Source organism: Pinus tabuliformis, chromosome 3_1 (assembly GCF_031772625.1).
Source record: "Pinus tabuliformis cultivar Carrire ecotype Pingquan chromosome 3_1, CPIR1, whole genome shotgun sequence".
NCBI classification, from domain to species: domain Eukaryota; kingdom Viridiplantae; phylum Streptophyta; class Pinopsida; order Pinales; family Pinaceae; genus Pinus; species Pinus tabuliformis.
In genome coordinates, this window is record NC_142301.1 from 136768636 (window position 1) to 136840724 (window position 72089).

Below are 72089 nucleotides of genomic sequence, written 5' to 3' on the forward strand. Positions count from 1 at the left end.
TTTGATAGCTGACTTCACTCTAGAGAGGAGGCAAGCTTGTCCTTCTGACCCTGTTTTTGTCTTCTATAAGATGCTCCTCAGGTAGAAAAAATGTTTTCTTAGCCACTTGTCCCAATGACTTCTCTTCTTCGCTCCAAGGGGGTCCCAATGGTAAACCGATAATTCTACCGATGAAATTAGGGGTAAGTTCTAGGATCAAACCCCTAAAACTAACCGTGGCATGTGTCTTTGAATGTGATCTCAGGGATATCAAAAACTCTTTAGTCACCTCTTCATCATAACCCTGAATTCTGTCAAAGAAGGATATCGAATTTTCCCTAGTGAAAAGGTCCACCACCTCAGGGTGTTCGTACAGTTTGCTAGAGTTTAAGGGTTCTTTCCTCATGAATCCTCCTGGCATGGTGTTGAGTTTTTGTTTTAACTAGCAAAAATAATGCTCAGGTGGAAAAAAAAAAAATCAATCACTGAAACAAAGGAGAGTTGAATTTGGTTTTTTCTGAACCCAAGAAGGAAGTTTTCGTGTGCTCCTTACAATACGAAATGGCAATAATTCCCCTGTTTGAAAACTATTGTCACCCATAATTGGTTTGTCTGTTTATGAAAGAAATTCTTTTATAGAGCATAGCATAGGGACACAGGTTTTTTCAGCACATTGATAGATATTTAAATTCAGGTTTTTCCACACACACAAATTGGTCTCTACTGTTGCATGTCTTCCTTGGGGGGAAATTTAAAAAAAAAAAATAATGAAGAGATTTCGGATGCAGAAGAAAAAACTAGGTAAACTCAGTGAATCATGCAGGCAGACTTCCACTTTTCTCAATGCACACACAGACTTTTTACTCTCATTTTCAATCTAATGTCGTGTTCAATTCACCATTTTGCACCAGCAAATCATGCACAAAGAAGTTTTCCTGAGCCTACCTCGTTTTGAGCTTGAAATTCGTTGAAAATCCCAGGTTTTCTTTCTGTAGAGCTGTTCTCTGCCTTTCCTGTAGAAGTCACCCAGCTCCTGTAGAATGAAACTGTGATTCCTGTGGAGCCCGATAGGCGGGAGATTTTCAAAAAAGAAGCAGAAATCTAGCAGATGATGACTGGTTAGCTTCTCTGGAAGTGATAGAAGCGTACTCCAGTCAAGAACGTCGTGAAGGCACAATGAAAAAAGAGTGGTGAATGTCTTAACTAAGCTATCTTTCAACTGCAGGCGTGATTCGTGGTGAGAAGATGAGGTGGAAAAAATGTGCGTTGTCATTATTCGGACCATTGGTCCCTACTGTAGTGTCATCATGGGATTGGATTTTTTTAACTCGTAATCCCTTGCCATCAGTTGCGTTAGATTTCAAAACATCTGCCACTACATTTTTTTTAAATTTCCCATGAATTGACTATACATGTGAGCTGGGTGATCTCCGGATGAGTGAAATCGAACCAGCTGAGGGTATCAAGTTAATTGGCCAGCTTTATAGCTTAATCCAACCATTTCATTCATTCATTCACTTTTGAATCATACAGATGCAAATAGAGGAACTGGTTTAGACACTTACCTCTAAGTTGACGTGTTGCTTGGTTCTTTTGCTGCTGCATGCTCATATTCCATTGTTGCATGCCTAGATCCCTTCTGTTATATGCTTTTTGTTATCTAATGTGTGGATATTTTTCTTGTGCAGGTATCCTCTGGCTGGATCTAAGCTGCACAAGTCTGTTTCATCCTTTAGATTTGCACCCTCATGTTGTTGATGCTGGGACAACGACTTGTTTTGCCCATAGCTCCCAAACGATAAGCCAGATTGACCTGAAACTTTTTGAGAATGTTTCTATCATCATTATGCACCTCTCATAACAAAATTGTGGTTAATGGATGCACAGATTTCGAGAAACACTGAAAATAGCTGAAGGTGATAGAGGTCAATTTCTCAGAAACCATGCACTAGAATTGGTTGAAACTGTTTGGGCAAGTTACTATCACCTATATGCATCTTCCCATGAAACATGTTTTTAAATGGATGGACGGATATGGAGAAAATGCAAAAATGGTTGAAGGTGATGGAGGTTGATTTCTTAGAAACCGTGCACTAGAATTGACTGAAATTGCTTGGGCATGTTGCTATCATCCCTATACAACTCCCCATGTAATAGTTTTTTAAATGGATGCACGATTTTCAAGTTAGGGAAAAAACAAATTTATGCTTTGTATTTTTGTATCAAAGCATTCTACAGTTTTTTTGGACAGTAGGAAAAATGAGTTTGGGGTGTGATGCAAACATGTAAATGATGGAAGAGGGGTTTGAAGACTGCAGGAGGATTTATGAACCCTTTATGAAGCTTCCCTGTTCCTCAAACTACTTTTGAAGTCCATTTCTAGCTTTCTGTAATTTCTACAGGATCCTCTTGTAGAAAACACAGTTTTCAGAAAAGAAGCACAGTGAGGTGGAAAGGATGTCAAGAATGATGGAGAAGGGTGAGGGAAGGTAGGATAGGTGTTGTTATTGGTTTCAAAGCTTTCTTGGCACCTTCTACTACTTCCTGAAGTTCTCTTGCAGACCTACAATACAATTGGAAATTCATTTTTCTTTTTTCTTTTTTTTCTTTTTCTTGAAAACAACTAGAGCACCTCAAGGAGGTTTTCACTCTAATTGCCTGCCCTGGGCACCTCCAAGGGAGGTTTTAACCGAGGGATCTTATTCCTTTTTTCTTTTCTCTTCTTTCCAGCCCATTGACCACGTCATGGAGGTTTTCAATCAATGAGCCAATCTGAGGTGCCTCCGAGGAGGTTTTCACCTTGGATTTTTATTTTTTCCTCTTATTTTTCATTTTTTTTTCATTTCTTTTCTACCCTACCCTAATTTGAAAAACAAAATCATTTTCAAGTGTAATAATACTTCCAATGGAGCCATGTGCACATTGAGATGATAAACAAAATGATGTGGAGGCTTGAAATGCATGTTTTGACAAGTATCCGGATTTCAGAGACCAAATGATTTGACTTTGAAGGGATCAAGCATAACTGAGGAAGAGAGTATTGCTGCAACTTAGTGACCATCTGGAACCATATCTCAATATAGCTCTGGTATCCTTGGTCCTTTTGCTGATCTGGATCATTCTTCATGTCACTTTCTACCATGACCTTCTCATCTTCCACTTTTTGCTGATTTTTTTCTTGAATACATGGAGGATTTGATGGTAAACATGAGGGGGCTCTCTCGATCTCTGATTCTGTTGTCTTCTCTTTATCAAGTGCAGCCCATGGTTCTTTGCTCTTCTCTTTTACATCTTCTTCTGCTGGATGTGGTCCTTCAATGATATCAATATAATATCTTCCTTGCAATACTATTCCTGAGCTATGGTGAATATCATTGAGCTCAAAAGGAGTTGTTTCGAAATGTTGTGCATCAGCATTGTAATTGGGTTGAGTCACTCCAATGTGTGGGGTTTAGAAATGGTGGTACTGGTAGTTGAGTGGGGGTGTATATTTGAGATGGATGTGGATGGGGTTGTGGTTGGGCAGGTGGTTTCCCACTATATACTTACTGAGCCTGCCTATTATTTGGGTTCGGGTTCGGTTGAGTAGGCATTTGGGGTTGCCTTGGTGGAGCAGGAGGCGATGGTTGCGGTTGAGCAGGTGGTGGAGGCAAAGGAGTGGGAGGAGAGTTGTATTGGGGCTTCCACCCCTGATGAGGTGCATTCCACTAAGGCTATGGCTAAGCGTAGGGGTGAAATGGATGAGCAGCTAGATGGGCATAATATGGATATGTGAAGGACCACGGAGGAGGTGTGGACGAGCAAGGATGAGTAAGGGGACCCCAAGAAGGCATGGAAGTGGCTTGATAGGGGTTGTAATAGGTCTGGGATGTCCCTTGCATTCCGAGCTAGTAAGGTATGGGTCCATGTGGCCTCCTTTGGTTCATATAATAGAGTAGTTCAGTGGCTCCTTTGGCCCTTTTGTATGTAGCTTTAATTCCAGGCAAGGAAGGGAACTGGTTCGTAAGATGGTCTTTTTCACAGACAAAACACACTTCTATAGAGTGCAATGGACATTCGTTCCTAGGATGCTTTCTAGTGCACCTAGGACAAAAGATGGCCAAAGCCCTCTTAGCTTCCTCTTGCTTCCTTTGGATCCGCAAGGTATCCATTTGCATGGTGATAGTCTGTCTAATCTCGCTCTTGAAATATTCCCACATGTTTCCAATTTCACTTTCGATGGATGAGTTGGAAGAAAAGATACTACTTCCAACATTTCTATTTTCAGCCATTTGCTCCAGAGGAATGGTTTCTTCTTCTTCTCCCTTATAAGTTCTTCAAATATGTTTTTTTGTGCACCTAAGGGTTCTTCTTAATCACAGCCATCGAAGAAGAGAGAAGGTTGGCTGTGTGAAGCAATGGGGGTGTTGTGCAAACATTTTTCTGAATTATCTCTACTCCTACAAAGCATGAGAGGAAATCTTTTTGCTTGATTTTTGTTTTTTTTTCTCTCCTTGTACCTGCAAAACTAAAATTGATTGAACAACAAATTGCAACTAACTAAAATCTATCTTGCTGAAATGAACATGCAGAATTGAAATGAAAGCAGGAAAGGACTAATCTATTTTGCTGAAATGAAATTGCAGAATTGGAATGAAAGAAGGAAATGCTAATCTACGCTTGCTGAAATGAGATTGCAGAATTGAAATGCTAGGCTACGCTTGCAGAATTGAAATTGCAGAAATGAAATACTAAGCTACACTTGCAAAATTGAAATGCTAGTCTACGCTTGCAGAATTGAAATTGTAGAAGGGAAATGCTAATCTATGAAGGCAGGAAATGCCTAATCTACTTTTGTGGAAATGAAATTGCAGAATGGAAATGAAACAACTACTCTACTCTTGCTAAAATAAACTACTGAGTAGAAGGTTGCAGTAGAAAATAGAAAAAAAGCAGTAATCACTAATACTCAGACGCTTCCTTGGAAATGGTGTGAAAAAGATCCCGGGCTCTAGTATTGCAACAATGATGCTACAACTCCTGGGACTCCCTTCTTTACTTTTATCAGCCCGGTAGTTCGTGACAAACTTGGAAGCGACGATGCTATATGCACAAGTACTACCTCTAACTGCAGGCTGTCACTTGATCAACTGACAAAAGTTCGCTAGGAGCTTAAACAAACTTCTATGAGTTCTTAGAAGAAGATTTTAACTATGATGGACAAAAGCTAACTCAAAAGAGGCTAATCTACTTGCAGAAAGAAGTTGAAAGCTGAAAAGAAATGCAAACCCTAACAAACCCTAGTTTTACCGACTGACCCTACTGGTGCAAGAAAAGAGATGAAAGCTATGGAAATGGATGCCATTGACTCTTGGAAAGGTAAAATGCATGTGAATAAGCTACTTCTGAAGAAAAATATGAAAAAAATATCTTTTTGTATTTTTGAGTAACTTTGCAGAATTATTATGCATGTGCTTTAACTATTTTTTATTGTGCAGAGGTTGGTTGGCGAAAGGAAATGGAATGGGTGCTTGCAGGAGGTTGGGAAGGTGAGAAGAGGGCCTAAGGGTTCCCTAGCACCCTTATAGAGAATTCCACAGTGCTCAGATCTCGAAAAACTGCTCGCGTGAACTTCTACAAGAAGTCTGCAAGGGTTCTACAGGAAGTTCTACAAGAAGAGCCGAAAGAGCATTTTGGAGGGTTGATGGTGGCAAAACAGTGGGAAAGTGGGAATGGGGAATGGATGAGGATGTGAAGGGGTCTAGGACCCAAGGAATGAAGCTACAGAGTGATGAAGGTGGTTGGATTTGTTCAAGGATGGAGGGAGCAATGTTGCACAAGAATGTAGAAATTAGGTCAAATTGGAAAAGTGTGGCAAATGAAGGGAAGGAATCTTGGATTAGGGGTTGGAGTAGGTTGTATGACGGAGGAAAGATAGGTATGTGTGTATTACAGGTGCTCTGCACACTATTTTCCAAAATTGATCGAACCAAGACTAGAAAAACCAAAGACCTATCTATTTTGACCTAATCTGACCTCAAAACCATAAACATGATGAACAAAAGTTTATAGACAGGAAATCATACAAGATAACTAAGGAAACTAAGCAAGAACAGATCTAAACATGAAAGTACGACTGGTATCAACTTTTCCAACTAAAAATCTAACACTAGCAATTGCATGGAAAGGAAAAAATAGTGTTTTTGTGGCAGCAAGTATGCCTTGGTATCAACTCATTGTCCCAAGGAGGGAGAGATGAGATCAAGGATTGCTTGATGGCATTTTTGCAGATCTTTTCTGTTACCAAATTTTAAAATCAACCTGAAGCATGAAAAAATATCTTAATCATAAAAAGGAACCTAAGTAACAAAGCAAGATTTATCTTTTCTATTACCAAATTTTCAAATCAACCTGAAGCATGAAAAACTATCTTAATCATAAAAAGGAACCTAAGTAACAAAACAAGATTTTAACCTAAATAACATAAATTATTCTATGAATGCAGCAAAGACACATAAAAGTACACAAAGGAGGTACTAGCACTTGGGTTGGGCCCAAACCCAAGAGCTACAGCCTCCTAAGAAAGATCAGAGCTGGTGCAAAGCTGGATTCATCCTTATTGATCAAAAAATAATAGTTACACCCCAAAAACTTTCTACAAGAAAAAGCTCGAAAATGTGCTCATATAGGGCTGCACTAGAGTGCGAAAATACACTAAAAAAAATGACTAAAATCTAACTAACATCTGAATAACCAAACTGAGGCCCTAAGCCTTCTTATTTATACAAATTGAGGACCCCAACATTCCTCCTAAACTTTAGGAACTTGGCTACCAAGACTTGCAGTTAACAGTAACTTTACTAGCCCTGCTCGGCCGCCCTTGTGATCATCGATGTGGTGGCCCTTGAAATCCGAGCTACTGGTGGAGAATTCGAGTTAAGGACTCATAAATGAAGGGGACACCTTCCTAAAATCCTCTCCCTTGTTCTCCCATGAATTTGGCTACCAAGTGCTCATTAAACCTTTGATTCTGTCTCACAATTGACCAAAAATCTCCATAAAGCACACATTAGACTTTTTGGCATAATGACTAACCCAATTCACTCTATTATCATAAATATAATTAAAAACATGCAATAAACTAATGAGAATGGTGGATTAAGTCGAATTAGGAGGCTAAATGAGCCCATATAATTACCCATTTCTGGGGCTCATCAATGAGATCTATAACAAGTGGTATCAGAGCACTTTCTTGGGCAAAAGTGGAGCATTTATTTTTTATTTTTTCAGGAACTTTCTTAGAGCGGCGAGTTTGAAAATCAAATTTGTATGTTTTGGGGTAAAATCTGCAAAATCTCATTGCAAATCTGGATTCCTTATGAAAAAATACCTGATTTCAAAAAAGAAATCGGCCGAATCAAAGTCCGGATAAAGTAGATATCGCTGATCTAAAAATCAATGGTGTTGTAGACATTTTTTCAGGGAAGTGAGTTTGTGGCACAGATATGTAAATTTTAGGGAAAAATATACAAAATCTAATTGCATATCTGGATTCTTTGTGAAAAAATACCCGATTTCAAAAAAACAAATCGGCCGTATCGAAGTCTGGATGAAGGAGATATCACTGATCTAAAAATCAATGGTGTTGCAGAAAATTTTTTGGGGCAGCGAATTTGTGGCACAGATCTGGACATCATGGTGCAAGATTTGTAGGATCTAATTGTAGATCTAGATTCTTTGTAAAAAAATACCCGATTTAAAAAAAAAATCAGTCGAATCGGAGTCCGGATGAGGGAGATACCCTGATTTAAAATCAACTATTTTTCAGCAATTTTTTGTGACTCCAGGATAGTTGTAGCATGGATCGGCAATTTCAGTGTGTAAATAAGGATTTCTACCACATGGGAAGATGCAGAATGGTTTTTCTATCCAAGGGTATCCCAAAACAACATCCATGTTATCCATGTCTGAAGTATAAAAATCACCATGCAACACATACTTATCCATAGAAAGTTTCAAATCCTTATAAACTTGAACATCCTCATCATCAACCTATGTGTTTTCAATGTGTTTGGCTGGAACTTGCAATTTTTTTGCCAAATTAACATTGATAAAATTATGCTTGCAACTAGGATTTATAGACACAATGATCTTCTCCTTCTAAATCAATCCATGAACCTGCAATAAGGAAACACCCGTAGAAAATAACCTCTTACATGTCTCGTTCTCTTTTTTTCTAGCCCGAGACCATTTGTCTAAAATGACTCTTTCAAATTCTGCATTTGAAAGTTTGGTAAACTGCTTGTTGTCAATTGAGAACCACCATTTGGCAGCCTCATCTCTAAAATTAAACCACGCTAAATCCTTCCAATGTTTTTCTCATTCTGACTTATTTTGTTTTATGTATTCTTCAATAGTAGGACCATTATCTTTCTCTGTAAAACATAGAACCGCCATGAAGAAGGTTTTGAAAAAAATTTACTTACTTGGCGAAAATTTGAAATGGCCACAATTCTGTCAATATTTCTCAGAATCCTTATTATGACCTGTTTTCGGAAATGGAACAATCAGTCTGCATCTTCCTATGTAGTAGAAATCTCGATCTAGGCACTGGAATTACCGATCCACGTTGCAAGTGTCCTGTCGTCACAAAAAATTGCTGAAAAATAGTTGATTTTAAATTAGCGATATCTCCTTCATCCAGACTCCGATTCGACTATTTTTTTTAAATCAGGTATTTTTTCACTAAGAATCCAGATCTACAATTATAATCTGCAGATCTTTCACCAAGACATCTAGATCTGCGCCGCAAATGAAAAATTGTCTACAACACCACTGATTTTTAGATCAGCGATATCTCCTTCATCCAAACTCCAATTCAGCTGATTTGTTTTTTGAAATCGGGTATTTTTTCACAAATAATCCAGATCTGCAATTATATTTTGTAGATGTTGCCCCAAAACGTATAGATCTGCACCACAAACTCGCTACCCTGAAAAATTTCTACAACACCACTGATTTTTAGATCAGCGATATCTCCTTTATCCGGACTCCGTTTCGGCTGATTTTTTTTTTAAATCAGGCGTTTTTTCATAAAGAATCCATATCTGCAATTATATTTTGTATATTTTGCCCCAAAACATATAGATCTGATCTTCAAACTCGCCACCCTGAGAAAGTTCCTGCAAAAATAAAAAAAAATGCTCCACTTTTGCCCAAGAAAGTACTCTGATACCACTTGTTATAGCTTTGATACCACTTGTTATAGATTTGATATGAAAATATAAGAAATTGCAAATAAACCCAATAAATAACACAATTTAAATAGATAGAAATGATTATTTATTGATATCAAACCCTTAAGGTAGGGCAACACCATGCATTCACTCTTTAAGGAAGGAGAACACTCCACAAGCCATATGTCTGTTCATGCAATAATCCTTGACACCCATAATGGCCCATCTAATTATTACATTATTCCCTTGGGTACCTCCCTTTGTACCCCATATTATCCCCCCTAGGTATATAACAGAGGCCTAGTAGTCTGCGGCTGAGTTCATGGACCCCTGCAGCTGAGTGTGCAGGGCAGGTCGAGTCTATAACCATTGAAAGAATCAATAAAGAGAAGTTTTACTATATTTCTATGTAATATTTTCCTGATTTAATGCATGATTAGATATAATTTACAAGTATATTGTTTATTTACTGTGCAAACTTATATGAAGGTTGTGTATAACTAATTATAACATAAGACACCCAAGCACGCGAAGGTAAGATAAGTAATATCTCGAGAAATAGTGCAAAGTGTGGCTCTAGCAGCGCAGGAGCCCCATAATCCCTGGTTATGGTTGCACAAAGGTAGTGTATCAGGGCGTGAGGAACAAAAAAGTGCGCAAAGTGACTTGCACGCAGGGACAAACAATGAGACCAGTTGAACCTCTCAGACATCTCAAGGGTGTGGAAACCTAGTTTTAGCACCCTCCCATACTACATCGGGTAAGACCTCAATCCGCGCTCCGTGAACTGTTGCCAAAAGAGCCAGTAGTACAGGGATTTGTTTGGCTAATTAACTTCGAACGTAGGTCAGGCCCCAACAAGCCAACATTATTTTCCATGAACATAGCCCAAATTGGGTGAACCACGTATATATGTGTCTCTTGTTTTGTGTGTTTTTTGTGTTTATATTTTGCAATATTTTATGTGTTCCATCGCTATGTAATATATAATTTTATAACAAGCAATATTTGTTGAGTGGTGGAAATTTGCTTCCAGAACTCTTAATATGTTGAAGCTTTTAAAGATTCATTCTTCAGCTTGACCTCCCTATACCTTGTAAAAATGCTCTTCTTTGATGGAATCTGAGAGGTAGAAGAGATAGGAGAATCAGTTATCTCCTCTACATATGGGAAAGAAGTGGTAGGAGTGGTTGTCAAAACCGTAGTAGTTTTCTCATGTGCATCCTTTTCTTCTAATGATTCTTCTTGAATAGTGATAACTTGAGGATCAGTCTTACTATCAGACTTCGTAGCAGTCTATGGATCCTTCTTTACTCTCTAGAACACAAGGAAATCTGTAGCCCAAGGTTCTGAATCTATAGGAGATATTCTTTCCCTTGGCCTCTTGATTTCTTTGTCTTTAGGAATAAGAGTTTGTAAAGAAGTTTGACTGACTAACCGCTCTTCAACCTCTTGTAATGTGTTTTCTGTCCACTGCTCTTGGTTAGCATATTACTCTATCTCTGGCCTAAGCATATGTGCATATGGAGTGTTCTTATGTTCAACCCTCAACTTTGAAATTATCCCTAATTTAGGATCATAAGAACATGTGAAGCTTAGTTTAAATTTCAATGTTTTAATGTAGCCTCCACACCTTTTGTTGTTTCTCGGGTATTCAAAATATAGGGACCTACATGTGCCTTTATTTTAAATTGTGCCTTCTTCTTATTTGATACAAAGTGTAATTAATCCATGTCCAACATCTGTCTAGTATATTCTAAGGCAAAAATTCTCATTGGCACAAACATTGGTAATCTGTAGGGAGGAAGCTCACACCCATAGATCTTGATTTATGTACAGTTCTGGTATAAATACCAGTCTCCAAGCTTTGACTTCTTTGAAAGGTGAAAAACCTTCTTGATTTATGGTAAAATTCTTGGTATGACATCACTACATAGTAAACATAAGGATGTGTGAATAAACTTAACTACAAAATCAGTGTATGTATACTCTTTTGAGTTTCTTCTGACTAGATAAGTCCAATGAATAACTGATAATGGGGTACCTTGCTCATCCATCTTCTGCAATTGAAACTTGAACCTTTTTTCCTTGTTATCACCAAGAAATTGATCATCTAGCCTAATTTACTAGATGGATCGAAGTACAACATGTAAAGCCAATTCTACCATAGTAAAATTACTTTCACTGTGAGAAATTACTTAATAAACCACCTTTGTTAAGTAATTTATAGTAAAACCCATGAAAAATAATTAAATAAATCACTATTTATTTGATTTTCTTCTAGGAATAATTAGTTAAACCATTGTTTGTTCCAGGTGGCTCTAGAGAGACACACAGGACAAAGAGGGCTTATGAATGCTAGAAAAGAAAAGTGCTCAGAATGACTTCGACCCAGGACCAGAACATAGATATTGTCATCCTGCTCATGGAGGTGTGAATGGTTCATCAAGCCGAGCTCGTATGAAGTAGAATGGGCCAATCAAAATTTTGGTCAAAGTTGGGCCGTGGGCCAAGTTTAAGTGTCCTACAATTTGACCGACCCCAAGGCATGAAACCTAGCTCTCGAAATCAGTCAAAATTGTGGCCTCGTTAATTCGCCCAATGACTCTTATTTTCTAAAGATTTTGAAAAATCCTCTATACTTTATGAAAATCAAATATATATATATATATATATATATATATATATATATATATATATATATAGATAGATATATATGAGATATGAAGTGGCAGTCCACCACCCCCGCCACCCTCAAAATTTATCACATAAACAAAATTATAATTTGTTTGGGCTGACAGGCCATCGCCTCTACTGGCCCTCCGAAAACCTTACCTAAACAAAGAAAAACATTTTAATTTTTGGCTCGGTGGCCATCACCCCGCTGAGCCCTCATACCATCACCCCGCAGATATTAAAACATGTATTACGAGGGTGGGCACGGGCCACCGCCAGTGGACCCGGCCAATAACCACCAACCACTAATGCGATGGCAACACTATGATACGGGACCAACGGGGGATAAACCCACCTGGCCCACATGGCTAGCCCCCAAGCGGGCGTCCCCAAAACATAAGTCAATGCACATTAATACATGCCATTAATATGATGTAACCACCACCAAAAATGCACCAAGTTTAATGCACCAGTAGGTACGAGGGTATGGGGGCAGGCCACCCAATTTGGCCCTGACCCCCCATTCATAATCCGAATTGGTTTTTTAAAAATTATATATGGAGGGGAGGGATTTGATCCCCCGACACTTCCTCAACCATTGCCCAAATTTACCACCTGCACTAACCAACTTACATTAGTATTTCCGCCCACACAAAATATTTTGATAGCGCCCAGCCGCTCCAGGCAGGACCTTCATTCACCCATACACATAATACATGCACCTCAACAACCTCCAGGGTGTACACTTGAAAATTTAAAAGCTTACCTCACTCGTTGTAATCTCCTGACAAAAACCATGCTTGAATTTAAATTCCAGCACATCGGATTTGCAGCAAATACTAAAATCCCAACCAGAAATGGCCAACAAGCCCATCATGCGAGGGAACTGCGACTTCGCTGCCGATAATTCCGCGCCTATTTTTGCCACGGAGCCGAGGTGTGGAGAGAAGGTGAATATGCTTCGCGAGAACACGCAGTCCCTCTTCAATCCAGAGGTTCATTCGCGTAAGCGCCTTCAAAATCTCCAACGACCACAAAATCAGGTGATAGTTTTGTAATCACAGTTGTCGTCCAAGAATTAGATGTAAGCCACATTTGAGATGTCATCCTGATACTGTTAGGCACGCCAAGACAACATGGTTTTCAATTTCCACCTAACATCTCGTAGTAGGTTGGGAATAGCCGCTACAATTGGCATAGCTTGATTCATTTGTCTTGCCGCGGGGAGGGGACATTCTTTTATTTATTAACTCGCAGCGTTATGGAAACCAGACTTTCTTACCTACGGTGTTCTTCAGGCAATTCTTAAAGAAACATAAAATGGCCACCTGCATTCATAAACATATATATGTATTCACCTCTCTACGCTGGTTTATCATGAGCAAGACTATTACGGATAGCAGCTTTATATCTCCGTCCTCTATACATTCGATCAACACAAATACAATTCTGCCATAGCTCAATGCAAGTAGATACAGTTTGATGCAGCTTCTAACACGTGGCCAGCTCCGCAGCCTTGTTATCAATGTGTTCAACCTTCAGTGCGTTCGAACCTGTTGTCAACTAATAGTTAAAGTCTCACTACATGTATTCGTTCACCCTCTTATCGCTCACAGCCGAGCTCGAGAGGTCTTCGACGTTGACTGTAGTCTCAATCTATATTAATTGCAATCTATATTAACTGGATATATATACATATTTACTGAATCGGTCATTAATTAAAATTGAACAGCGGCTATCCTTATACATACGGCCTGTGGTTGCTGATTACACCACTAGTCATTCACAATCGATGCGTATAGGCGAGACAGCTCCGAACACAATAGAAATGGGAACGCACGAAGTTTGCGAGGACAGGTCACTCTCTGCTATATCTGCAAAGAACCCAATTGCATAACCACCGATTCAAATTCACGCATCAAGGGTTAGCACATATGTTAAGGGCGCACTGGAAAATTCATATGCATATCAGTCAACTATTATAAGTGACACGTTCCCCTTTCATTATGTCCTGCGCATATATATATATGGATAATTCGAAGCATAAAAATGATGCCGAGCGCCTCACTACCAAGAAACCATCGCATTATTCAACAAGCACCAGTTTATTAAGCATGGGAAAACAATATCCGCACTTCCATCAAAACAAGCGATTGACATCTGACTTTAATGGAACCAAATTAAATGCACAGTCAAACAGCACCGGTGTACATGCGCATTCTTGCCAGAGCCATGTCTCGGAATCCATTAAACACAATCATGTCCATGCAATCATATTCAACGGTTTCATATTCACATAAAACAGGTATTTACAAAAATTCTATTCATGGCCAGATAAGCAATTCTATGGCCCTTTACAAACTGAAGGCTTAAAACCTTGCTGGTCAAGCCAGTTCTCAATCAATCTCTCTCACAATCTCTCCTCACCATTTCCTCTCTAAAACCCATTCCTATTTACACACTTCTAAAAATCATTTAATTAAATGTTCAATCCCTTAAAATCCTCAACAAACCCCTAAGTTTCTCAACATCCCTAAAGGATAGGTTTTTATCCCTAAAATCCTTCAACTAATTAAATTCCCTCATATCCTTTTATTAATAAAAAGATATTTACATAAATCCTCACCTTCTCCTATTTAATTCAAATTAATTAATAAAATATTAAAAATCATCACACCCCATATTTACAAATGGAGAAAAAGGTCTTGATGCTCCTGCATCAGACTCCCCATGTAAGAAAATTCATGACCACCTGGTCATAAGTCTGGATATCTCCTCCTGGATCCCAAATTTTATTTTGTAATCCTTCCGTGCTTGTCGATTGCTTCATTGTTGTTGTCATCTGCTGTTGTCTTCTAGGTTTCCATATTTTGTGTTGTAGTGCTCCACTTGCTCTGCTCTTGCAATCTTTCACTGTCATTCTCTTGTTGTCGCTCCTTTTCTTTCTTTCGGCTATCTTTCTCTGGGATGTCTTTATCATTAATCTCCTTATCATCTCAATTTCTTTGTCCAGTATGTCCTCTGTCCGCTGATTGTTTCCAACATCTTCAATAAAACATGTTGCTCTTGTTGTCACTATGGATGTTGCGGCCTCCCAATCTTCCTTTCCCTCTGCAACATTCCTTTGCTCATCACCTGCAATTTCTTTTATGACAACTGCTTCGTCATCCTTCATCAGCAATCTATCCTGGACATTCATCCTCTGTTCTTCCAATTTCCTCCTTTGAAAATCCATTTCTCTATATAACTCAATGATTTTACTTGGAGTGGACTTTGGAAATTTTACACGATCTTCCATTTCCTCACATGGTCTTTCTTCTGCTAGATCTTCCTTAACATCCTTCAGTAGATGTTCTTCTTCTTCTTCCAAACCTGCAATCACACACAAATCATTAGTTTTAAAATCAAAAGACCTTACGGTCTTGTTTGATGCTTCAGTCATCAAATCTTTGGGCTGCTTTGAATCATTCATATGATTCAACTCCTCTAGCTCTTCATCACTTTCAAAAAGTAATGGTCCACTCTCTGGGTAACATATAGAAACTTCAACATCTTCTTCAGCATCTTCCTTTTGTTGTAGCTCAACTGTTTCGAGCTTCTCTCTCTTCTGTCTGGCATCTATAACTTGTTCAAGTTCCCTTATTTCCTTTATCAACTGCAAATTTACCTGATGATTCCACTTCTCTTGTAGTCTCTGCCACCTCAACTTCTTTCTCATGACATAACCACGCTTCTGGTTTTCCTCGTTTCTTTGCAACATCTCCATTAACACCTCAAGCTGAACTGCTATCTCAGCCTTCTCTCTTTCATATTTCTCTTTTCTTATCGGTCTCTGTATGCCAACTGCCTTGGCATCCTTTTCCTTTTGTCCTCTGCTGTGGTTTATTTCAGAACCTTTGTGACGACTGTCACTAGTCATCATCCTTTCCTTCACTATGAGTTCCTCACTCACTTGCTATGAGTTGTACTAAAGCCTCTCCAGCAGCAAGTCCTATCTTGCTGCCACTTACCTCACCAAGCCCTCCTCACTTGGTCTTTTGGCAAGCAATTGGTTCTCTATCTCCAGAACCTCCTTTGAGCACTTTTCTTTGCTCTTCCTGGCTTCAACTCCTCTGCCTGTTCACAATTGTCTTCCTTATCCAATCTCTATTGGATTTCCTCAAGGTTCTGCCACACCTATGCTTTCACCAGTTTTCTGTTAGCAATTTTAAACATGTCTTCTATGGATTTTCCTTTTGGGATTTGCAAAAATACTTCTGCTTTAATGCAAAGACTACAATCTTCAAATTCAAATAAACCCAGATCACCTTACCTTCAAGATCTCAGTCTGATCTTGTCCTTCCACTTGCCTGTACTTTTAAATGGACGGTTCTTCCCACTAGCTGTCAGCTTGTGTCTTCAAACTCTTCAACTACCTTCAGAATCTCACACTCCTGCAATTTTTGTTTCAGAAAATATTCATTGCTTCCTCTGCTCAATTCTTCCGCTGTACTCTGGTTTGCTTTCACTGTTAGATTAGAATCTGACCTCCTTTGCCTGCGTTTTTGACTCTATTCCTCCGTGCAGATTTGCACCTTTTCTTGTATGCAGCATTTGATGGGTCGCCTGTTCCAAATTTCACACGCCGATGGATGTGCAGCTCCGCCCTGTAATCGAAGGCTCAAATATAATATCCGCTGACTGTATATCCGCGCCTCTATGCAGTTGGCCCGATGCAGATACAACTCAGACAGCTTTCCATCATAACAATTGATCACTTGCATTAATACGAATCATGCCAATCATAACAACCAGAGCATACGCATAATTCCTACATTAAGCCGAAAGGCAAACTAATTCAATGATCATTCTACAGTATGTACGCATGAGGAAACAAATAAAACCCATATACAACATCTCTCCACACATGATTTGATATAAAGTCAAATTCAATCTTCAATTCTTTTCAAAAACCTTCATACAGAGCCAAGCTCTGATACCAAAATGATAGCGCCCAGCCGCTCCAGGCAGGATCTTCATTCACCCGTACACATAATACATGCACCTCAACAACCTCCAGGGTGTACACTTGAAAATTTAAAAGCTTACCTCAGTCGTTGTAATCTCCTGACAAAAACCCTGCTTGAATTTAAATTCCAGCACATCGGATTTGCAGCAAATACTAAAAGCCCAACCGGAAATGGCCAACAAGCCCATCATGCGAGGGAACTGTGACTTTGCTGCCGATAATTCCGCGCCTATTTTTGCCACGGAGCTGAGGTGTGGAGAGAAGGTGAATATGCTTCGCGAGAACATGCAGTCCCTCTTCAATCCAGAGGTTCATTCGCGTAAGCGCCTTCAAAATCTCCAACGACCACAAAATCAGGTGATAATTTTGTAATCACAGTTGTCGTCCAAGAATTAGATGTAAGCCACATTTGAGATGTCATCCTGATACTGTTAGGCACGCCAAGACAACATGGTTTTCAATTTCCACCTAACATCTCGTAGTAGGTTGGGAATAGCCGCTACAATTGGCATAGCTTGATTCATTTGTCTTGCCGCGGGGAGGGGACATTCTTTTATTTATTAACTCACAGCGTTATGGAAACCAGACTTTCTTACCTACGATGTTCTTCAGGCAATTCTTAAAGAAACATAAAATGGCCACCTGCATTCATAAACATATATATGTATTCACCTCTCTACGCTGGTTTATCATGAGCAAGACTATTACGGATAGCAGCTTTATATCTCCATCCTCTATACATTCGATCAACACAAATACAATTCCGCCATAGCTCAATGCAAGTAGATACAGTTTGATGCAGCTTCTAACACGTGGCCAGTTCCGCGGCCCTGTTATCAATGTGTTCAACCTTCGGTGCATTCGAACCTGTTGTCAACTAACAGTTAAAGTCTCACTACATGTATTCGTTCACCCTCTTATCGCTCACAGTCGAGCTCGAGAGGTCTTCGACGTTGACTGTAGTCTCAATCTATATTAATTGCAATCTATATTAACTGGATATATATACATATTTACTGAATCGGTCATTAATTAAAATTGAACAGCGGCTATCCTTATACATACGGCCTGTGGTTGCTGATTACACCACTAGTCATTCACAATCGATGCGTATAGGCGAGACAGCTCCGAACACAATAGAAATGGGAACGCACGAAGTTTGCAAGGACAGGTCACTCTCTGCTATATCTGCAAAGAACCCAATTGCATAACCACCGATTCAAATTCACGCATCAAGGGTTAGCACATATGTTAAGGGCGCAATGGAAAATTCATATGCATATCAGTCAACTATTATAAGTGACACGTTCCCCTTTCATTATGTCTTGTGCATATATATATGGATAATTCGAAGCATAAAAATGATGCCGAGCGCCTCACTACCAAGAAACCATCACAATATTCAACAAGCACCAGTTTATTAAGCATGGGAAAACAATATCCGCACTTCCATCAAAGCAAGCGATTGACATCTGACTTTAATGGAACCAAATTAAATGCACAGTCAAACATCACCAGTGTACATGCGCATTCTTGCCAGAGCCATGTCTCGGAATCCATTAAACACAAATCATGTCCATGCAATCATATTCAACGGTTTCATATTCACATAAAACAAGTATTTACAAAAATTCTATTCATGGCCAGATAAGCAATTCTATGGCCCTTTACAAACTGAAGGCTTAAAACCTTGCTGGTCAAGCCAGTTCTCAATCAATCTCTCTCACAATCTCTCCTCACCATTTCCTCTCTAAAACCCATTCCTATTTACACACTTCTAAAAATCATTTAATTAAATGTTCAATCCCTTAAAATCCTCAACAAACCCCTAAGTTTCTCAACATCCCTAAAGGATAGGTTTTTATCCCTAAAATCCTTCAACTAATTAAATTCCCTCATATCCTTTTATTAATAAAAAGATATTTACATAAATCCTCACCTTCTCCTATTTAATTCAAATTAATTAATAAAATATTAAAAATCATCACACCCCATATTTACAAATCAATATTATCACACCCCATATTTACAAATGGAGAAAAAGGTCTTGATGCTCCTGCATCATATTTAAACCTCAATTTCACGGATTTTGAGGCATATGGAGGAACCATGAGAGGGCACGCAAATCAAGATGAATTAATTTTTAATGGAGGTGGAACCATGAATTTTGCAAGAGGGTCGAATTTTCACTTTGTCAGAATTAGACAAATTTTATATGGTTTCAGCACTTCTCTACGCCATGAATGGAATGGCATTGTCCATTTCTTCATCAGAGTTCTGCATTTTTTGGCCATTTTCAGTATGAGGGTGGAACCATGATTTCTGCAAAAACAGGGAGTAGAACCATGATCCTTGCAATTTTCCTGACGAGGTAATTTTTCTCCATGTCAGAATATATTCAAGTTTACAATCACTTTTCATCGTTTTCCATAGGAATCACAATGTCGAAGTCAGATTTTCCTTTGGAGTTTTAGATTTCCAGTCCACCCATGGAGCAGAATCTTTGAGGAATCTAGGGGGAATCTAAAAGATTCCTTGAGCCCCAGATTCTCAACTTCTCAGAATTCAAAAATTGGACAGTCAATTTTGCACTATTCGATGCCACAAATATGATGGTGCATTTACCATTCTCTCATTCTATTCTTCAGCTACTTTTCTAAGTGGAATGCAAGTGTCAACGTCCATGTGCGAGTAGTGATGTGATTGATGTCATGAGATCGTTGGTCTAAACAGCTTCAGCAATTTGACATTCGCTTCTTTAGATGGCCCTTGGTTTTTAGGTATATGTTGTGTTCATGTACTTCTTCTTTATGCATTGTGCTGCACAAATCCTTGTTGATGCTTGATGTGGGATCTTGTTTCTTACTCATTTTTATGATTCCTTCTTGATGTGACGGGGAATCATCTATGTGATGTACTTGCTATCATGATTCGTCATGTTATGTTTTGAGATCCTTTATTGTATGTTGTTGGGATACTCTTGTTGTCATCATGCATGTTTTTCATTGAGATCCCTATTGTGCCATGTTGGCGAGATGCTCATCATGCATGAGTTTGTGTCATACTGATAGGAGTCTTTTGATTGAGAGTTCCTCTAACAAAACATCTTTTGGAGCCACTCCTACATGAGGGCATTTTTCCTTGTATAATATCGACGTCACCTGCATGTATATCACCACTATTGACAACACTTAATGCAACGACCTACACAATCTTGACACTAGGGCCTGGAGACGTAGTCCCTCCTAGACAAACTCTATTATCAACGTCTTGTTATTTGATGTGTTGATGATTGTTATGTTCCTCTTCTTTTCAGCATGTAGATGTATTCATTCATGTTATTTTAAAAATGAAATTTAACACATCACGAAAGTAAAAGGTCTTGGAAGGGTCCTTTGTCACACTCGGACCTAGATCAAGTGGTATTAGAGCGGTCTTTGCATTGATGTGAATTGTAGCGTCAACAATGGAACGTGCAACGGCAAAGGATGAAAACTCAATGTATGAGACCATGCTCAACATTTCCAAAAGAGTGGAAATCATATATGAAACTCTACAAAAAGATATAGAGGAAAAGGAGCAATTGCAGCTTTAGTTGTGAGCCACAGAAGAGGCCCTAAAAGAACTGAAGCAAAGCAAACATAATCTTCAAATAGAGAACATTGAATTGAAGATGCATCTACATGAAGAGAAAGAGGAAAAACAAAGTTTGCTACAATAGCTCCAAGCAAAGGACGAGGCCTTGGAAAAGCTACAGCGTGACCTATGTGAGGTAAAAGGTAGTTCTCCATCTTCATGTATGTTTCTTAATAATGATTTCGTTGTTTTCGAAAATCATACCACAAGAATTGGCTCCAAACTATTGAAGAAAATGGGGTATGAAGGAAAAGGCTTGGGAATTATGTTGGAAATAATACTGAGAGGGGGAATCAATATTATCAAATTAATAAATTTATTTCCCAAACATATTTGTATATGCTACTTCATCTAAGTGAACTAGTGTGTACACGTGACTGTACTTAAAGCAACTAGATTATACGCAACAAACTTTTGATTTACCCAATTTATCATGCATTGAACTTTAACCAATATATTAGAGATTTATTAGACAGTGTAGTAAAAGCAGAATAAAGCATCACACATAAGCAAAAACACATGAACACCAAGAAATAAGGTGTAAACCCAATGTGGGTGAAAACCACCTACTGCTATCGTCTATATCTTCTTTTAATAATAACAACATATGTTTACAACATTGTACTGGTACAAACTCATACCAATACGTAGGCTTCTACCTACAGAAGGTTGCTACCTTCTCTCATTCTCCAGCTTCTACTGGAAGGTAGCTACAACCCCCTAGCTCTTGTACTATCCAATATGTTCACTAGTATGTAGGTGCCAGCCTATAAAAAAACTCCACTCTTCTACCCGGGACCATGTTTCATGAATTTTCAGATTGGATACTCCTGGAACACAACACCACAATCTAAAGGCTATGTTTCATTCAATTTTCATAGTAGACCCATCAACAACATCATAATTTATAAGGTATATGCTACTTCCATGTGTCGAACCTATGTGTATACATGCTTTTCTCAAAGCCAACTAGTGTATACATATGCAAATATTAATTTATAATTTTGCAGCTATTACAGACTTTTAAAAAAACCCAGATCATAATATTTACAGAATAATAGATGCGTCAGTAATCATATCTAGACTATACATGATCAAACCACATAATGATAATTCATTTCAAGCCTTAAGATCCAGAACCATAATTAGATCTTATCCTTCATCAACTGCTAAGGTTCATCCTTGGTTTAGATCAAGCACAACACCATAAGCCAATAACCTGTAAACTAGATCTCACACTTCATCAGATATTCGATACTTGCACACCTAGCCTAATGATCTTCTCCTCCTTTTATAGTTTTAGGCTTATCTAAATATCATGGAACAAACCACTTAGGATCAACACCTTGGACCAAATACCTAGGGTCAATACCTCAGACCAGGTACCTTGGACCAATACCATGGATCAAAATACCATGTACCAAATACCTCAGAACAAATACCTAGGACCAAACACTTAGTTTTCCAAGGTATACGCGCTTTTCCTTCTGTGAAAGTGCATGTGTACGTATACATTACTTGAGGTCAGTGAACTTCTGTGTATACACAGCTTGGTCAAGGTGAACCTGCATATACCTCTCTTTCTTAATTCTGTGTAGACTGATCTGAAATTATTTGTTGTTAACCGCTCGTACTGTGATCTTTCATCTGAGTGAGTTGCCATCAAGGACAACACATGTATCATAATGCCAACACATTAATGGGCGAGGAATTGTCAGTCCCATCAAAGTAGAGGAATTGTCGTGTCGAACAGGACTTGGGTATGTCAGAAAGGAAGTTGGGGAATGCGCCACGACAGTTAGCAAACCACCAACAACGAATGATGAGAAACCTTCATCAGTTCTTTCCAAATCAACAAAGGAGGTAAAATATGTTGATTTCCTTTTAGTTTTGTCTTCACATAGTATGAGTTTTGTGGATATTTGGAGATCCCAGTTACAGGGAAAAACATGAGGCTCCTTAAAAGGATGAGGCACGAGGAGAAAGAATAACTTGGTGTTAATAACCAAGGCATAACTCAACCTTTAGAGGTTGTGCACGAACATCGATTTGCAGGCTTGAGATACACCAAAGGAGAATGCTTAAAGGTGTCGTATGCTTCCGAGACATCGTCAAAATTGTCGAGGAAATAAAATGATGGGAACACATCCCCATCATCCCATGGTAGTTTCCATTTCAAGGAAAGAGTTGTGGTAATCTCTCAACGCCATAATGACATCAAAGATGACAAGGGAAGGTATAACCACTTTCGACCTTCAAATGCTCATTTCAATTATAATCATGTTATTAGAGATGAACGTAAATCATGGAATCGGAAAACATGCACCTTTTGTGGATTACATAACCATACATTTTCTAAGTGTTGGAAAAGAATGGTAGCACACAAAAGGGTGAGGCATGAAAGACCCTCTCAGCAGCATGTAAAGAAACAGGTTAAGCAAATCTGGAGGAAGAAGATGTATTGTAGTCATTGCGATAGAATTGGCCATCAAAGAGCCACTTATTGGAGGCTCCATCCAGAGCAACGTTGGTGAGCTCCAGTATTGCAGCAATAATGCTACAACTCCTGGGACTCCCTTCTTTACTTTTATCAACCCGGTAGTTTGTAACAAACTTGGAAGTGAGGGTGCTATATGCACAAGTACTAGCTCTTGCCGCAGCTGTCACTTGGACAGCTGGCACAAGTCCGCTAGGAGCTTAAGCCAACTTCTATGAGCTCTGAGAAGAAGCTTTTTAACTGATGGACGAAAGCTAACTCAAAGAAGGTTGATCTGCTTGCAGAAAGAAACTGGAAAGCTGAAAGGAAACGTAAACCCTACCAAACCCTAATTTTACGAGCTATCCCTACCAATGCAAGAAAGAGGATGCAAGCTACTGAAAGAAATTTCATTGACTTCTAGGAAGGTAAATACATGTATCTAAGCTACTTCTACAGTAACATCTGGAAAAAAACATCTTTTTGTATTTTGAATAAGTTGTCAGAATTATCATGCATACGATTTGACTGTTTTGACAGTGCAAAGGTGGATTGGCGAGAGGAAATGCTTGGATGAGGTCGGGAAGGTTCATAGAGGGCCTAAGGGGTCCCTAAAACCCTTCGAGAGAGTCTCACATAGTTTGGCTATCAAGAAACCTCATTCATGAGCTTCTACAGGAAGTCTGCAGGGGTTCTACAGGATGTCTGTGATTTTCTACAGAATGTCTGTAACTTTTCTACAAGATTTCCAGAAATGGGATTTTGGAGGATGGATGGATGAAGAAAGATGAAGGAGTGGGTATGGAGGTAGGATAAGGGCTGGAGGTGGTCCAGGACTTGGTGGATGGAGTTGAGGACAAATATAGATGGCTGGATTTGTTCAAGGAGGACTAAAGCAATGATGCACAAAAACTAGGGTTATGTGAGCAAATGGAAAACGTAAGGCTAGAAGCTGAGCTGAGGAATGGAGCAGATGGGTTTGATGGAGTATGGGAAGGTAGAGAAGTGGTATAGGCGTTGTCCAAGTCATTTTTCCAACTGAATCGATGAAGACTTGTAAAATAAAAAACCTAGTTATGTTGACCTAATCTGATCTAGCTGTCAGTAAAAAGAATGAACAGAAGTTTGAACTACAATGAAACCATGTATACTAACTCATGCAACTAAGCAAGAAAAAGTCTAAACTTGTAACCAACTTCTACACATGAAAATCAAACACTAGTGATTGCATGGAAAAGCAAAATCAGTGTTTTTGTGGGCATCACGATCACCCTGATCCCAGCTCCTGATCCCACTGAGGGAGAGGTGAAATCAGAGATGTTTGATGGAAATTTTTTGAGGATTTTCCCTGTAACAACCTATCAACGAAATCTAAGCATCAAAGAGTCTTTTTCACCATTAACAGTGACCTAGTTAATCAGCGAGATTTAATCTACTTAACATAAATGATTTTGCAAATGCATAAAGGGCAAATAACAATACATAAAGGAGGCCTTATCACTCGGGTTGGGCCCAACCCCAAGAGCTACAGGCTCCTATAAAGAACTCATATCTGATGCCAAGTAAAGCTACTTCTCATTACTCAAAAATAATCATCACAAGAAAGTTGTACAAAAATAGCTAAGAAAAACGAGCTGAAAAAGGATAGCACTATAGTTCAAATACCAAGAGTTCCAAAAGCAAACTACGAAGGTTGAGGCCTTCCTATTTATACAATACGAGGGGGCTAGCAGCCCTCCTAGATTGAAGGGACTCGATTGTTCCAACTGCTAGTAAACAGTCACTCTTCCCAAAGCTGCTTGGCTGCCTTTAGAACTCGTTTTGGTGGCCTGTTGAGCTCGGAGTTGAGGGTGGAGATTTCGAGAAAGGGCCATTTAATGCCACATACAACCTCCCTACAAATCCTCACCTCAATCTTGGCTGTCACTTGGGCCATAATTGCTTGGTTTTGCTCCAAAATTTGTCCAAAAAACCTAAAATGACCACGTATTAGCCTCCTTGGTAGAGTGACCACCCTTATTCGTTCAAATAAAATAAACATACTAGAAAAACATGCATAATCTATGAAAAATGGAGGATTGAACAAGGACAATTAGGCAAAATGAGCCCAATAAGTTACCCAATTTGGGGCTCATCATCACCCCCCTCCTAAATGGGTTTCTCATCCTTTGAGCAACTAGTCCAGCTCATCATCCTTTATGGTTTTGATCACTTCCCTCACATCTCAGGCCTCTGTTGTGATATCCTCTTCCTGGTCATGGAATCTTGGCTTCCTTTCCACTTCCTCCCATTGTCTACCTGCTTCCTCTTCCTTCACTTCTTCTAGCAATCCCAAAAGTAAAGGAGGACTGAATTTCAAGCCAATCCAACTGGCCTGCAAATTCTGCATCAACTTTTTGTAGAGAGGTACCCTTGCCAAGGATTTCCTCATCCTGGTGGGGGAGTGATATTCTTTTATCTTCAGGCTGTGAGGCAGTGTGTTCCACCGCCTTGTGCAGGAATGCATACAGTTTTCTCCCAACAGTCTCTCCATGTCCTCAAAGTGGGCAATGGCTTGAGCCTGTTGCTCAATGTACTCTGGTAGCTCCTGAGGACTGTTGGCCAAGTGCTGGTGGGCACTTATCACTACTGAGGGGTCATCTGGCTTTTCTCTGATCATGAGTGGCTCACTTAGCTCTATACCTATGATACTGCGGACCTCTACTGCTCTGTTCTCCTCATGGCTCATCCAAGAGGCCATGGCCATAAGCTAGACATATCTTATCACCATGTTGGGATCCCATGCATTCATGTTCGGAAGGGTGAAGTTGTGCAAGTAGAACTCTAATAATTTGGCCCTATCCTCAAATGAACTACTGCCACATAGAGCTGCAAACTGATGATAATTTTGGAATGGGGTGATGCCCCTTTGAGCCAAGGTATTGATCTGAAACTGTAACCACTAATCCTTAAGGTATAGGGCATAACATTTGGCAGGCTTCCTACACTGCAGAGCTTCCATTGCCCAGCTGGCCATAAAGGCCAGTTGGGCCTCCTTTTCTTGTACCTGCTATTTTAGAGACTGTGTCTCCAATTATTTTTCCTGTAGCTGTCGATTTAGTGTCTCAATTTTAGTCTGCATCCTTTCCTTTCTCTGTTGTTCATCGGGGGTATCTTTGGTTGTTGTGGGATCCTCCTGTTGTTGTTGTTCTCCCAAGATATGAGGCCTGTATTCCTTCCTCTGTCCCTGTAATTGTAGTTGCTATCTAAGTAGCTCATTTTCTTCGTGTAGCCTGACCCGCTTGCTGCTCTCCACATGTCATACCAGAGCCAATTCCTTCCTTGCCTCTTTGAGTTGTTCCTCCAGAGGACCTATATCCACCACACCCTTGGACTTAGCGATTTTCATCCAAGTGTGGGTCCTCACTCTCTCTTCTTCTAGTGCAAGGAAAAGTGGCACTATGAATTTTTTAGGAATGATCTTTCTAGCCTCTAAGAAGTTATAGTAGGAGCCCAAGCTGGGCTGGGGGCTAGGTTCCACAATGTTCTCCACCTTTTCTTCCTCCTGTGGTGATTTAGCTGCCTCACCTTCTATTGCTTCGGTCTCCTTCAGCCTAGCCAATGTTTCCTGTAGAATAGTCTCAGCATCCTGTAGAGAGGCCTTTGTGTCCAACATTTTTATTCTCTCCCTCAAGGTGGATGTCTTAGGGCTTCCCCGTTCATAATTGATGGATGCATTAGAGGGGGACCTCTCCTTTTGTGTGGTAGGGGTGTCTACAATTGTGATTGGTTCTTTCGACGGTGGTTGGGGTCTGCCAGCCTTAATCCTCACACTCCTTCTTGCCTTAAAATACAGGGGAGGCTCCCTCTTTCGCTTCCCCTTCTGCTTGGGAGATGTGCTTAGGGTGGCCAGCACAATTGTTGCCTCCCTAGCTAAAATTTCCAGTGATTTTTCCCTCTGTTGCTCTGTCTTCAGACTTCCTGTAGAAAGTCCTGTGCTGATTGTTTTCTGTCTTCCTGTAGAAGTAGTTTCAGGCTTCCTGTAGAAAAAAATTTCACTATTTTGGCCTGATTGGCTGGGGGTGCCTTCTCCTTCAATTTTGCTATGGTTTCCTTGGATGTGCCCTCACTTGCTTGGACCTTTTCATTCCTTTCTGCCCTAATTTGCAACCGTTTCTCCCTTGGCGTTTGTGCCTTTATTCCATCAATAAGTTGGCCCTTCTCTTGTTTCTCTTTTTGCTTTTTCTGTGGTGTTCTGTCTTGGGGTTCCTTACCCTTGGCTTTCTCTTCTGCCTCAATGTGCTCCCTTTCCTCACTGCTGGATGAAGTGAGTTCCTCAGCCAGAATTCGGATATCATCATCCTTGGACATATTGTGAAAAATCTCCCAAGAGAGAGGGACAGTATAAGTATGGAGGGCATCTTCTACTAGAAGCTTGATAAGCCCATGATGGGCCAGCTGGTCTGGTGTCCCTTCCTTCAGTTTTGTGCCACACTCAATTAATGACTGTAGGAGGAAGTAGGGGATGCTTAGCTTTTGTTCTGTGGGTAAATCCATCTTATGCCTGAGCTCAGTTAACAACCGGAAGTGATAACCATATACGATATTGAATCACCCCTCACAGGTAATGTATTTCATAATCTGAAGGCTGACCTCGCTCCAAAATGGCTGAAGGCTAGCTCTCCGGACCCCATTCTTATCCTCTGAAAACTGTTCTTCTGGCAGGAAGAATTCCTTTTTGGCCTTCTGGCCCAATTTCCTTTCCTCTTTATCCCAGGGTATCCCCAATGGCAAATCAATGACCCAACTAATGAGTTGTGGGGTGAGTTTTAAGGTCAATCCTTTGAAATTTACAGTGGCCAGTATCTTGGATTTAGGCTGCAGAGACATTAGGAATTATTCTGTTACCTCATCATCATGACCTTCAATTCTATCACAGAAGGTCATCCAATTGGCATGGGTAAATAGGTCTACCACCTCGGGGTTTTCTCGCAATTTCCTAGAATCCGAGGGTTCCTTTCTGATAAACCCTCCTGGCATGGTGAAAATGCTCTGTTTTGGCTTGTGTTTTGATCAAAAGGGGAATTCTGTGTATGGTTTCCTCCTTTGATTCTCAGGACATGGTTTCTCAGATGTTTGTATCTCCCTTTTCACCAATTCCATGGTTATAATATTGTTGCTGCCCAAAACTCTACTGTCAAAAGGAAATTAGGCTCTCACAGACAAAGTGCAGAGCTTAATTTTCACACCCATCATATACAAGTCACATTTTTTTATGCACAGATCAGTACTTACATAGGTTTATCATTTATATAGGAGGATTTTGTTAACGGGAACTGTGGAGGAGAATGTGACACAGCATCATTTGAAAGAAATTTCGTGTATCATACAAGCAAACCACCATTCTTGACCCACAGGCAGACTTGTTTTAACTTTCCCTACTCCAAACAGTTTAATTTACCACCTTTTGAAATTTCATGCACGGATATGACACTTTTTTAGCCTACCTCTCTTCGAAACTCCAATTCTGACACAGAAGATCCAGATTTCTCTGCTCTGGGAGGCTATGTTGTGCTTCCTCTAGAGCTCCTTCCTGTAGAGAGCTTCGTCGGCTTCTGGAGGACGTCATAGTGCTTCTGAGCAAGCCTGGGACATGGGAGGAGTTTGAAACGGGCCAAGAAGCTCGGGCTAACGAACTGCAGAGGAGGAGGATGCGTACGTTGCTGAAAAATGGTTGCAATAGTAAATGATAGTGGTTAATGTGAGTGTTATGGCTGAAATATTTTGAATTACAACACAATTCATGGTGCGGGGGTGAGGTGTCCAGGCCGATCCGTTGGCCAACGTCACGACCATCAATCTCCGGCATGTCTCTCCCTGCCATTTTTCTATCTCTGCCATTACCCACCGTCATCACTGCCCATCCACCAATTTCACTGCAAATCCATCGATTCTCCTCGACTGGACACTTCCCACGTGTCAGCTCCACATCCCTTTGGTAGATTCGAGCGTAATCGACCTTGTTCGGATCCCACGAGGCCATTCGATTGATTATGGGTGGCCAATTGACTGGCCACTGAATTTGTTCAACCTGCACCATTCACAGACATGCAAGTTTCATAGTATAGTTTATGCAATTTGATGAAATAAGGTTAGGCACTTACCTGTGTGGCCATCGACGTGCTCTATAGCTTTTTGGACGTGGGATGATGGCTTTGCTCATTGTTGCTTCGTTTACAGGCGCTGGAATTCCTTCGTTCATTTTCTGATGTTGCATGCAAGGCTTCGGGACCCGATCCAATGGTGGTGAACGTTGCATGCACTACTCTGCCTTTTCTCAGCTATCAAGGAGGTGTTCACATTCAAGTGGATCTGGTTACATGCCTCCTGCAATGATTTCAACTGCTATTGACTCCATAGTGTGTATTCCAGGCGGATCAGCTGCTACATGTAGGACATCCTATAGCTGCTTCTCCTCCTGGGTTGCATGTTGAAACGAGTAGGGTTGAATTCACAATTGAAGGGTCCTGATGAAGCTTTAATAGGTAGAGTGTGCGGGCCTTCATGTACTTGATTTGTCCCTTGAAAAAAATTGCAATCTGAGGAAAATAGGACTTTTTGCATCACTGTGCAGGAATACAGGACTAGATTGTGGTAATGGCGGTGGAAAGAGATGAAACCGGTGATGGATGGAAGAGAGGAGTGGCTGCAGGTCTCATCAACAGACTTAAATCTTTAAATCCATTTCTAGAATTGACTTTGGCCTACCCAAAGGCTCTACAAGATGTTTCCTGTAGAAATCCGAAACTTCCTGTAGAAAGCTCCAAACCTTTCTGTAGAAAGCTCAGAACTTCCTGTACGAGGTTGAATCTCGACCCGAATGTGTTCAAATCTTGGAAAAAGTGAGTGGCCATGGAGGGGGTGTCTATGAGGATGTCTGGTAGCTTGGTACGGACCCCTTGTCCTCGTTTTGCGCGACCTTCTTTATCTGCACTGTATTCCCTGCAACCTGCAATAATTCCAAAGATTAGACCTGTTTCTTTTTCTTTTTTCTTTCTTTTTTTTTCTTTTCTTTCTTTTTGAGAGACAGCAGGGGTGCCTCCATGAGGTTTTCACCCCCACTATCTGCCCTGGGCGCCTCAGAGAGGTTTTCGCCCAAGGATCTTTTTTTAGTCCATTTCTTTATTTTCTGAGAGACAGCTGGGGTGCCTCCATGAGGTTTTCACCCTCATTGCCTGCCCTAGGTGCCTCAGAAAGGTTTTCACCCAGGGATCTTTTTATTCCCCTTTTTTTATGATCAAGGTGTGGCCGGGATAGAGGCAGAACCCTGCTCTACTACCAACACTGATTTTTCCACAGTTTCAATGAACTCCTGCCTTGAAAGTGGTTTCTTGTAGATTTTCAATCGATGCCCATTAACAAGCATGGGGATGGCTTCTTCATTAATGGTCCTGATAAGGACTGAACCATTGTCATTACATTTCTCCACTGTATATGGTTCTAACGATCTTGTCCTCAGCTTTCCTTTGAAATCCTTGTATCTTGAATCATATAGCAGCGCCCAATTTCTCGGCTGGAATTTATTTTCATTAAGGTGTCGGTCATGCCATATCTTCCTCTGGAGCTGAACTACTTCTGAGTGGAGGAGGGCCTGCATTCTTTGCTCATCTAATCCATTCAGCTACAATAATCTTTCACGTTGAGCATGGCTGAGATCTAGGTCCAGCTGAGCTGCCACCCTTAATGCATTATACTCAAACTCTATGGACAGCAAAGCTTTCTTCCCGTAGACCAGCTCATAAGGTGTGAAACCGGTTGTAGTCTTACAAGTGGTGTTGTAGGCCCAGGTGGCATCAACCAGGCAATCTGCCCAATCCTTTATGCTGCTGCTCACAACCTTAGTCAAAATCCCTTCCAATACTCTATTAGTGACTTCCACCTGCCCATTTGCTTGAGGATGATAGGGGGTGGAAGTCTTGTGCTTGATCTTGCGATGAGCGAGCAAATCTTCAATCAGGTTGGAGGTGAAGTGGCTTCCTTGATCTATGACTAACTCTCTCGGGTATCCATACTTATAGAAGATAATTTCCCTCAGAAACTCAGCCACCTTTTCTTCTGTTGCTGCTTTGATTGCCTTCGTTTCTGCCCACTTGGTCAAATAGTCGGTGCACACAATGATGTAAGACCGTTTCTTTGAAGGAGGGTTGATAGGACCCACAAAATCCATGCCCCACTTCTCAAATGGCTCGAAGGTCACTTGAGGTTGGAGAGGCATTTTATCCCTTGGATTCGGTTTCCCCATCCTCTAACATCTCACACTGGCTGATGTATCTTATGACATCTTGATGAAGAGTAGGCCAATAGTAGCATGCCTGTAGAATTTTGAAGGCAATCCTTTTTGCTGCAAAGTGGCCCCCACAAGGTCCGTCATGATAGTTTAGGAGGATGTCAAAGACTTCCTCCTCCCTAACGCAACGTCTCAAGATCTGATCTGGGCCAAGTTTAAACAGGTTGCCCCCGATCCAAGTGAACGGGGCACTCTTCCTTACAATTCTGCTCTTCTCCTTTGAGGATAGATGCGGAGGGAACTGTGCTGAGACCAAGTAATTTTCTATATCAGCAAACCATGGAGAGAGTATTGAGATAGCAAACAAATGTTCATCGGGCATCTAGTCATCCACTGTTCCTTATTCACCTGCAGGCAAGTCCAATCTAGACAAGAAGTCAGCAACAACATTTTCCTTACTTGGCTTGTCAACAATATTCAAATCAAACTGCTGCAACAAAAGTAACCATCTAATGATATGAGCATTAACATTAGGATTATTCATTAAATATCTAATTACAGCACGATCAATGTGTACAAATGTTTGATAACCAATGATGTAGTGTCTGAACTTGTTTAGGGAATGGACTATACCCAGGAACTCTTTCTCGGTTATAGTATAGTTCATTTCTGCCTTGGATAGGTTTTTGCTGACGAAATATATGGCATATGGGAGTTTCTCCTAAACTTGTCCTAAGGTTGCCCCTATGGCTTCGTTCGAGGCATCAATGTGGATGTGGAAAGGTAGGGCCCAGTTTGGACCTCTCAAGATCGGGGCGGACACCAGCTTATCTTTCAACTCATCCAGTGCCCCTTGACAGTTGTCAGTCCATTTAAACTCAACATCTTTCCCTAAGAGTCCAAACAAAGGCAAGGCTAGCTTACTGAAGTCTTTAATGAATCTTCGATAATATCCTGCTAAGCCTAGGAAACTCCGAACATCTCTTACCTTTTAAGGAGGTGGGACCTTTTGGATGATAGCAATTTTATTAGGATCCACCTGTAATCCTTACCGAGAAATGGTATGACCTAGCACGGTCCCTTCAGTCATCAGGAATTCACATTTTTTGAGACTAAGGGACAGGTTCATCTCAATGCACTTGGTTAGAACTTTTCCCAGGTTAGTCAATGCTTCTTGGAAGTTGGACCCATAAGGAGTAAAGTCATCCATATAGATTTCTACCGAATCATGGACCAACTCAGAAAAGATGCTCAATACTGCTCTCTGGAAAGTGGCGGGAGCATTGCATAGCCCAAAGGGAAGGACTTGGTAGGCAAAGGTACCCCAAGGACAGGTGAAGATGTTTTTATCTTGGTCTTCCGAGCTTATTTGGATCTGGTTATACTCGTTGAACCCATCTAGGAAAGAGAATAACTTCTTCCCTGTTAGTCCATCCAACACCTGATCTATGAAAGGCAAAGGGAAATGGTCTTTCTTGGTGGCTTTGTTAAGTTCTCGGTAATCTACATAGATTCTCCACTTCTCGTTCTTTTTGGGCACAAGCACTAGAGGCGATACCCACTCACTATCGGAGATAGGGTAGATGAATCCTGCATCCAATAATTTTTGCAATTCTTCTTTGAAAATGTCTTTAAGGGCTGGATTCATTCTCCTCTGAGGCTGCCTGACTGGTTTACAATCTTCTTTAATGTAGATGTGATGGGTACAGACCGAAGGATGGACTCCTTTTATCTCCTTATAGCTCCAAGCGAAAGCATCTAAATGACTGTTCATTAAGCTACACAGCTCCTTCTCCTGGGAAGGAGATAGGGAGGAGCTGATCTTTAAAGTTCTTTCGGGACCAAACTCCACATTCTTAACTCTGGGAGAGGTTGGATCAATCACACAGAGGTCCACTAAGGTGCTAGTTTGGGTATCTTCCACCAATTCCTCTAAGGACAGTGCACTGGGAGGCGGAGTTTGAATCAAAGTCTCAATCAAATCATCCTTGGTTTGAGGACCTCCCCTAGTGGTTTCTACTGTGTACAATGGTGCAGAGTAGACCTCATCCTCATATCCTTATTACAACTAGAGTGTTAAGTCATGTTCTAGCAGAGGTTGGGCAGGAGGATATAGGACTAGCTGCTTGGACATAGGCCCATTCTTGATGGTCATGCTTCCGGCTCGGCAACTGATGTAAGCATCCGCAGTGGCTAACCAAGGCCTTCCCAAAATGAGGGGGTATCCAGTGATCTTTTCCTTTGGCTGAAGGACTAAGAAGTCTGCAGGGTACTCCCAAGAGTCAATAGAGACCAAGACATCTTCCACAATCCCTTTGGGAGTCACGGTGGAGCGATCTGCCAACTGCAGGACTGTCAAGGTCTTCCTTAAGGAACTCTGAAGGTTGAGTTTAGGCATGGTGTCCCTGGTCATCACATTGATGGCAGCCCCTAGATCAATCAAGGTATGGGGGATTATGGTGCCATTGATGTGGACATCAACTACAGGACTCCCAGGGTCCAAATACTTTGGATAGATTACTTGCCCTAACATTAGATCGGACAGTTGTCCAATGACATTGATAGTCGAGGTACCTCTCTTTCTCCTACCTAGGTGCCTGAAACACTTCTCCTTAATAAATTTGTTGTATATTGGTACATCTTTGATGGCCTGGACAAGTGGTATTTTCACACACAACTGTTTCAGTTCTCCTAGAAGTTCAGTCTCCTCTAGGTTTGGTTGCGTGGTTACTGTTAGGCGCTCAGGAAAGGGTGGAATGGCTTTGGGTTCACTTTCCTGTTTCTCTTCCTCATCCTCTAGGGGAGGAGGTTGGTGATCTGGAAGGGTCTTCCCAGATCGCATTTTGATCTCCTGGATCTCCACAGCATAGGTAGGACATGTTGTCTCCCCAGTGTATACCTGCTGGGCCTATCGGTTGTTGGGGTTCAGGTTCGGTTGAGCGGGCATCTGGGGTTGTCTTGGAGGAGCAGGAGGTAATGGTTGTGGTTGAGCCGGTGGTGGAGGCAGAATGGCAGGAGGAGAGTTTTATTGGGGCCTCCACCCCGGTTGAGGTGCATTCCACTGAGGTTGTGGCTGGACATGTGAGTGAAATGAATGAGCAGTGGGTTGAGTATGGTATTGAGGTGGATAAGACCACAAAGGAGGTGCAGACTAGGAAGGATGAGCAGGGGGGCCCCAAGAAGGCATGTGAGAAGATTGGTTGGGGCTATAATAAGCTTGGGATGTCCCTTGCATCCCCTGCTGGTAAGGTCTGGGTCCATGTGGCCTCCTTTGGTTGAGGAAGTAGAGAGGTTCAGTGGGTGCCTCAGTCCCTTGGTACATGGCTTTGAATCCGGGCAAGGTTTGGCATTGGTTTGTGGGGTGGTTCTCCTCACAAACGAAACATACCTCTACTGAGTGCAATGGACACTCATTCTTAGGGTGCTTCCTCGTACATCTGGACAGAAAATGGCCAAAGCCCTCTCAGCTTCCTCTTTCTTTTGTTGGATTCGAAAGGTATCAAGTTGCATGGAAATGGTTTGTCTCATCTCACTTTTGAGGTCTTCCATTTGATTAGAAAACTCATGCTTGGAGAAGGTAGTACTAGCTGAAAGTGGATTCCCCCTACCTCTTTTCTGGGCTGCCCTAGAGTGGTTTCTAAACACAGTCTTTATGTGCTCATAAGGTAGTTGGTAAATGTCTCCTCCAGCTAGCATGTGAAGGGTATCTAGGAGGTCTTCAGGGACTCCTCGGAGCAGAACCAGCTTTAGAGATTCAGGGTCAAGTGTGCACCTGGCCCATTTATAGCTGAGTTGGAACCTTTCCTCGTAGTCTTCTAAAGACTCATCATTTCCCATGGTCATCCGAAAGATTTCTCCCTTGGTTTCCTTTGACCTACAGTAATCCCGGTATTTGTTGTTAAAGGCTTGCTGCATCTGAGCCCAAGTAGTGATATTGTTTCCAGGTAACCCCATGAACCAGCGTAATGCTGCATCCTTGAGGGTAGAGGGAAAGAGTTTCAACTTTTTCTCATCTTCTGTATAGTCATAAGTTCGACAAACAATGACAAACTAAAATAGGAAGGTATCAGGGTCTTCAGTGGTCAATCCATGGAAATGAGGTAAGGTTGAGGGACTTATGTTCTTCATTTTCATGTCCCCGTTGGTCTCTCAGATGGGGAAGGTACCTTCTATTCTCTCGTCATCTTCTCTACCATTTTTGTTGTCATCCATGGTCTCAAAAGGAATGTTTTCTTGCTCTTATTCTGTTATAGGATCTCCGTATATCTCAGGAGTTTCGCCTATAGGTTCTTCTAGATCACTGCCACCAAAGAAGAGAGAAGGGTGACTCAGTGAAGTGGTGGGGGTGTTGGGTAGGAATTTTCTGGTATTATCTCTGTTCCTACGAGGCATGAAAGGGTTTTTGGTTGTTTTTGCTTTTTTCTCTGCTTGTACCTGCAAAACTGAAACAGGTGGAATTGCAACTAACTAAAATCTATCTTGCAGAAATGAAAATGTGGAATTGAAATGAAAGCAGGAAAGGACTAATCTACTTTGTTGAAATCAAATTGCGAGAATGAAATGCTAGACTATGCTTGCAGAATTGAAATTCTATTCTACGCTTGCAGAATTGAGGTTGCGGAATTGAAAGGCTAATCTATGAAAGCAGGAAATGTCTACTTTACTTTTGCAGAAATGAAATTGCAAAATGGAATTGAAATAAACTACTTAGCAGAAGGTTAGAGTAGGAAAATAGAAGAAAAGCAGCAATCACAAATACTCTGACGCTTCCCCAAAAACGATGCCAAAAAGAGTGGTGAGCTCCAGTATTGCAACAATAATGCTGCAACTCTTGGGACTCCATTCTTTACTTTTATCAACCCGGTAGTTCGTAACAAACTTGGAAGCGACGATGTTGTATGCACAAGTACTAGCTCTTGCCGCAGTTGTCACTCGGACAGCTAGCACAAGTCCGCTAGGACTTAAGCCAAATTCTATGAGCTCTAAGAAGAAGCTTTTTAACTGATGGATGAAAGCTAACTCAAAGAAGGCTGATCTACTTGCAGAAAGAAACTGGAAAGCTGAAAGGATACGTAAACCCTAGAAAACCCTAATTTTACAAGCTATCCCTACCGATGCAAGAAAGAGGATGCAAGCTACTGAAAGAAATGCCATTGACTTCTATGAAGGTAAATACATGTATCTAAGCTACTTCTACAGTAACATTTGGAGAAAACATCCTTTTGTATTTTGAATAGGTTGCCAGAATTATCATGCATGCGATTTGACTGTTTTGACTGTGCAGAGGTGGATTGGTGAGAGGAAATGCTTGGATGAGGTCAGGAAGGTTCATAGAGGGCCTAAGGGGTCCCTAACACCCTTCCAGAGAGTCTCACAGAGTTTGGCTATCAAGAAACCTCATTCGTGAGCTTTTACAGGAAGTCTGCAGGGGTTCTATAGGATGTCTATGATTTTCTACAGGATGTCTGTAACTTTTATACAGGATGTTCGGAAATGGGATTTTGGAGGATGGATGGATGAAGAAATATGAAGGAGTGGGTATGGAGGTAGGATAAGGGCTGGACGTGGTCCAGGACTTGGGGGATGGAGTTGATGACAGATGAAGATGGTTGGATTTGTTCAAGGAGGACTGAAGCAATGATCCACAAAAACTAGGGTTATGTGAGAAAATGGAAAATGTAAGGCTAGAAGCTGAGTTGAGGAATGGAGCAGATGGGTTTGATGGAGTATGGGCAGGTAGAGAAGTGGTACAGGTGCTCTGCAAGTCGTTTTTCCAACTGAACCGATGAAGACTTGTAAAACCAAAACCCTAGTTACGTTGACCTAATTTGATCTAGCTGTCAGTAAAAATAATGAACAGAAGTTTGAACTGCAATGAAACCATGTATACTAACTCATGCAACTAAGCAAGCAAAAGTCTGAACTTGTAACCAACTTCTACACATGAAAATCAAACAGTAGTGATTGCATGGCAAAGTAAAATCAATGTTTTTGTGGGTAGCACGGTCACCCTGATCCCAGCTCCTAATCCCACTGAGGGAGAGGTGAAACCAGAGATGTTTGATGGCCCTTTTTTGAGGCTTTTCCCTGTAACAACCTATCAACGAAATCTGAGCATCAAAAAGTCTTTTTAACCATTAACAGTGACCTAGTTAATCAGCGAGATTTAATCTAGTTAACAGAAATGATTTTGCAAATGCATAAAGGACAAATAAAAATACATAAAGGAGGCCTTAGCACTCAAGTTGGGCCCAACCCCAAGAGCTGCAGGCTCCTATAAAGAACTCAGATCTGATGCCAAGTAAAGCTGCTTCTCATTACTCAAAAATAATCATCACAAGAAAGTTGTACAACAGTAGCTAAGAAAAACGAGCTGAAAAAGGACAACACTATAGTGCAAATACCAACAGTTCCAAAAGTAAACTACAAACGTTGAGGCCTTCCTATTTATAAAATACAAGGGGGCTAGAAGCCCTCCTAGATTCAAGGGACTCGGCTATTCCAACTGCTAGTAAACAGTCACTCTTCCCAAAGCTGCTTGGCTACCTTTAGAACTCGTTTTGGTGCCCTGTTGAGCTCGGAGTTGAGGGTGGAGATTTTGAGGAAGGGCCATTTAATGCCACAGACAACCTCCCTACGAATCCTCATCTCAAGATTGGCTGTTATCTGGGCCATAATTGCTTGGTTTTGCTCCAAAATTTGTCCAAAAAACCTGAAATGACCATGTATTAGCCTCCTTGGTAGAGTGACCACCCTTATTCGTTCAAATAACATAAACATACTAGAAAAACATGCATAATATATGAAAAATGGAGGATTGAACAAGGACAATAAGGCAAAATGAGCCCAATAAGTTACCTAATTCGGGGCTCATCAAACACCTTAAAGACAAAGCGTCGATGCGTAAACCAGGTGAAGTATTGTTCGACAAGCAAATGCGCCACAAGGAGGTGACCCATTCACCTTGATAAATGAAAAAATGGTTCCTAGACATGTTAGCATTGCACAGTCGTACTTTTATAAATCATTTGTTGCATTTTAAAATGTAAAAGTGATGATGTGTTTTCCATCACTTGTTCAACATCAATGATGTCTGGTCTTATTTTGAGTTGCATGATAAACTATGAAAGTGATGTCATGTTTCCATGACTTGTCAAAGAAAATAATGTTTCCCTTATCTTTGTAAATCATGTGTTGCAGTGATGATGTATTTTCCATCACTTGTTGAAAGAACAATGATATGTTGTTCTTGTGTTCGTAGCTGGGGTATTGCATCCATCTTGTTGTAAACTTGACCACCGAGTATGTTTTATAAACTCGTGGAAAGTGTGGGATGCTTGGGGCATTACTTGGTCATGATATTCAAGCATGTAATTGGAAAAACAATGTACTACAGGTTGTAAACGTAGCAGGTTTCGGCTCGTCGCTTAAGGCTCCGAAGAAAGAAGGTGAAGGAGATGGAAGCGAGACCTTTTCAAGACACTTGTGATGCAGACAGGGTATAGAGAAGTTGCAGATTATTTTTCATGCTTTTAGAGGACCAAAAGCTCCTCAGTGGGGAGGATTGATCCAGGTGGCTCTAGAGAGACACACAAGACAGAGGGCTTATAAATGCTTGAAAATCAAAGTGCTTAGAATGACTTTGACCTAGGGCTAGAGCGTAGATCTCGTCGTCCTACTCGTGGAGGTGTGAACGGTTCGTCAATCCGAGCTCATATGAGGGACAACGGGCCAGTCAAAGTTTTGGTTAAAGTTGGGCTGCAGGCCAGGTTTAAGTGTCCTACAATTTGACCAACCCCGAGGCATGAAAACTAGCTCCCAAAATCGGTCGAAATTGCGACCTCGTTAATTTGCCCAATCACCCTTATTTTCTAAAGATTTTGAAAACTCCCCTATACTTTATGAAAATAAAAAAACTATATATATATATAAGATATGAGGTGGCGAGCCACCACCCCCGCCACCCCCAAAATTTATCACATAAACAAAATTATAATTTGTTTGGGCCGACGGGCCATCACCCCCATCGACTCTCCCACAACCTTATCCAAATAAATAAAAACATTTTAAATTTTGGTCGCCAGCTCGGCGGCCATCACCCCACCGAGCCCTCATACCATCACCCTACATATACTAAAACATGTATTACAAGGGTGGGCACGGGCCACCACCGGTGGACCCGGCCCATGCCCCAACCAGCAACCACTAATGCAATGGCAGCACTATGATATGGGACCATCGGGGGTCGAACCCGCTCAGCCAACATGGTCGGGCCCCAAGTGGGCAACCCCAAAACAAAAGTCAATGCACATTAATACATGCCATTAATACGATGTAACCGCCACCAAAAATGCACCAAGTTTAATATGCCAGCGGGTATTGGGGTATAGGGTGGGCCGCCCAATGCGGACCCAGCCCCCCATTCATAATCTGAATTGGTTTTTTAAAACTTATATATGGAGGGGCGGGATTTGATCCCCTGACCGCTCCTCAACCATTTCCCAAATTTACCACCTGCGCTAACCAACTTACATTGGTATTATCACCCAAACAAAACATTTAAACCTCAATTACACGAATTTAGAGGCAGATGGAGGAACCAGGAGTGGGCACGCAAATCGAGATGAATTAATTTTTAATGCAAGTGGAACCATGAATTTTGCAGGAGGGCCGAATTTTCACTTTCTCAAAATTTGACAAATTTTATATGGTTTCAGCATTTCTCAATGCCACGAGTAGAATGGCATTGTCTGTTTCTTCATTAGAATTCTGAATTTTTCAGCCATTTTCAATATGAGGGTGGAACCATGATTGCTGCAGAAACAGGGAGTAGAACCATGATCCTTGCAATTTTCCTTAGGAGGTAATTTTTCTCCATGTTGGAATATAGTCAAGTTTACAATAGTTTTTCATGGTTTTCCGTAGGGATTGCAATGGCGAAGTTAGATTCACCTTTGGAGTTGCAGATTACCAGTCCACCCATGGAGTAGAATCTTTTAGGAATCTAGGGGGAATCTAAAAGATTCCTTGAGCCCCAAATTCTCAACTTCTCAGAATTCAAAAATTGGACAGTAGATTTTGCACTATTCGATGCCACAAATTTGATGGTGCATTCAGATTTCTCATTCTCTCATTCTATTCTTCGGCCACTTTTCTAAGTGGAATGCAAATGTCAACATCCATGTGCAAGCAGTCATGCGATTGATGCCATGAGATCGATGGTCCAAACAGCTTCAGCAATTTGACATCCACTTCTTCAGATGGCCCTTGGTTGTGAGGTATATGATGTGTTCATGTACTTGTTCTTTATGAATTGTGCTGCACAGATCCTTGTTGATGCTTGATGTGGGATATTGTCTCTTACTCATTCTTATAATTCCTGCTTGATGTGATGCGGAATCATCTATGTGATGTACTTGTTGTCATGATTTGTCATGTTATGTTTTGAGATCCCTTTTTTGTATGTTGTTGGGATACTCTTGTCTTCGTCATGCATGATTTACATTAAGATCCATGTTATGCCATGTTGGCGGGATGCTCATCATGCATGATTTTGTGTCATACTGATAGGAGCCTTTTGATTGAGAGTTCCTGTAGCAGAACATCTCTTGGAGCCACTCCTTCGTGAGGGCATTTTTCCTTGTATGATATTTACGTCACCTCCATGTACATCACCACTATTGACAACACTTAATGCAATACTATCTTGACACCGAGGCCTGGAGACATAGTCCCTCTTGGGCGAACTCCATTATCAACGTATTGTTATTTGATGTGTTGATGATTGTTATGTTCCTCTTCTTTTCAACATGTAGATGTATTCATTCATGTTATTTTTAAAATGCAATTTAACACATCATGAATGTAAAAGGTCTTGGAAGGGCCCTTTGTCACACTCGGACCTGGATCATTGTTCAATTATTATTCCTTGTCATATTTGACCCAATCATGAAAAATAAATAGATAAATCATTAATTATCTTATTTTTCTCTAAGAATAATTAATTAGTCACTAATTAATTATTATTCTTTGTCAAATTTGACTAAATCCCTTAGGAATAATTAAATAAATCATTATTTTTGTATTATTCCTTAACTAATTCCTTCAGATGATAAATAAATCATTTATTTATTTGTTATTTATAAATAAAAGTTTAAATATTTTTTCTTGCCTAACCAAATATAATAAAATATTCCAAGTGGTTATTCCAAGAATGGGATCAATAATATTTTTTCATTGCTCATTGTTCGAGGATAGCTCAACAATTTGTTATAAATAGAAGGGTTTTCCATTCATTATTCACTTTTGATTATTTTCATTGTTGCACTCATTGTTGTAACTCTCATTATTTTCATTGTCGCACACCATATTTTTGTTGGGTTTTCACATTGTATAGGAGAGAGACTCTACACAAGCTAAAGACATTTGAGGATAGCCAAGAACCCATCCCATAGAGGGGGACTGATAACATCTATTTGTTCCCTTCACAAGTGTTATAATAAAATTATTCTTTGTTTCCATTGGATGATTGGAGTTATTAATCTTTCTTTTTGTTGTTTAACTATGATTGTGGCATAGATCCAGACTTTGGCAGGTTTTGTTTCTATCAATTGTTGTAGATCTACAATGTTTAGCATCCATTTATATTGTTGATATTGTTTGTCATCCACAATCTTAAGTGGGTTCCTTTTCTACATCATTGAGAAGAAAGCATTACAACAAAATTGGTGACTCGGCTAGGGAATAATTTTGATTCAGAAACCTGGGTCTCCAATACAAAGTTAGCAACTTCGCTAGGTTTTATACTTAAGATGCAGAAACCTAGGTGACCTTTGGTTTCAGCTTAGGGTTTCTTTCTTTCTTTTTTCAATTCTCTTAATGTTTCCTAGTTCTTTAACTCTAGATCTGTTAAATTTCTGACTTCTACAAGCTTTCTGGTCTTTTCTGCATGTCACACGAACCAGCCGCGACAAAGGCGACATTTTTTTATGAGATTTTCCGATCAAGATGCATGGAACATAAATCACACTTTTTGGCCCAAAAAGTGCGATCCGAAGGCCAGAACGCACTAAACAGCCCAAAAAGTATGATCCCTACAGAGAAACAAGTCAGTACCTATGATTTCTGGGTTTTAGGGTTTTTCTTAGATCCATTTCTGGGTTTTGCAGAGACCTATCTGGTGGGTTGTCGGGCCTTTGTCTCATCCTGCTTAGGCCTTGATCCACTCTTATTTACTCATTCAAGTCGAATTTAGCCTCCCCTAGGGGTTCTAGTATGCTTCCACCTTTCTAGGAGGAGTTTAGCTAAGTGAGTAATTTGAGTTTCTACGATGCTTTCAACCACATTTTCCAGATCTATACCCTTTTGTTTCAGATATGTTAAGATAGGTTTTTACCATCCATAGATTCACATCTAAACTTGTTTGATCATTTTACTTGGGGTCCCATCAGTTTCCCTAGGTGTTTCACTCATCTCCCTATCTTTGTCCAACGATCTTCCTCTCTGGTTTTTTTTTTGTTGCTGCACCACTTTTCAGAAGCTTAGAGTCACTTGATCCAAGTCACACTAACAATTAGATCTATTGCTCATTTCAGTGTATTTTCCATCGATCTAGCCACCAAGCAGTACAATGTTTGCAAACCCAGTTTGGGTGGGGTTTAGTTAATTCTTTTGCTGTTCATTTTATGTTATTAATTTCAGTTTATGTTCAACAATCTTTTTTATTTTTTACAAACATGATCTGGGCTTAATCAATTAATACACTTGCACACAAAAGCACACCTTAAGCAAAGGGCGCTTGGTTTACATTACCAATCCAAGACTTAACATAATAAATTTATCTCCCTTCCTCAAGACAAAGGCATATTTGTGATCTCCCTTTACCATTTCCATGTCATGTGTGTCTTACCACCATTGTGCCACCAAGGTGTTTGTCACAGAGGTTATTAGGCCTTCACCCCTAGTTTCCGCTTGGGAATATTACCCCTCCAAATCAAGTTCGATTTCATAGCCCTCTAAGTCCCCACACCGACTCTTTTCCTGGTTCTTCTGATTCCTCATCTAATTCCAATCCTCCTTCACCGCATATCATCACCATGTCTAGACCCACAGATGGTGCAAGAACCCAACCTGGTGTTGGCTTCGATTCTATCCCGGTGGTCACATCAAGCCGAACAATCTCAGGAACCGTTCTGGCAGCCCCCTTGCTCCCCTTTATGGTTGGGTTAAGTCTAACAGATTTTAACCAGTTGATAAACAACCCCATACACCATGATGTTAGTTGGCCTTCTATGTTGACTAAGCTTCCCTCAAGCATCCCAAAGTTTGAGGGTAATGCTGGAGAGGATTGTACAAACCATGTCTGATCCTTCCACATGTGGTGTTCATCCAACTCCATAACCGATGAATCCATTCGTCTTTGGCTATCCCATTGCACATTCATTGGAGATGCTGCAAAATGGTATGTAGACCATCCCTCTGCATCTCATTCCATTTTCTCGACACTTGCTAAAGCGTTCCTTTCATATTTCAAGTTACCTCTCTAGTACGAAATTGGTACGGAGCTATTGACCACATTCCATCAGTCCTCTGCCACTCACCTTTCCGACCATGTTCAAGAGTGGCATCGAAGGAGGAGCACATGTCGTGCCCCGCCTTTAGAAGGTTGTGTCTATCTAGATCAGTTTCTTAGGAGCTCTTTATCTCCCATTGGAAAAGATGTCACATCCCATTTTCCTCAGACAGACGAAGAATCTCTCCAAACCACTCTGAGATATGACCTGATTTATGCATAATTTGGTTATGTCTATACCATCATTCGAGACCTCCATCATCCTAGAAGTGCCAATGCACTAGGGGCATCTCATGCTGCCGACGATATCATTGTATCCCTTTCAAACTCTTCACCATATACTCAACAAAGTTATGGTTACCTGTAGGGGGGCACCAGTTCCTCCAACACTTATTCCCCCCTGCTAGCAACATGTTTCTAGGGCCCCAACCCATCTACCAAATTGTTGCTCCTCCTTATGCACATCTGAGTGCTCCATCCCCTCAAGCATTAGCACCACAACCTCTTATGCATGCTTAGCCCCAGTAGCCACCGCCCCCTCAAGGTCAAGTCTTTGCACAGTAGAGTGCTACCAATACCCAAAATTCAAAGATAAAGAATAAGGGGAAGGGTAACAAGGGTAACCAGGATAATCAAGGTAACCAACCTAGTGAACCCGAGGGGAACTAGTATAACACCAACAACTAGCAACAAGACAGCTATCCCAAGTAGAACAAGGTTAGTCATAAAAACAAGCCTTGTGCATGTTCTGGTGTAAATGGCCACTATTCACATGAGTGTCCTCTCTTACCCCATATGTGCCAAATGTGGGAATTTCAAGTAGCTTATAGAGGTCAACAATTGCCTCAAAATCCTCCGCCATCTCAACCGACAATGCTCACAAATCCTTCCCCCAACAAGATTTTATTGTTTCCCACCCTCAACCAGGTCAAGCAGACCATCTCCCCCAACATTCTCATCCCAGTGACTACCAGATCCTTATGATAAACTCTGATGAGGTTAACCCCTCCAATATCAACCTACAAACTTGATCACGTCAATATGACAAGCCCTCAAATTCATCAGCTACCGAGTCCAAAACCAAAGTATTTGTTGAGCCTCTTACAACACCAAATTATCCTTTATTTATCCCTAAACCTAAATTTGAGACCATTCCTAAAATCCCAAAGGGACCATTACGCCGTAATATGGATTTTAACAGAGCTTCCTATACATACAATATAGTAGACGACTTGGCACAATCAACTGCTTCCATGTCGATGCTGGAAGTCCTCCAGTCATGCCCATCCCAAAAGAAAGCTCTACTAACTACCTTGGGTGCAATACATCCTTCTGAGAATCGCTTGATTTTCTTCCCGGTTGATACATCAAAGAATCCCCCATTTCCTTCATCTGTTTCTTTCTAGATACCAATTAGAGTCTGTAATGCCATCATCTCCCGATGCATTATCGACGAAAGCGCATCCACCTGTGTGATGTCCGCTGCTGTTTAGAAATAGCTTAAGTCACCTGATTTGTCCCCCTCCACCATCACTTTGTGTGCTTGGGATGGACACTCATCCCAACCCCTTGGAATGTACCACAACTGTCCAGTGACCCTTGTGAGCAAGATTGTCCATGTCGACAATTAAGTCATTGATGCCCCTTTAGAATACAACATTCTCTTAGATCATAGTTACACATATGCCATGCTAGTCATCGCATCTACGGTGTTCCGCAAGATGTTCTTCCCCCACGAAGGGAAGATCATTAGCATCGATCAATTGACTTAGTACAAGCCAACATCCATGACCTTCCCCGAGTCCATTATCTCGTCAATTTTTCACAAACTATCATAAACTCCAGACACCAGTGTCTTACCCAGAGTCTATAAAGATTCCTCATTGTTGGGTGCTTTCCCTGGTCCACCCCCTCCCATTTCAGAGCCTACTTATATGAGTGTTGTCATGTTACAAGCATCACAAGTTGGCCTTAAGCAGTCTGTACACTTGACCAGCAACCAACTCATCAGCACCTTGTTGTTGCCCTTCCAGCTGAGCCCTCTAGATCCACCCCCTAGGACCTCCTCCATTTGTGGGTGCCTCTCTTATGTTTCCACCAAGAACTATTCCTCTAGGTCTCAACCATCCAAGAGCTATTCCGCCAAGGCATTAGCTTTCAGGCTAGATGCCTTTCTTATTTCCCCCTCTAGGAGTATTTTTTGTCCCTGTCATGGCTTCACTGGTCCTTCCTAACATGACTTTGGGGGTCCCAGTATGTTACATGGACCCCCCAACAAGCACTCCTCCTGGTCAGCTACGACCATATCATGCTTTAACCCTAGTTCAACCGGTCCCTACAACCCTTATCACTGCTCCAGATCCACCGCAACCTCAAGAGGAACCCACTCCTGTTGTGATAACATCCAGACAGGCGAGAAAATCAAAGAGGAAAGAACCTAATTACAAGGCAACCCAAGCTTTTCCAACCCCCAAAGCCCCAAAACCATCACATCTGTGTGCTTTGTGTGAATTTGTTAGGCATACCACCAATAATTGTCCTAAACTTCCTTATCTCAAACATTTGGTTCATGAAACATTCCTAAGTCAAATATCCTGGAAGTCCATGTTAACTTGTCCGGCCCACCAAAGAAACTCAAAACCATGAGCATAAACCACCCTTTTTCCCTATGTGATCTTCATGGTCACTATTCCCATTGTTGCCCTCGTCTAGATGAATTTCACAATTGCCTTGGGGTGATTCGTGAATACGAGGCCATTCCTAGTGGGTCATCTACTCCTCTGCCAGTGGATTCTGGTACCACCAGTCAACCAGAACAATGAGACTCTGACCCAACTATTGTGATCCCCCCCCCCCCGATGTCTAGATGATGGACATCACACGCCACATCCTTTACTTGTCGTCATCCTTGAGTTCCTAGCAGACAAACCTTTCTAAGGTTTTTGTGCGTGCTTCTATCGAACCTCCTTCGATAGAATCCCAGGTCTCAACATTTGTACATCCTCCATCTACCAGCCCATCATCTACCATTCCATATGATGTGTATGTGAACCTTCTTTCTCAATTTGATGCACCAGGTAATGTCACCGCATCATGTAGACAGTCTTCCTCTCGTTCGCCAATCTCCCAACTTGATGAGGACATTGTTGACCACTACATGTCAATGACCCATAGCAGTACATCCCCTTTTTCGCAAAAGGGATAGTGCCTGATTGATGTGTTCATGTCGTCCAACTATCATCATCAGCTTGATCATCATCTTATAATGTAAACCCATTTTTAATTTGTATAATGTAAATCATCTCAGCAGATATGTGTCATGTATGTAATTACCTAGGTAAACCTACTTTTCTGGTGATGATCTACTTTCCAGGAGATTTTTGGTCTCACTGATCCATTCTCGGATAATCGATAGAGTTTTCCTTTAGCCTTACCCCAAAGCCAGAATGGATTTTGTCACTAGGATCTTAGGGGAGTCCTAGTGTTCTAGATCGAATCTATGTAAAAAGTGATTTGAGAATAATCCTAACTATTTGATTAGATTATTTTATTACAAACTGCTTAGTCTGTTGGATTATATTTGTGTCATAGAATTGGGAAGTCTATGAGGGTATTTTGCAAATGCGTTTTCCCCTTGAGATGTAAAAAATTTGAAAATCATGATGTAAAGAGTCTTGAGGGTTTGAAAAATAATTTATCCCCTCGTAGGTTAATTAATTAAATTTTCTGGCCAAAATTAATTAAAATCCTAAGCCAAAAGTTTAATTAATTCTAGGTCCTAGATAAATTTAAATCCTCCGAAGGCAAAATTTGTCGATCCTTAAAAATTAAATTTTAAGAGGTCCGGGGACTAAGGTAAATTAATTATTTTGCTAAAATGTTAAGCCTTTGGTCCTTGGGGTTAAGTCAAAGTCAACATTTTTTTTTCTCAGTAAAACTAATTCTATTAAGAGAATGTATGGTACAATCAGAAGTTACAACCAAGATAGGCAAGAATGCAGGCTTCCGGAAAGGATACGCTATCCACCTCGACCCCTATAAGAAGAAGAGAGGAGAGTTGAACTGATCAAGAAGAAACAAGAAGAACAGAGTATCAAGAGCAGAACAAAGGATTCTACCCAACATGTGTAGAATCAACTATTCGGCATTTTTTCCCTTTCTTTTTTCCAACTTTGACCCAATCCAGAGGACACTGCTGAATCGGCGTGATTTGCAAACTGCATTGTTCTGGCAGGGAGGGATCCTTGTCTGAATCCGAGGTGGAGGATTCATGATTTCTTTTCTGTGAGATTGGTTCGACAGATAAATCATTGGGATCGGTCGAGAGCGGATCCTGTGCTAGCTTTGCTTCCATTCCTTTCTCATCCTCTTCCTCTTCATCCGAGCTGAAATCAAAGTCATCCATGGGGGAGGATCATGAGGCTTCCAACTTTTGGATTTCTTCTTAGGCTTGACTTTCTTCTTTTGGGCAGCCATCGTGGGACAAGAACTCTGAAGGTGCCCTGTGAGATGGAAATTTCGACAGCGAAAGGCTGTGTTCTCATAATCCAAGGTCTGAGTCCAATGGAAGTCTCCAATTTTAAGATTGATCTGGTCAGGGAGACCTTTGCTCATATCTATTTCTACACAGATTCTGGCGAAGGTATATAGGCCCTTTTCCCCTCTAGAAATTTCTGTGTCTAGAAGGTGGCCTAGAGTATTTCCGATCCCTTGGAATACAACAAAATTCCATAGGTGTGCCGGGAGATTTGGAAGTCTGACCCAGATAGGGAGCTTGGTGATGATTGCTGTTGCGGGATCGAAATCTGGGAACCAGGGGGTGAGGAATAAACCTGCTGAGCCCCAGAACCATGGGCCTGCAGTTAATGCCTTTTGGTAATCCTCCTCAAAGGCGAACACTACAATGAAAAAGCCTTTTGAGCATAATAGAACCTTGCAATTGTTGGTCCAGTTAGAGTGAAGCCATTTGTAGAGGTCTGCTGTGCGTGGCCATAGCCCATTGAACCTGCAAATGATGGCATGATCTGCAAACTTTTGAGTTTGTTCATCTAGCGATGGATGCATGATTTCAATGGAGGGGGTTTCCTCCAGTTTGTCCACCAGAAAGGGCTTGGGAGCCTGAGCTGGTGGAGCTGTTTTCTTAGGCATTTGAGCATGGACGGCGTCTTTGTAAGAAAACGCCTTAGCTGAGGATGACTGTCCTTCAGCTCCCCCTCTCAGACGAAGGGTAAGAGTAATGGTTGCATTTCTCACAATGTTGTAAAAAGACAGGGGGAGTTGATCCTCGAGTTGTTTACCTTCGTGGAGAAGTCGTTGAGCTGCAAAGGGTATACCCAACTTGAGATCCAGAGCATGCTTGAGGTCCTGCACAAGATCCGACGGGCTAACCCACTGTAGCAGAGTTTTGCCAGAGATGAGCCTGATCTGGATCTGGAATGCGGCATGATCCGATTTCTGCTTTCCTCTGCAGATCTGAGATGTGAGGAAACTGGTGCATGTACAGCTTGCTGAGAGCCTAGCCTGTGCCTTTTTCATTCTTTTTTTCCTTCGCGGTGCCATCTTCTGCAGGACCGAGCAGGGGTCGGACGACGTCTGAACACTGCCTCTCACGAGGGTTTCTCAAAGCCTCTCCAAAAGATCTATTCTGTGCGTGGCTTGAGTTCAGGCCCCTCCATGAGCCCAAATCTTGGTGTTGCCTTTTGTCAAACGCTTGCCGCACATCCTCCCATCTCCCTAACCAAAAACGATTTGGTTGAGAGCATAGGATATTCACAAACTTTGAAAACGATGTCTCAAGCAGTGGAAGCCATTGCTTCTTCTTTAACCAGAATGCGTATCCATTTGTGTCGTCGATTAAGTAAACCTGGAATAAATCGTTTATTCCAAAATCTTCTCTCCCGCTAGGAATGATCTTTTTTGCACCTGAGCTGAGCGGATCCCGAATGGTGAACAGGTCCACAATAAGATCGGAGCCAGGGGTTCCAGACGCAAAAGAGTTGAGTCTTGCCCAAGCTGTGTTGTCCAGGGAACCATTGGAACACAGGGAAAACCTAGCTAAACACACCATTTCTCGCATTTGCAATATTTTCACTACCAAGCTAAAACCCCAAGTCAAAGTCAACATTTTAAGGAAATTAATTCAAAAAATTATTTCTTGAATTAATTAAAATGCATTTAATTGAAAATTTTGAATTTCCTCAAGAATTTAAAATTTCAACGAATGAGATTAAAAGAAATTTTAATCTTCATCAATGGTCAAGATTTCGTTGATGAGGATCACTCTAACTAGCCGTTGGAGGATTTATCTTTAAATAGCAGGTCATTTTTCAGTTGATTCATCCGATCTTTTAATCATGTGCTAAGAGAAAATCTCTCGTGTAATTTTTATTCGGATAATAAAGAAAGACTTTGGGGTTAATTTTTTGCTAGTGTTACTCTTCATGGAAATACTATAAGACATGCCATTTTCATGCGTATTTTTTTTTCCATTGATAATAGCTTCTGAAGAGTGATTTGACTACAGGTATCTTGCTCAATCGCTGGGGTTTGAATAATAATCTAAATTCTGAACGTGATAGCAGGTATCTCTATTTGTCTGAGTTTTATTATTGTCTTCTCACTCTATGTTGATCGTTGAATTGAGTTTTGTAGGAAAGTCTTGAGTTTTAGATCATGAGGTGTTCGGGGAAGTTTTAAGTTGGACCAGCCAACTCTCGATCCGTGTTTTCTGAAAAGCCCAAAAATAATTTTACCCTAGGCTTATCATAAGATATTTTTTTATGGGTGATGCATGAAGGGTTTTGAGCTCAACACCTCCTTTAAAATCAGAAAAAATAAAATAAAAATTATGTGCTAAATTAATAGATCTGGCTATTGAGAGCCTCAGATTATCAGATCTGGGAGTGGAGTCAGACTCACACTCCCTAGATCTAATAAATCTGCTATTTATGTACATAGATATGTAATTATTTTTGGTTTTTTGACTTGAGTTTTGCTGGTTTATAGTTTTATCATTGTATATATCGTTTGGGTGTTTTATTGTTGTCTTGCAGTTATAGATCTGAAGAAGGAAACTATGCAGAGTCTAGATCTAGGCCCTCGAGGGTAAGATCTAGATCTCTAGGGTTCGTCAAAACCATTTTCCAAGGGTATTATTCAGATGTTTTGCAGCTCAAGGGTTTAAATTTATTTATTTTTTATTTTCAAATCTGGAAATTTCATGAGGGTTTCATTAACAAATCTGAAGCAAGTGGATTCCATAAAAAAAAAAAATTTTTAATCTAGAGAAATTTTCAGGGGCTTCACTAATAAATTTGAGCCATAAAAATATATTGATAAGGGTTCGATTGTTTCTGGGTTTGCTTTGGGTTTTTTTGAGGTTGCTGTTGACTACATGACGTCGATGTCTGTGTTTTTTCCTTCTTGTTGAAAATTTAAAATTTTTAAAGAAGACATTGCCTTTCACTCTGCCACTACCCTCTGTATGCATCACTCACCTCCAAACCCTCCCTTATGCTACTCGATTTTGCAACCTCAGCACATAGACTTATTCAATCAAACCCTTGTTGTCATCTCCATCAATGACCTACAAATCTGTGACCCTTTATCCATTGCCCATCATTCAACCTTCAAACATTGTTCCTTCATCTTCCCCTCTCCATTAGTTTCTCTTACCGCAGACTTACTTCACCAGCAGATCTATGGCCACCTCCAGCCTTTATCCCTATCTGTTGCTCCTCATCACTCCATCGCTAACCTGCAAACGTTTCCTTTGCAACCCTCATCCCCTCGCTACTCCGTCTAGTAGCTCATCCCTCATCTGTTGGTCGTTGCTTCCCCTAACCTGTAGAGCTCCTCAAAAGCAGCCCTATCTCCATCCGCATTCACACTGCCATCTATATTTCCTTCTCTTTCATCGTTGTCTATGGCTTTCCTTTCCATGCAAACCTGCATAACCCTCATCTCATCGCTTGTCTTTCCTCCCCATGGCTCCTTTATACAAGCACCCGCGCGTCCATCAATCCATCTACTCTTCGACCAAGCATCATCCTCATTGTCCATGCACCCTCTCACTGCTTCGATCCAACCCTTTGAGCTCTCCTCCACCGCCGGAAATGCCGCTGCAAACAACCATACATTTGATTTCTTTTTCATTTGTATATATGCATTAGTTTAGTTTATTTCAGTTTTGTATATTTAGGTTAGGGTTAACGCATGATTTTTTTTTAAGTTTCATATATTTAGATTTCACTTCCTTTAAATTTTAATTAGATTCATTTTTCTTAAAATTTCGATTTGGTTTTATTTTTATTTTCTCATTTGGAATTTTTTTTTAGTTGGTTTTACTAGATTCGATTTTGATTTGATCCCTTTATTGTTATTTTGTAATTTATGATTTTTATTTTTTATTTAAAATTCTAAAATTAAAAAATCTAAAATATTAAAAAATAATAATAAAAAAAGTTTTTCTTTGTTTTCTTTGTGACATTTGATTTCTTTTCTTTGTGACATTTTATTTTTTTTTTAATTCAAAAAAAATATAAAAATTTTGAAAAAAAATCTATAAATCCTAAAAGTTAAAAAATTCTAAAAATCTTTAAAAAATCTAAGAATTTTAAAGTTTTTAGTGACCTGAGAATTAAATTAAATTAGAGGGATTAGCGCATTCATGTTAAAAAAAAAAAAAAAAAATTAACATGGCCTATGGCCCATTAAAATTTTTATTTTATTAATCCTTTTGATTTATTTCACTTCTTCAATTCATCTAAGGAATAATTAAGTTGTTTATTTAAAGTTCCTTGGTTTCTTTTCATGGTAAGCAATTTTTCTATGGTCAAGATGCGATAAAAGCTTTAAATCAAGGAAAATTTTAAGGATGGAAAATTTTCTTGAAGTTTAAAACATTGGCGAATCTCACTAATCCCTAATATGCAAATTATAAATGTTTATTGATATATTTGTAAAATTAATCAAATTTATAATTATTTTATATATAGTCTCTATATAATGTTGGCGATTTTTAAGGTAAAATAATTTTATATTCTAAAATTTGGGCGAATCGTCTTTTATAAAATTGCAAATTGGCGAATCTTTTTTGTGGAAAAATCATGGAAAATTAGCCCACTGGGCGAACATTAGCCCCTAAAATTTTCCATGCTTTAAATCATATTGATTGTTGGAGAAAATTAATTGAATCTAGATCTAGGCAATTAATGAAAATCATTTTAAATTTAGAATCTCTTGCATGTTAAAGTTTTGGGCGTTTACATTGATCATTCCTGATTGTCAGTATTCATCACATATTGGAACATTATTCTCGATAAGTTGTTTTCTTACTTAATCTATGGTTAATTCAAATTAAAGGCACTGGTCAATAATTATTTATATCTTGTGCTCGTGTCTTGACTATATTAGCGTTTAATCTATTCATTTGAGTTAATCAAGATTCATTTACATCCGTCAAGTTGTTCATCATTAAAATCTTCTAAAGCCTGTCTTTCACAGGCTATCCTTATCCATTTACCTTAATGACTACCCCCCTTGACTTGCCCAGGAGAGAGTCTAAATGGAGTGAGTAAGGATTAAGAGTGACAGCCCTTACTCTGAGCATTGCGACAATGCCTAGACACTTTGTTCGACAACATTTTTTGGCGTCGTTGCTGGGGATAGTTTATTCTCGATGCTTCAATGACATTTTATCTTCATTCTCATATCATCTTTATCATTTTTACCGGCAACACCAACATTTTTTGGTGTTGTTGCTAGGGATAGAGTTTTTTTTTCCTTGGTTTCCTCAACATTCTTCTAATCATCTAATCTTTTCCGCCATTCATTAGCCCGTCAAGTGGCACAACGTTTTTTGGTGCCATTTCCAGGGATAGAGTTTTTTCTGTCTTTGGCTTCTTCGACATCATTTTAATCATCTCATATTTTCTACCATTCATTAGCCGGTCAAGCGGCACAACATTGTTTGGCGTCATTTGATATTTTCATCGCTTCATCTTTCGTATCTCATTAATCATTTCATCTGCACCTTTAGCACCTAGACATTTTGGTTCATTTCTTGTTTGGGTGGCGACTCCACTTCTTTCATTTATTATTTCTTAGACAAGATGCCCTCCCTTATATCTAGTTGTTTTTTCCTTTTGGATCCTAGAGTTAGATTCATGTTCAAGTGGCGACTCCACTTCTTTCATTTCTTACAAGAACTTCTACTAGATGCTCGCTTCTTGCGGATCTCTTGATTTTCTTGAGTAGGAGTCTCTCTCTAGCATCCATTTGGTCCCTCCTTATCCCTTCAAGCAAGTCATCATGGATGATTCATTTACCCAATGTCATTTTATTGATTTTTTGCATGATATACCAGAAGAGGCCATTCATAAATTGCCTTTGTTCTCAGGGGTGATTCAATCGCTGTTAGAAAGAATCTATGCAAGGTTTCTCATACAATAATCAAATATTGTAGTTCTCCCTAGTCTAATCATGAAGACTTCAAAATGTGTCTATTTTCCTTTTCTTTAGAGGGGGATGCTTTGAATTGGTTTCATAATTGTCCTGAAGATTCTTTCGCTTCTTTACAAGACATCATCAATTCTTTTACAGATAGATGTGGTGATCAAGGTAGCTCACATTGCACCCCTAACATTGTGAAAAATAATGAGACTGATCTTGTAAAGGATCCAGCTGTCAATGAAAGGTATCAAGACAATTCTCCATATCATAATGATCCATCCACTTGTACCATTGCAAGACAAATCAATGATAGTTGAAAAATAGGGACAAGTTGTCAAATTAGTGTCAACAATGAAAGGGAAAATGATAAGCAAATTATAGCAGAACTAATGCAGCTGGTAAAAAATATGGAGCTTAATCAAGAAAAATTTATAACTGATTACGTCAAGGATATGAGAATTTTGTACCCTCAACTGGAAAAACATGACGAGGAGATGGAAATCATGAAAATTAAACACTCTGATCATGCAACCATCATAGTAGAAAAGTGTGCTCAAAATATGGAGGATATGAGGACCGACATGTAGAGTCAGCATGCTAAGGAAATGGAAACTAGGAATGCTAATCATGACAGGGAAATTAATTCTATGCAAAGCAAGTTATTAGCCCTAGAAGAAAACATGACTATCATGGAATTTAATCATTCAAATCACGTGACTCCCATGGAAACAAGTTATCAATTAGAAATAAGTTCAATTCAGAACAGATTGTCAACTATGGATGAAGAAATTACCATCATGAGATTCGATTATAATAATCAGTTAGCTATCATACAAGAAAATCATGAGAAAGAGATCAACGCTATGCAACATTGCTTGATGACCATAGAAAATATGGAATTTGGTCAGATATGTCTTCAGAATAAGTTATTGACCATGGAGGAAAACCATGCCAGGAAGTCAGTGCTATGAAGGTTGAACACTCTACCCAGATGGATGTCATAACAATACATGTACAGAAACTTCAACATCAGTCAGAGGATGAAAGAAACAAGGAAACGTCAATAGATCATAAGCCCCCTTATCTGCTACAGCAAGCCCCATATTATTATGATGAGGTCGTTTGTTCCATTGAAAAGTGGCTAATTGAAGGTGACCCGAATAAAACAGAAATTGATAAGAATTAGATGCAAAATGAAGAAAGAAATGTCATGCATATCTTACAAATTTCATCTGTGTTTTGAAGCAGATTGTTCCACATCATCAGTGATACAACCTGCCACAAAGAAAAAATGCAAGAGAAAGAGAATGAGAAAGTAGTTTGATACATCTGATTGTTGCGAGAAGCTTGATTTTTGGATAGGAAAAAGTCCTACCGTGTCCAGGATTGGACATGGCACATCTGAGAAATAGTTGACAGATTTACCTGAAAGCAAGCAAATGCTCAGTATGCACTATACTAAACAAATCTGATGACATGGGACATCTTTGTGTTGTATTTCTAACCTTATACCTTGTTATTTTAGTATTTCATTTTGTAGTTAGATTTGTGTTTTTCATGTTATTAGATAGTTAATAAATGAAGAGCTTATATCTTTCTTGTGCTTAACATTATATGATTTTTTTTAGATGGACATGACTTATGTTATGTTGTGTGTTTCTTGGACGCAGATTCTGAATCCTCACATTCCTCTGTTGCAGAAATGTGTCCCCAAGTAGAGCCGGATGTTGACCACTATGTGTCAATGACCCATAGCAGTACATCCCCTTTTTCACAAAAGGGATAGTGCCTAATCGATGTGTTCATGCCATCAAGCTATCATCATCAGCTTGATCATCATCTTATAATGTAAACCCATTTTGAATGTGTATAATGTAAATAATCTCAATAGATTCATGTCATGTGTGTAATTACCTAGGTAAACCTACTTTTCTGGTGACGATCTACATTCCAGGATGTTTTTTGTCTCACCGATCCATTCTTAGATGGTTGTCAGCATTTTCCTTCAGCCTTACCCCAAAGCTAGAATAGATTTTGTCACCGAGATCTTAGGGGAGTCCTAGTGTTCTAGATCGAGTCTATGTAAAATTGATTTGGAAATAATCCTAACTATTTGGTTAGGTTATTTTATTACAAATTGCTTGGTCTACTGGATTATATTTGTGTCACAAAATTGGGTAGTCTGTGAGGGTATTTTGCAAATGGGATTTCCCCCTTGAGATGTAAAAAATGTGAAAATCATCATGTAAAGTCTCTTTAGGGTTGGAAAAATAATCTATCCCCTCACAGATTAATTAATTAAATTTTCTCACCAAAATTAATTAAAATCTTAAGCCATAAATTTAATTAATTCTAGGTCCTAAGTAAATTTAAATTCTCCGAAGACAAAATTCGTCGATCCTTAAAAAATAAATTTTAAGAGGTCCACAAACTAAGGTAAATTAATTATTTTGCTAAATTTTAAGCCTTTTGTCCCTGGGGTTAAGTCAAAGTCAACATTTTGAGGAAATTAATTCAAAAAATTAATTTTTGAATTAATTAAAATGCATCTAATTAAAAAAAAAACGAATTTCCTCAAGAATTTAAAATTTTGATGGATGAGATTAAAAGAAATTTTAATCCTCATCAACGATCAAGATTTCTTTGACGAGGATCACTCAAACTAGCCATTGGAGGATTTATGCTTAAATAGGAGGTCATTTGTCAGTTGATCCATCCGATCTTTTGATCGTGTGCTAAGCAAAAAGCTCTCGTGTAATTTTTATTCGAATAATAAAGAAATACTTTGGGGTTAATTTTTCGTCGGTATTACTCTTCATGGAAATACTCTAAGATGTGTCATTTCATGTGTAATGTTTTTGCCATTGATAATAGCTTCTGAAGAGTGATTTGAGAAAAGGTATCTTGCTCAGTCACTAGCGTATGAATAATAATCTAAATTCTGAACGTGATAACATGTATCTCAATTTGTCTGAGTTTTATTATTGTTTTCTCGCTCTATCTTAATGGTTGAATTGAGTTTTGTAGGCAAATATTTATTTTTAGATCATCAGGTCTTGGGGAAGCTTTTAGTTGGACCAACGAACTCCCAATCCATGTTTTCAGAAGAACCCAACTTAATTGACCCCGGGCTTATCATTATATAAGATATTTTTTTATGGGTGATGCATGAAGAATTTTAAGCTCATCACCTCCTTTAAAATTCAAAAAAAAAAAATTTTTCTGTGCGAAAGCGATAGTTCTGTCTGTTGAGAGCCTCAGATTATCAAATTTGGGAGCAGAGTCGGACTCACACTCCCGAGATCTAATAGATTTGTTATTTATGTACATAGATGATCTTTATTTAAATAGGAACACAATAAATTAAAGAGATAACCATAAAATTAGAGATGCAGTGGAAATAATACTTCATTTAATTAATGTAAAATACTAAAATATGCTTACAAACAGAAATGGAAATAAACCAGCTAGGGCGATGGTAGCTTATCTCTGAGAAGAGATGTGGCAACTACATGCCTCAGAACTATGTTACAATGAGGCTCGAAGGCATATTTATTGTTGAGAAATAATGTAAAACCTTAAACATCCAAAAACCTAACCCTAGGAGTTGAAGCGCCAAACTATGGGCCTCGTTTGGGTAAATTGGTACATCAACTTCCTAGGGTCGTAGCTTTGGCATACAATCTCTGTTTGACGCGTTCAATAGCTCGTTAGAAAGCTCCATCCGAGGAACATAACTTTGGGAAGGGAAACGTTGATTTGCAACCCATGTTGCTCCTAGACTTCCCAAAAAGCATCGTTTAGGGCCTCAAAAGAGCTCCAGAAGTTCACGACCTAAAAAATTGCTAAAAATAGTAAATTGTGCTACAATTAAGGAAATTGAAAAACTAAAAGAGACAGTTGTTTGGGTCTAAGTGGGATAGGTGGGTGGTCACTAACATCCACCTGGATCATTCCTCCCCCCTAGGTAGCAATGGTCCCCATTGCGTTGAGTTCCTACATTCGCTAAACTTGGGCCCTGGTGAGCTGTTCTGCAATCTTTGATGTGTCGAGTAATGGTGGGAAGCATGGTCGAGGGCAGTGCACATTGAACTTGGTGCAGGCGAAGGAATGACGGAATGATGTGCTCCAAAGCATTGTTTCCCATAGCCTTGGTAATGGTGTAAGGACCATGTCAGAGTGGCCTAAGCTTCTGATGGGTTCTGGTAAGGTGTTCTTTCTGTTGATGCAACCAGACTTTGTTGCCCACCTAAAACTTGTGTGGTACCCCTATGATCCAGGTGGATATTGGTGGCAACCCGCTAATTCCACTTGGATCCCCTCTAATGCTTCTTACATTTTTTTTCATTTTCCTTAATTATAGCACAGTTTACTATTTTTAGCAGTTTTTCGGGTCCTAAACTTCCGGAGCCGTTTTGAGGCCCTAAACGATGTTTTTTGGGAAATCCACGGCAGCGATTTTTCTGATAAAAATCATCTTTTCCGTCGTATTCCTCGGAGAGATCTTTCCAATGGGCTATCATGCACGTCAAACGGAGATAGTATGACCAATTCGCGACCCCAGGAAATTGATGTACCAACTTACCCAAAAACGGGGCCCACAATTTGGCGTTTCATCTTCTAGGGTTATGTTTTGGAATGTGAAGGGTTTTCCATTGTTTCTCAGCAATAAATAGGCCCTCGAGCCTCATTGTAAGACAGTTCAAAATAGTTCAGAGGCATGTAGCCGACACATCTCTTCTCAGAGATAAGCTACCATCGCCCTAGCTGGGTTATTTCTATTTGTAAGCATATTTCAGTATTCTCCATTAATGAAATGAAGTATTATTTCCGCGGCATCTCTGTTTTTATGGTTATCGCATATTATTATTTCTGTTGCATCTCTATTTTTTATGGTTATCGCATCTCTGTATTTATGGTTATCTCTGTAATCTATTGCGTTCCTGCTTAAATCCGGATCACCCTATGGGTGAGGAGAAGTTTTTCCTATGTTCTTTCATGACCGTATCCCTTTGCTGCTACTACTGTGTAGAGGAACCCTTCGCGAAGGTCATGGATGTGGCAATGATCTTCCCCTTACTTTGGGAGCGAACTAAACAGAAAATGAATTTCCTAGTCTGGGAGATGAGCTTGCTGCATTTCTTAGTAGTGATCAAAGAGGTGGTGGTGGTTGGGGCTATCTCTGGTATCATGTATAATGAATTACACAAAGAAATAATGACAGCTCAGGGGCTTGACTCATACACAACATGTCTCCTCAACAATTATGGCTGGCCTAATAATACATCACAAACATCCAGAGGTGCAACATCACACAATACCTCATCTGTGAAGGGTTTGATGTTGTAGGGAAGGCGACACTGTTGGCGAACTCAAAGATGTCGTCCTTGGTGAAGCCACCCGATACTCTATGGTTGTGGGTGTGGTGTAGTCAGTAATCCCAATTGCTTAACGACCTCTTCTGAAATGCAGTTCTTTTGGCTCCCACTATCAAAAATGAATTTCAGTGGTGACCCTTCACCCACATTTGTGAGTGGAAAAGACGCTCCCCCTCCTCTAGATCTTCGGGCTCATTCTTCTATATCTTGGTGGTGGAAATAGTGGAAGTGGGCTCTACATCAATGATCTGCTTCCCTTTTCCATTCCCCTTGTTGGGTTTTGACTCAGGGTCAGAACATGCATCTGATTCAGAAGCCTTCAACTCGGCCACCAGCGACTGCTTGGTCCGATACTCACTTGTGTTATGAGCGGAGATCTTATGGAACTCACACCACTTTCTCGTGTCCTTCTTTGACTTCGTGGTGTTGTTATTTTCTTTCGGCTTCAACGGGTTGTCTTAGGTCACCCGCCTTGGCTTTGTCCTTTGGCCTTTGGATTTTCAAATCCAAAGTCTCACTTCTTTTGTTTCAACTTCTGCTCGATTTTGACAATGTATCGGTACGTCGTGCTGAGCTAGGAGATGTTCAGGAACTCCATCTCTTCCTGGATGTATCTTTGTAGGCAGCCACAGTATTTGAGTACCAAATGTAGCTTAGAATCCTTGATACCAACTGTGTACGAAGGGTATGAAAAATGTTTGTGAACTCCAGCACATCTTGGTCCCTTCCCTGCCGCAGCATGGTCCATTTTATGTATTTGTCCTCATAGCTCTTGACAGGGTAGTACTGCTCCTTGATGGCATCCCGGAATGAATTCCAAGTAGGTGTGATTGAAAATAGTGAGCTTGTAATTTCATCCTTCTGCTCATAGTAGGTTTCCCACCAGTCCTTGACGTGGGGGGATGCTTTGAGAAGAGCGAAAATAATATTTTCTTGACTAGAAAAATCATGAACAAAAAAATACCCATCTAACAGATTTAACCATTTATTTATGGCATCTACGTCTATTTGACCCTCGAATATGGGGATTTCAAAATTAATTTGTATGTTAAAGGGTGTTGCGATTCCAGAGTAGCTGTTGGAAGCCGATGTGTCGCCTCTGGGTAGCCACTGAAGGATCTAGGAAAAGTTGTCCATCATTGCATTCCTTTGTCGCTCGAGGGCTTCTTCGAGCAAGATTTTGATAGGATCTCCTTCCCCCTCATCTTTCTTTTCATCCGCCACGAGAGGCCGTTGGGATTTGTGAGGCTGGTCTTGCAAAGGTTTGACCAGTTCAAACCCTAACTCCTTATATCCTAACCTCGTTGGAGACATGCAAAGAAAAATAGAGAAAAAGCAGGCCACTCTGATACCACTGATCCAGATTTAAATCGGAACACAAAAAATTACAAAGATAACCATAAACACAGAGATGCAATGGAAATAATACTTCATTTCATCAATGTAAAACACTGAAATATGCTTACAAATAGAAATGGAAATAAACCAGGTAGGGTGATGGTAGCTTATCTCTAAGAAGAGATGTGGCGGCTACATGCCTCAGAACTGTGTTACAATGAGGTTCTAAGGTCTATTTATAGTTGAGAAATAATGGAAAACCCTAAACATCCAAAAACCTAACCCTAAGAGATGAAGTGCCAAACTGTGGACCCTATTTGGGTAAATTGGTACATCAACTTCCCGAGGTCGTAACTTTGGCATACGATCTCTATTTAACACGCATAATAGCTCGTTAGAAAGATCTATCCGAGTACTATAACTTTGGGAAGAGAAACATCAGTCTATGATCCATGTTTCTCCTAGATTTCCAAAAAATATCTATTAGGGCCTCAACGCAACTCTGGAAGTTCAAGACCCGAGAAACTACTAAAAATAGTAAATTGTGCTAAAAATTAAGGAAACTAAAAAATTGAAAGAGATAGTTGTGGGGGCCCAAGTGGGAAAGGTGGGTGGCCACCAACATCCACCTGGATCAATAGATCTATAATTATTTTTGGTTTTCTGACTTGGGTTTTGTTGGGTTTTAGTTTTATCATTGTATATATCGTTTGGGTGTTTTATTGTTGTCTTGCAGCTACAGATTTGAAGAGGGAAATTGTGAAAAGTCTAGATCTAGGCCCTGAAGGGTAAGATTTGGATCTCTTGGGTTCATCAAAACCATTATCCACGTATATTATTCAGACATTTTGCAGCCCAAGGGTTTAAATTTATTTATTTTTTATTTTCAAATCTAGAAATTTTCTGAGGATTTCATTAACAAATCTGAAGCAAGTGGATTCCATAAAAAAATAAAAAAAAATTAATCTGGAGGAATTTTTAGGGGCTCACTGATAAATCTGAGCCATAAAAATATATTGATAAGGGTTCAATTTTTTATGGGTTTGCTTTGGGTTTTTTTTAAGGTTTTCGTTGACTACCTGGCATTGTTGTCTGCATTTTTTCCTTCTTGCTAAAAATTTAAAATTTTTAAAGAAGATGCTATCTTTCACTCTCTCGTTGCCCTTTGTATGTAGCATTCACCTCCAAACCCTCCTCTCTGTTGCTTGATTTTGTAGCCTCAGCCCTCAACCTTATTCAATCAAACCTTTTTTGTCATCTCCATCAGCAACCTGCAAATCCGTGACCCTTTATCTACTGCCCATCACTCAACCTTCAAATGTTGCACATTCATCTGCTCCTCTCTCGTCAGTTTCTCTTGCCGCAGACTTACTTCACCAGTTGATCCTCATCCACCTCCTGCCTTTATCCCTATTCGCTGCTCCTCATCGTTGCATCACTAACCTGCAAATGGCTCCTCTGCAACTTGCATCCCCTCATTGCTCCATCCAAAAGCTCACCCCTCATCTGCTACTCATTACTTTCCCTAACCTGGAGAGCTCTTCAAATGCAACCCTAGTTCCATCCACATTCTCGTTTCCATCCAGCTTGCCTTCCCTTTCATCATTGTCTGTGGCTTTCTTTTCCACACAATCCTACAAAACCCTCATCTCATCGCTTGTCTTTCCTCCCTGTGGCTCCTTTCTGACAGATCCCACGCATCAATCAATCCTCCTGCTCTTCGACCAAGCATCCTCCTTGTTGTTCATGCGTCCTCTCGCTGCTTCGATGCAACCCTTAGAGCTCTCCTTCGCTGCCGGACCTGCAGCTACAAACAACCATACATTTGATTTCTTCTTCATTTGTATATATGTGTTAGTTTAGTTTAGTTTTTTTGTATATTTAGGTTGGGGTTAGCGCATGACTTTCTTTTAAGTTTCATATATTTAGATTTCATTTCTTTTAAATTCTAATTAGATTCATTTTTCTTAAAATTTTGATTTGGTTTTATTTTTATTTTCCCATTTGGAATTTTTTATTTTAGTTGGTTTTATTATATTCGATTTTGTTTTGGTCCCTTTATTATTATTTTGTAATTATGATTTTTATTTTTGATTTAAAATTTAAAAATTTAAAATCTTTAAAAAAAAATTAAAAAAAAATGCTTTCTTTTCTTTCTGACATTTCATTTTAAATTTTTATTTTTGTTACTTTTTATTTTATTTTTTTTTAATTCAAAAAAATATAAAAATTTTGAAAAAAATCTATAAATCCTAAAAATTAAAAAATTCTAAAAATATTTAAAAGATCTTTAAAAAGTCTAAGAATTTTAAAGTTTTTGGTGACCTGAGAATTACTAAGAAATTAAATTAGAGGGATTCGCGCATTCACATTAAAAAAAAAAAAAAAAATAATGTGTCCTATGGCCCATTAAATTTTTTATTTTATTAATCCTTTTGATTTATTTCACTTCTTCAATTCGTTCAAGGAATAATTAAGCTATTTATTTAAAGTTCCTTGGTTTCTTTTCATGGTAATCAATCTTTCTATGATCAAGATGCGATAAATGCTTTAAATCATACTGAATGTTGGAGAAAATTAATTGAATCTAGATCTGTGCAACTAACGAAAATCATTTTAAACCTAGAATCTCTTGCATGTTAAAGTTTTGGGCATTTACATTGATCATTCCTAATTGTCACTATTCGTCACATATTGGAAAATTGTTCTAGATAACTTGTTTTATTACTTAACCTATGGTTAATTAAAATTAAAGGCACTGGTCAATAATTATTTATATCATGTGGTCATGTCTTGGCTATATTAGTGTTTAATCTATTCATTTGAGTTAATCAAGATTCATTTATATCTGAAAATTTGTTAATCATTAAAATCTCCTAGAGCCTGTCTTTCAGAGGCTATCCTCATCCATTTACCTTAGGGACTACCCCCCTTGACTTGTCTAGGAGAGAGTCTAAATAGAGTGAGTAAGGATTAAGAGTGACAACCCTTACTCTGAGTGTTGTCAGGGTGCCTAGACACTTTGTGCGACAACAGACACCATGGAAGCTATTTCTACTGCTGATTACCCTTGCACTTAGGCAATGGGGCATTTCTTTAGAGGATTTTGAAGGCCATTGCCTTCCTAATTCTCCCAATGCGCTCTACCTCAAGAAATTATTCTCATAGCACATCCCTTTGATTTATGTGTCTTTATTTCTACCATGAAGTTAAGGAGATTCCATCATCTCATCCGTTGTATTTTGCACCTTTCATATGGATCCATCATCCACATCGTATGTCGGTCATGCCGAAGGTGCGAGTCGCTTCTCCCAGAATCTATCCTCATCAGCCTGGGCCATGTTTACCCCCTTGCATATGTTAGTCCTTTAAAACAACATTTGCATTAGACCTGCCACCGATAATCAGGACGAATATGATGCAATGATAGGTTTGTTAATCGATTCCCTTGCTCATTGCATCCTTCATCTTCATGTTTGTTTAGATTCCATACTACTTGTCATGTAATTGAATGATGTGTATCATGTGCATAACCAAGTCCTAGTTAGAAAATATCTACGAGTTAAGATGTTGGTACGTGAATTTGAAACCATTACATTTAGTCATGTGCTTAGAGCCCAAAATCACTATGTAGATACCATTGCAAACAACATTATAGATTGACATTTATCACATGTATACCATAGAAGATAACACGACAAATGGTGAACCATCATCGTCCTATAAAATGCATAATCATATTATGTATCATATAAGTGTTTGGAGCCCTTAGATCTAAGTACATCCGATATGCCCATAGCATACTTGGGGGGGCACATAGGCCCCTACATCTCATTATCATCCTTTGGAGGATATCATGCCAAGTTGGGTCGAAACGCTTGAATCCCTTTTTCGAGCACTTGGAACACAATGGCGCTCCACAAACTCCTCTTGTTAGGGGGCATCGTTCCCTCCTTTACATACCATATCAATACCCTCCATCACATATGTTTGCGGGAAGTATCCCATCCTTGGGGGCATGATTGTTTTCCCCTGGCCATCTTCTCAATTAAGCCTCGACCTAGATCCTGTCAAATCTAGGTATGGTCGATTATCCTCCCATTCCTTAGATATTTTGTCCTACCGACCTCTCTCGCGAGCCATATGCACATCGCATATCGTAGATGTTTGATACCATACCTTCAAATATTCTACTCTATGTCCATATAGTCCCCATGTTTGACTTCGTGGGTGAGGATGATTCTAGACCTCCTCTAGTAGTTAATTCTTGTTTTCCTCTTCCCTTAATCTTCATCAGGAGCCATTGTTCCAAGAAGCATTAAGGCCATATTTAGACAAGTAAATCTACTTGCCTTAAAGTTGTAGATCTTGATTCTAATGGTCGGTTTGTCTGCTACGATCTCCACAAGATTTAGAGCCTTCTCCTCCTCTCAAATTGGAGTCAAATCACCCTTTTATAGGAAAACCCACAGTTTTTCTATCGCATATTGCGACTAGAAAGTAGCTCCATTTGATGAACCATCAGCACCATTGGAAAACTCTAACCAGGCTCTATAATGGGTCTTCCTCATTTTTTGATGATTTGACACTTCACTTTGTTGCCTCTCAAAATAAAATTTCGTCATAAAGTAACACTTGTACTTTGAGGTCCACCTCCTCTCAATACTTGCATGCCATATGTCAATTTTTGTCATGAGTAACCATCATTTACTCATGTTTTGATGGTCCCCACTAGCCTAGTCTATGTGGCATCATCATCGAGTCACCCTTGTTCATAGCATCTGCAATTAATCATCCTTGCACTCCTGGAGTCGATTTCATGTCCCATTATATCATGTCACAATATTCCATCCATATTTTCTTATCATTCATCATGTGTTTCCCATTTTGGTTTCCAGTCATACTATCCCCATCCCATCTGAAGTTGAGTTAGTCAATGCTAGGTCAAACATGCACTTTATTCTCTGACAAGGGAAGTTTTATGTTTTTCCCTCAGTCCCTCCTTTCCCCATTATCCCTAGTGTTAGTCCATCAGTCACATTACTATTTTCCTTCGTGCTTTAGTTGAGGATCCTTATTGCCTCACCTATCGTAGGCCCTATTCTGTGGACATCATCTTATTTATTCCGGAAGAATGGCCTAGAGGGAAGTGTATCTTGGTTCCAACTTCCATTTTTGTTTGGTGCCTCAGATCGAGCAAAGGGACTCCTTATTGCCCTTTGAATTGGTCGTTTCATGTTCATGATTCATACACTCGATGATCCAATGATGCAGTAGATTGTACCAATGATTCATGGGTGTGTGTGAGATGTTTCAGACCTCATGACAGGGTGGCCCTTAAGGTAGCCCCCCACATGCACGGATGCATACCTATTACGCTACAACCTCAGATGCTGCAGAGTTGATGGGTTCGGTTCCTACCAATCACAATGTTCATAGCATGCACATCTCCTCTAGATGATCCATTCAAATTTTACAGAGCCCTTCCTTGTTCAGTAGGGCTTCTATAGTTGTTCTACCCTCCCTCCCACCCATTTTTGAGAGAAGGGATTTTGTATCTCATGTACTCAGATATTATTTTATTCAGTCCTCGCTCATTATTTTCTAGGTGCATTATGTATATGAGACACATTGTATTATTTTCTGGCTCTGTTATGCTAGCATGTCATGTACCATTCAACATGTAATTCATTGCTCAGTTTTATATTTCTGGGTGAACCATTATTTTTGTACTAATTTATCTTGGCAGGTATGGGTATCCCTTCCCTGCCTCATTGAGGTCCAGTACCACAACATAAAAGGATAATTACACTAGTCTCGCCCCCTCCGTCCCTATCCTCTTTCAATTCAGCGTCATTGTTATCTCTCTCTCTCTCTCTCTCTCTCTCTCTCTCTCTGACTCCCCTATGTTGTCTAAGTGATTGTATCTTTACAATGTACTTCGGTCATACGGTTTTCTCCTAACACTCGTATGTTAGAGGGCAATATACTATCACCAGAAAATTGATCATCTAGCCTAATTTACTAGATGGATCAAAGCACACCATGTAAAGATGATTTTACCATAGTAAAATTTCTTTCAATTTGAGAAATTACTTAATAAACCACCTTTGTTAAGTAATTTATAGTAAAACCCATGAAGAATAGTTAAATAAATCACTATTTATTTGATTTTATTCTAGGAATAATTAATTAAACCATTGTTCAATTATTATTCCTTGTCATATTTGACCCAATCATGAAACATAATCAGATAAATCGTTAATTATCTTATTTTTCTCTAGGAATAATTAATTAATAGCTAATTAATTATTATTCTTTCTCAAATTTGACTAAATCCCTTAGGAATAATTAAATAAATCATTATTTGTTTATTATTCCTTAACTAATTCCTTGAGATGAAAAATAAATCATTTATTTATTTGTTATTTTTAATTAAAAGTTTAAATACTTTTTCCCTCCTAACCGAATATAATAAAATATTCCAAGTGGTTATTCCAAGAATGGGATCAATAATATTTTATTATTGTTCATTATTCGAGGATAACTCAATATTTTGTTATAAATAGAAGGATTTTCCATTCATTATTCACTTTTGATTATTTTCATTGTTGCACTCACTGTTGTAACTCTGATTATTTTCATTATCACACACCATATTTTTGATGGGTTTTCACATTATAGTGAAGAGAGACTCTACACAAGTTGAAGATGTTTGAGGATAACCAAGAACCCATCCCATAGAGGGGGGCTGATAATATCTATTTGTTCCCTTCACAAGTGTTATCATAAAATTATTCTTTACATATCTGGTTTCCATTGGATGATTGGAGTTATTACTCTTTCTTTTTGTTGTTTAACTATGATTGTGGCATAGATCTGGAATTTGGCACATTTTGTTTCTATCAGTTGCTGCAAATCTACAATGTTTAGTAGTCATTTATATTGTTGAGATTTTTTGTCATCCACAATCTTAAGTGGGTTCTTTTCGTACAACATTGAGAAGAAAACACTACAACATGCTTGGTAAAATAACATTAGATATACTAAAACTTATTTATGTTTGGACACACCTTCAACTTCAAACTTCAGAAATTGTTCATGTACGATATCCAATAAAAATTGACTGTAATGGAACAGAACTGAAGGCTTCTGACCAACTGCAAATACTGATAAAAATCCTAAAAATACCTCATCAAACAACTAATATGTATGATAACCTAATAAATGAGTAACCATAGAAATGACTTGTCTTCACATTTCTGGGAAAACAGAAACAGAGTATGGGGTATTTTTCCTAGGAAACTTAGCATTTTCAGGTAGAAAGCATTTGAAAATGTGGGCTCGCAGGGGGAATGTAAGTTTCTTATATATTTCCATTAGTTCATCGGTGTAAAATGGATGCAGAGAGGCATGAGGTTTTATCAGTAAGGCTTGGAACATGCTCTCTAGGGAAATGGAAAAGAGGACCTCATCATTTTGGCCAATTACTGAATTTTGGCTGGGGAGGTATTTGAGATGACACCAAGTAGATAATTCAAGGAAAAAGCGAGTTTGAGGAAAGGGAAACTGAGCAAGAAATGATTCCTAGATGCTTAAATCATCACTCTAATCTAAGTTTTTTTTCTTTGCCCAATTATGTAGCTCATATAGATCAAATTCGCATGGGTTTCAGCTATTTTGTATTGGGTATCAATCAAGGGAGTTTTATCTAGATCAGGGACAAGGGGGTATCATGGGATCCTCCTCAGGAATCGTTCCTTTTCCCTTATGTGACAATATTTTGAATTACATGGGAAAAATGAAGGAACAGAGTGTTGAAAATGGCAACAAGAAATGCTATAAATAGCAATTCGGGTACTAGTGTTGGACATAGCAACAAGAAATGAAAAATGGAAGTGCTAAAAATAGCTTTGCTATAAATAGCGTTTCGGTATACCTTCCTATTTTAGTTAGTCCCTGAACTGAAATAGAGAAGTAAAAATTCGAATTTGATCTTAGCAACTGGTTGTAAAATAATTAATTAATTCACCATGAGTTAATTAGTTGTATAAAATCCAACATGAAGTCTATGTGGGGACATGCAACAGTTTCGCCATTGATTGAGGAATTTATCCATCAGTTAAAGAGATAAGGATGAGTTGTAATATTGAGTTGAAATTAGTTGACTCAGTTAACTGAGCCAAGTCTAGTTAGATTAGTTCAAACAATTTGTTGAATTAATTATGAGTTTAGTTAGTTAATGCATGCATGCATGTAACTGCTACACTTCAGATAACTAAATATTCTCTCATCAATAACTCATGCATGTCAGTTTAGTCAGAGACCTAATTGATATCAGAGGAAGGGACAGTGTACTATCAGTTAGAGGATTTTTCATATAAAGGAAAATCATCCATGCAGAAGGAATTATCTCCTTCAGGTTTGTGCAGTTATTTCTGAGCCAAGTGAGTAGTGTGAGGTTGGAATTCACACAAGTGGAAGCACTAGACCCCAAGAAAAACTGCACAAAGAAATAGGAGGCTTGGAGGACAGAGGAGAAGGTTGTGAGAGCCTTTGGCTGTCTATAAGAAGCATTGTTTGATTGCAGAGAGAGAAGGATAGCTTGAGAGCTGATTCTTTTTGTAACTTGAACATATTTCCACTTGTATGATAATACAGAGATGGGGGTTTTAGGTTGAGGATTTCCTCAGGTTATTTCTTCTGTGTTATGTCTGATTGATTTCTCATTCTCAGTTATATGTGTTCTCATTTATCTTGCTCAATTCGATTAAAGCTTCGGCAAAGTTTGTTGTAGAAGTAGATCTTGTATTTTTCTTTAGTCTATTGCATAATCTGTTGATCTACAGTGGGAATTTCTACATGGTATCAGAGCTAGCTGATCTGTAGAAAAAATTCTACACAGAGTTACCATACTATTTGTTTAACTGAAATTGTAGAGAGAGATGCCTTGCAAATGGCGTTGGTAACATCAAAATTATTTGAGCTTGACCTGCACAATTCAAATAAGTGTTGAAAGGGAAAATTTTGCAAGTTTATGAGGATTTTTATAATGGGATTCATAGGAATTGTAACAGAATTATTACCGTTTCAGAGTGGGGTATTAATTAGGAATGATCGGTTGGTGGGAGGGATTTAATGTCTAACGTTCATTTGTAATTTGGCGGGTGATTTGAAAGGTAACAATAGAGCAACATGGAGGGGAGGTGATGTGGATGGTGGTGTTATCACTGTAAAACTTCCTTAAAAAATTTGGACAACTTACATGGTTTCTCAATTCTTGTATCAGTCATGGTCAAGTCATGGTGAAGTCATTTTAATGTTTTAGAGTCTAAGTCATAGGGTTAGAGTCTCATGTCCATCTTCAAATAAAGTTTGATAGCCTCATTCCATGTCCTAGAAGCCTCACCATGTGTTTAGAAGACATATCTCACATAATTTCGGAGAAATTTTGAAACTAGCTACGAATCCATGTTTTTGTAGCGCAGACAGTGTAAAAATATTGTTTTGCGCTACGAAATCAGTGTTTTCATAGCGCTACGAAACCCCTGTAGCAGCCTGTTTCAGCAGAAAAAACTGTTTTACTAGTTAACTTCCAGAAGCTTTTCTGAGCAGTTGAAAACTCATCTCTGAAAATTGAAAGATTTTTTTATTCCTAAGATACTAAAGTACAAAAACCTCTTCCACTTTCTTCAAATCCATTATTATCTGGGAGAAATGAAGGACCAAAGTTGCGCTACGAAACTGCTGTAGGTGCAGTTTTTCATCTCCTGTTTTACACCTGTTTTTCAAAGACTCATTCTGGGCGGTAGAAAAGATGTTTCAAAAACCCAAGAGAGGTTTTTGTTAAGCATGGATTGGTTCACAAAAACCTCCTTTAGTTTTTTCAAATACCTTTTTTACGAGAAGTTATGACCTCTGTCCCAAGACCTATTTTTCAGCCAGAACATAGCAAGGGACAGTTTCCTGTTTGACACGTGTTTTTCAAGGACAGTTTTTGGACAGCTGGAGAAATGTTTTAAAAAACCAGGAGAGGTTTTTGTTCCGCACAACATGGGCTACAAAAACCTCCTTCAGTTTCATAAAATGTGTCATGGATGAAGAGATAAAGGCTCTGTCCCACGTGCCAGTTTTCAAGTATCTAATCCTAAAAACAGGGAAACATGTTCCCTAATTTCTAGGGTTTGTCTAGGGTTTGTCATCAGAAGTTGGGTGACCACGTGGGAGGCTTCATCAAATTCGACTTCATGGAGTGTTAGGTGTCAAAGAATGTTTTAAATGTTTAGATAAGTTTGTTGTAATCATAATAAGGAGTTACACTCCTAGTTGTATTAGGTCTCTAGGACTGCTAGTTAGGTGTCAAATGCATTTAAAGTCTTGTTTTATGGTTAGAATAGGTGTCACTGATGGTAAATTCGAATTCCCCTCATGATGGAGGAAGGAATCCAAGCATGTAAAGAGCTCTATATATAGAAGAACATCTGATGTACAAAGGGTGGGGAATTTTTATGGAAAAACTTGTATTTGGCATATGTATGACTCATTTTCAATAATACATGCTTGACTTTGCTTCTCAGGATTCATGAAGGGTTTTTTCATGTTCAGAATATGTGATGTTGTCCTTTTTCTTAATTCTTACAGTGGTATGGATGTATAATCACTCAGAATTCACTGAATGTGCTCTGACTTCCTGTATACATGCATAAACTGTGTGTCCCATATGAGTTTATGTTCTGAATATTTAAACGTTGAATGCCCTGAATTCCATGTAAGGTTGAGTTCATTGTTATATTGAGGTGTTGTTGACTCCATAAGCCCAATGGATTTTTACTGATCATGTTCAACCATTCATATTTTTCATACTTGTTTCATAGAGTTAGCCATCTAATCTTTATCAAAATCATTAACCTTTGAGAGAGCCCTCTCAGGTTGAGGAGGCTAAGCCTCAGCCAAAAGTTGGTTTGAAATAGTTACACTAAGATAGTCTGATCAGCAGCCTATCAGGGTCCTATTTTGGTGATAACAGGTGGGATGGATGACAGGTGGGCGTACGTGAATGGCATAATGGAGGAAAATTGGGCATGAGGGAATGGC